Raw genomic sequence first — 72,089 nt, 5'->3', positions numbered from 1 at the left:
GTGTTTCAATGTTTATCAGACAACAACTCAGTCAAACTGCCTGCAGTTCCTACGTTCAAACAGGACTAGAATATAAATAATACTATATTTTAATAATCAAGGTAAATAATAATTATAATAATTAATCATTTAATGAAGGTAGGAATAATTAGGTTAACTAATAATACAATTCAAGTAAGAATTATCAAGGTAACTAATAATTCAATGAAGCTAAGAATAAGCCAGGTAAATAATAATTCAATGAAGATTTTAATCAAAGTAACTAATAATGCAATGAAGGTATAGGACTAATCAAGGTAGCTAACCAATAATTCAATGAAGATTTTAATAATCAAGGTAACTAGTAATTCAATGAAGGTAGGACTAATCATGGTAACCAATATTTCAATGAAGGTAGAACTAATTAGGTTAACTAATAATACAATTCAGGTAACAATTATCAAGGTAACTAATAATTCAAAGAAGTTAAGAATATGCAAGCTAAATAATGATTAAATTAAGATTTTAATCAAGGTAACTAATAATTCAATGAAGGTAGTACTAATCAAGTTAGCTAATAATTCAATGAAGGTAGGACTAATCAAGATAGCTAATAATTAATTGAATCTAAGAATTAACAAGGTAACTAATAATTATTTAAAAAGTAATCAAAAATACTTCACTGATTATACTTTGTATCAAAAAAATTAAGTACAACCTGTTTAGCGTATGAACATCATCTAACGCTATATAGGAGGATAAAAAAAACCACATGGCATTTTGGTAATAATGTCATGCAGTAATGCAGCGTTACATGGATTAGTAAATTAAATATAATTACTTCTTAATTGGAAAATGGAAAGCCTTACTTTAATTGTTACAAAGTAGAGTAACAGTATGAGTTACTGCCCAACACTGGTTATGAAGATGACTGTCCTCACTCTGAGTTGAGGGTCTGTAGAGCATCTTACATTTGAGAATAGAATAGAATAGAATGGAATAGAAATACTTTACTGATCCCATGACCTGACACCCTCTTTCCAATCCCACAGAGGCCCAACAGGACAAGAACGCTGTGGCTGAAAATCAACTGGCTGAAGATCCACGCTATGGAAGGGGAGGTGTGTGTGTTTCAATGTTTATCAGACAACAACTCAGTCAAACTGCCTGCAGTTCCTACGTTCAAACAGGACTAGAATATGAATAATACTAGATTTTAATAATCAAGGTAAATAATAATTATAATAATTAATCATTTAATGAAGGTAGGAATAATTAGGTTAACTAATAATACAATTCAAGTAAGAATTATCAAGGTAACTAATAATTCAATGAAGCTAAGAATAAGGCAGGTAAATAATAATGAAATGAAGATTTTAATCAAAGTAACTAATAATGCAATGAAGGTATAGGACTAATCAAGGTAGCTAACCAATAATTCAATGAAGATTTTAATAATCAAGGTAACTAGTAATTCAATGGGACTAATCATGGTAACCAATAATTCAATGAAGGTAGAACTAATTAGGTTAACTAATAATACAATTCAGGTAACAATTATCAAGGTAACTAATAATTCAAAGAAGTTAAGAATATGCAAGCTAAATAATGATTAAATTAAGATTTTAATCAAGGTAACTAATAATTCAATGAAGGTAGTACTAATCAAGTTAGCTAATAATTCAATGAAGGTAGGACTAATCAAGATAGCTAATAATTAATTGAATCTAAGAATTAACAAGGTAACTAATAATTATTTAAAAAGTAATCAAAAATACTTCACTGATTATACTTTGTATCAAAAAAATTAAGTACAACCTGTTTAGCGTATGAACATCATCTAACGCTATATAGGAGGATAAAAAAAACCACATGGCATTTTGGTAATAATGTCATGCAGTAATGCAGCGTTACATGGATTAGTAAATTAAATATAATTACTTCTTAATTGGAAAATGGAAAGCCTTACTTTAATTGTTACAAAGTAGAGTAACAGTATGAGTTACTGCCCAACACTGGTTATGAAGATGACTGTCCTCACTCTGAGTTGAGGGTCTGTAGAGCATCTTACATTTGAGAATAGAATAGAATAGAATGGAATAGAAATACTTTACTGATCCCATGACCTGACACCCTCTTTCCAATCCCACAGAGGCCCAACAGGACAAGAACGCTGTGGCTGAAAATCAACTGGCTGAAGATCCACGCTATGGAAGGGGAGGTGTGTGTGTTTCAATGTTTATCAGACAACAACTCAGTCAAACTGCCTGCAGTTCCTACGTTCAAACAGGACTAGAATATGAATAATACTAGATTTTAATAATCAAGGTAAATAATAATTATAATAATTAATCATTTAATGAAGGTAGGAATAATTAGGTTAACTAATAATACAATTCAAGTAAGAATTATCAAGGTAACTAATAATTCAATGAAGCTAAGAATAAGGCAGGTAAATAATAATGAAATGAAGATTTTAATCAAAGTAACTAATAATGCAATGAAGGTATAGGACTAATCAAGGTAGCTAACCAATAATTCAATGAAGATTTTAATAATCAAGGTAACTAGTAATTCAATGAAGGTAGGACTAATCATGGTAACCAATAATTCAATGAAGGTAGAACTAATTAGGTTAACTAATAATACAATTCAGGTAACAATTATCACGGTAACTAATAATTCAAAGAAGTTAAGAATATGCAAGCTAAATAATGATTAAATTAAGATTTTAATCAAAGTAACTAATAATTCAATGAAGGTAGTACTAATCAAGTTAGCTAATAATTCAATGAAGGTAGGACTAATCAAGGTATAGCTAATAATTAATTGAATCTAAGAATTAACAAGGTAACTAATAATTATTTAAAAAGTAATCAAAAATACTTCACTGATTATACTTTGTATCAAAAAAATTAAGTACAACCTGTTTAGCATATGAACATCATCTAACGCTATATAGGAGGATAAAAAAAACACATGGCATTTTGGTAATAATGTCATGCAGTAACGCAGCGTTACATGGATTAGTAAATTAAATATAATTACTTCTTAATTGGAAAATGGAAAGCCTTACTTTAATTGTTACAAAGTAGAGTAACAGTATGAGTTACTGCCCAACACTGGTTATGAAGATGACTGTCCTCACTCTGAGTTGAGGGTCTGTAGAGCATCTTACATTTGAGAATAGAATAGAATGGAATAGAAATACTTTACTGATCCCATGACCTGACACCCTCTTTCCAATCCCACAGAGGCCCAACAGGACAAGAACGCTGTGGCTGAAAATCAACTGGCTGAAGATCCACGCTATGGAAGGGGAGGTGTGTGTGTTTCAATGTTTATCAGACAACAACTCAGTCAAACTGCCTGCAGTTCCTACGTTCAAACAGGACTAGAATATGAATAATACTAGATTTTAATAATCAAGGTAAATAATAATTATAATAATTAATCATTTAATGAAGGTAGGAATAATTAGTTTAACTAATAATACAATTCAAGTAAGAATTATCAAGGTAACTAATAATTCAATGAAGCTAAGAATAAGCCAGGTAAATAATAATGAAATGAAGATTTTAATCAAAGTAACTAATAATGCAATGAAGGTATAGGACTAATCAAGGTAGCTAACCAATAATTCAATGAAGATTTTAATAATCAAGGTAACTAGTAATTCAATGGGACTAATCATGGTAACTGTTGTGAAGGGCCAGATTAAACCGAATATATATATTTATTTATATATATATATTTAATTGTATTTGTATATTCTCTAATATTCCCTGATATCCCTTGTATATTCCTTGTACAATATGCATTGAATATCCATTCTAGCCTACTGAACATCCCATAATAGTCTCCATTCTACTATTGGTCGAGACCTTGGTGCCAGGCTGCCATACCCCTCAGACCCAGTTCAAACGTACCGCTCAACATGTACGAACAAGTCCTAGTTCCGCGTAGGAATCTGGCTACCGCACCACTAATGGGACTATTTGTTCATAGTGCGTATATATACTGCGCTACTAAAGTAGGACTTCCTTTTCAGTCCAGTTTCTTACCCTCCAATAGAGTCACAGACGTAAAGCCTCCCCGCGACGCCACGTGTGGGAGTAAGGCCAAGTTCGCCTACCATCGGTATTGAGACATCGTGTATATTAATATTTGAATAGTCATATTTGGCACTATATCGTCGAGTTGGACGTAGTCTATTAAGCTAATAATAGTCTGTTAATATATAGTGCTTCGTGCGGTGAGAATACTACCGTAGTCAGTACCCCATCGTTTCGGGCAGAGAACTGGCTGCTTATCCAGGGTGGTTGACCCCACGTGAAGCTGCACCCGAGGAGCCCCAGAGCCGACGAGCGAGTGGACCTGTATACCGGATTATTCTACCAACGACAGCCCGCCTTCCCAGGCACGGATTATGCTTTGTATACGTTGATTATTCCATGGATAAAGACCCCCGACACTGCCGTGTGTTGGAACCCCCCCCCCTGGAGAGGACGCAAGGTGAGGAGACGCTCTGCAAGACGAGGTCGCTTCACGTCTCTCCCCCGTGGACCGGAGAGAGCCGGCCCACAAAGAGTCCACCTGCTTTCATCTGTGGTCCAAGGATCGCCGACGCATTGAACGGCACTACAGTGGGTTCACCTGGGATACCCTTGGCCGGATGAGGCAGCCGGATTCTACCCCCCCCCCTTCCTACTCCTGTCGGCTTACAAGCGACCGGATTAACCCCCCCTAGTGTGTCCAGTATATAATCATTAAAGTATCATTGCTGTTATTCCTTAAACTATTCCAGGTCGTATATCTACCACCTGCGCCTTCAGAGATTGGACATTCTCTATTGATATACCGACGAATACTCTTGCCATAAAAGTGCATACTAATTCCATTCATAAATGTGATTGATTTGATTAAGTGCTTGCTCTACACACCATCGCTGTGTAGAAATAAAGACCTATTTCTAATTCGTACATTTGTGTTGGATCCGTTTCATCTACGTGACAGTGTTCATCATAATATATTTATGCCGTGTACTGGGTGGCCGAATATTAAGTACAAAGGTAGTGGTAGTAAGTATCATATCTAGTAATACAGTCAGGGAATTGTACCCCTCAGTTACAATTGGTCCTTCGAGCCGGATGGTAATTAGTGTAATATTAATATAGTGTTATTAATATTGAAATGGCCTATGATGAACACTCCACGAAACGATCCTCCTAACCAACGCCCGCAGCGCGAACGACGGCTCCCTCAGTACTTAGAGGCTTACGCTGTCAGTCAACAACCTAGTCTTCTACTAACAGTAAACGCGGTAAAACTAGAAAGTAAAAGTATGTCTAACCCCAACGCCCAGACTACCCCGACCATAGAGGCCCCTACGGGTTCTAATGTAACTGACCAAGTTCACGGTGGGGACCAGTGGGAACCAGACATGACTTCACACCCCGCCAGTACTGAAGAAGTAGTCCCCGATGAGTCCCGGGAGGAATACAACGCTACCGAGAGAGAACTCGGCACGGAAGAAGACGGGGAGAGCACCGTGGAGATAGAGCTCCAAGGCTCCGCAAGGAGTACCCCGAGGGAAGGCTCCCCTATACAACCGCCTTCTCCCAGCGAGGCAGAGAGGACCCTACAGCAGGCCTTCCTCATCAGCCTGAACGCCGCTGCTGAATGCGACCGACTGCAGATCCAGCAGCGGAGCGAAGAAGAGCATATACGTCTAGAACTAAGACGCATTCAGAGAGAAGAGAATGTGGCCCGAGACCGAGCAGACAGCCAGCGAGCAGCTGCTGGTGCTCTACGGGACGCAGAGCGCGACAGACAGCAAGCGCAACTAATAGAACAGCTGATCAGACGGACAACACCCTCTCCCTCCGCCAGAGGCTCCAGGAACTCGTCTAGACACACCTCCAGGGCGGCATCCCCTAGCCGAGTAAACAACCCTGAACTTGACCAACAGACGAGGTCTATACCCCCCACAGACCACCTCCCCCCACCGGTCCAAGCGAGACCTAGCAACCGGGAAGGAGCAGCATATCCTGTGGAGAGGCTAAACCAGAGACTACAAGCACTGGATGACCTAACTGAAGACGAAGAGGAAGAGGAGGAGAACCACGCCCGACGACAGCACAGTACTCTACCGGACCAGGAGGTCCGGTACAGCCCAGGCTATACTCCCGCGGAGCTGCGCTACAGACCCCCGACTCTATACACGGGTGAGCACGACGCATGACCCGCACCGAGGAACAGCACCTGGACAAGCGGGCCATGGTACACTGCCGGTACCAGCCCATACCAAGGAGCGGGAGGAGACTCGCCTAGGAGGCCTCTCCCCCAACGCTCGCCGATGTATCCACAGTCAGCGTCATACATTGGCACGCCTATGGTACCCGACTTCACCCAAGAGAACCGGGCCCAGTATACAGAACTCCGCATGTGTCTGGAGACCATGTTGGTGGATGTATTGGATGAACGCCATAAATACGCCATCCTACTGAAGCACTTAAAGGTGCCCCGCGCACATAATATAGCGCTCGCCTACGCGACTTACACCACCCCATACACAGCAGCGCTGGTAGCATTGGACCAGAGGTATGGGCGCATATGGGATTACGTGATCCAGGAGATCCGACACATCGACCGCTTACTCCCAGCAATAGACAATCGAGCACTGGACGACCTGTCCATCAGAGTGCAGTCCCTGGTAGGGATGTTGGGAGCGCAGAGAGAGAAGGGGAGGCATGAACTTTACGCCAACTCAAATGTGGAAAGGATCTTGGAGAAGCTGCCGCCCGCTCGACAGGAGCGTTTTAGGCGACAGAGGGACCACCGAGACCCGAATGGCCCCGAACCGAACCTCCTCGATCTAGCAGACTTCCTGGCGAGAGAAGTCAGCAGCCTACGGCTAGATACATTCGGACGGAGCACCCCTGGCTCCAGAGAAGGAACCAGACGACTAAATGATGGAAGAAGATCGGTGACTGTGATGCACCAATCGGAGTCAGTACCGAGCAGCAGGAGCCACAGTACCCCCTCCAGAACGGAGAAGTGGAAGATAGTGTGCCCCTACTGTGAGAAAGAACACTGGCTGCGCAATGTGACTCCTTCCCCAAGCTGAACGCGGAGGAAGCAAGTCAATGGATAAAGTCCAACAAGCGCTGTTTTCGCTGTGCGCGCTCACACATGGCAGCCGAATGCCGCTTAAAGAAAAGGTGCACCAAGTGCGATGGAGCCCATCTGGACATACTTCACGACAGTAACAGACGGCGCCCTTCACCCGCACCATCCAGCAGCAAAGCGAGCGTCATGTACATCGATCCCGCCAGCAGCAGTGGAGCCCGAGTACTCCTAAAAGTAGTGCGTGTGACACTAAGCTACCAGAATAAAGTCCTGGACACTTACGCCGTCCTCGATGACGGGTCCGAGAAGACCCTTCTGCTCGCCTCCGCTGCGGCCCAGCTAGGGCTGCGGGGAAGCGAAACCCAAATGACAATTCGGACAATAAGACGAGATTTGAAGACGATAAAGGGCGAGAATGTCTCATTCTCTATCGCAGCAAGCGGCCAGCCTGAGCGACGGTACCAGATTACAGACGCTTTCACCAGCCAAGAAATAGGACTGTCGTGGTACACATACCCCGTCGCCAAGCTGATGGAGAAATATGCACATCTGCGCAAGTTACCGATCCCGCTCATAGACAATGCTATGCCGACCCTGTTGATAGGCTCCGACCATGCAGACCTCATTGTCCCGATAGACCGGGTTCATACCGGACCCCGAGGCTGTCCTGCAGCAGTCGAGACCCGTTTGGGATGGACTCTCCAAGGCCCGCTCGCCAAATCTCTCAACCGAAGTACAGCCACTAGATGTCTCCACTCCCGAGTCACGGAGGGAGAAACCGCACTCCTGCAATACGTAGAGCGGCTATGGACCTTGGAACAAATGCCCTTTAAGAACGGAAAGAAAGACATTCGCTCTAAAGATGACATTTACGCCATTCACCTCCTCGAGACAGGGACCAAGAGAGTCCCGGTCAACCGCGTGTTGAGATACGCCACGCCACTCCTACGGCGAGAAGGAATGCCTACTTTCCACGCCAAGACAGACGCCACAGAACGGTACCTGCTGAACACGGAGCGGCGCTTAGCCAAGAACCCCGCCCAAGAGAGTGTATACCGCGCTGAGATTGAGAAGCTCATCACAGCGGGACACGTCACAAAGATGGACATTAAAGAGGCTGACCAGACCACTGAATCGTGGTACGTGCCTCACCACAAGGTCCATCACAACGGTAAAGGCCGCATAGTATTTAACTGCAGCTACCAGATCGGATCCCAAAATCTGAATAAAGAGTTACTGCCCGGTCCCACACTCGGCCCCTCCCTACTCGGCGTTCTACTCCGCTTCCGCCAGGAAAAGGTGGCCATCAGCGGGGACATTAAAGGAATGTTCCTGCAGGTGAGATTAGTAGAGGCGGACAAGCCCCTGTTACGGTTCCTATGGAGAGAGAAGCCAGGAGATGAGCACCCAGCCATCTACCAATGGGAAGTCCTCCCCTTCGGAACGACGTGCAGCCCCTGCTGTGCTACATTTGCACTACAGAAACATGTAGCAGAGGACCCAGCAGCGGACGAAAAGGTCCGACACAGCGTAAAGAACAGCTTCTACGTAGACAACTGTCTACAAAGCCTTTCAACCCAGGAAGAAGCCGAGGCTCTCCTGATTAAACTCCGCGCCTCATTGATCAAAGGCGGCTTTGATCTCAGGCAGTGGGCCAGCAGCGATCCGCAAGTACTGCGCAGCCTCTCCTCCGAGGACAAGGCAGCCAGCAGCGAGACCTGGATGGCTACAATCCCGGGAGAAGCCCAGGAGATGACCCTGGGATTGGTGTGGCGATTCAAAACAGATTCGCTTCACTACAGACACAAGCCCCTGACTACGGAGCAGGGAAGGCCGGCGGCGGCGCCGACCACCAGACGGAGTGTGTACACAACACTCGCCCGACAATATGACCCGCTAGGATGTATTCTACCGTACACCACCAGGGCAAAAATGATTGTACGAGCATTGTGGGACAAGGACCAGGGCTGGGACGACCCCATTCCCGCACACCTTGCATCCACCTGGAGAGAGTGGGAGATGGAGCTCCACTCACTCCCAGGCGTTAATATGCGCCGAAGCTACTTCCCACCCACGGTGAGGCCAGAGACATGTAAAATGGACTTACACGTCTTCAGTGACGCCTCAGAGGTCGCATACGGATCAGTAGCCTACTTGCGGGCCCAAGAGAAGGGGGGAGAGATCTACACAGCATTTGTCCTCGCCCGCTCGAGAATAGCCCCACGCAAGCAACAATCTATCCCACGTCTAGAGCTCTGCGCAGCCCTAGCCGGAGCGCACCTAGCCACGCTCATCCAACGTGAGCTCACCATACCGGTGTCTAGAACAATCCTGTGGTCAGATTCCACGACGGTACTCGCCTGGATCAAATCGGACTCATGCAAGTACAAAGTCTTCGTGGGAGTCAGAGTCACCGAGATTCAAGACTTAACCGAAGAGTTAACCGGAGAAACAGAGTGGCGCTACGTTGATACAAAACAGAACCCAGCTGACGTCATCACCCGGGGGATGCCCCTGGATGACCTCACCCGTCACAATGCTTACAGTGACGGCCCCGCATTCCTAAGACTCCCGGAAGGACAGTGGCCCATGCCTATCCCGAGGGAAGCAAGTCCAGAGGAGGTGGAAAATAAGAAGTCTGTGTTCTGTGGATTGAGCACCGTAGCCTCCACCGACCCTAACATAGACGATTGCACGTCCATAGAGAGTGCACAACAAAGAACATTCCTGCGGTACCACCCGGAGTGCAAGTCCCCCGCTGATATGTCAGCAGCTAACTACGAGGAAGCAGAATTGCTTCTACTGCAGCGAGCCCAGAGAGACAATTTGACAGAAGGAACAGTCGTCATGATTATTGATCAATCACTGCCCAGAGCTATGTGGCCGGCCGGCCGCGTAAGCAAAGTGATCACCGGTGCCGACGGCAAGGTCCGAGCAGCTGAAGTGCTCGTCCAGGGTCGCACTTACACCCGTCCCGTGGCGAGGCTCATAGAACTGCCCCGACTCCCAGACACAATCGATGATGACCATGACCCTATAACCCTATGACTTTGTGAAGTTGACTGACCCCTACAGCAAACCCTTATGTGTAAATAGACAACGCGATTAATCTGTCTCTGTTTAACTGATTAGGTCTGGGACCAATCAGGGGGTGGCTGTTGTGAAGGGCCAGATTAAACCGAATATATATATTTATTTATATATATATATTTAATTGTATTTGTATATTCTCTAATATTCCCTGATATCCCTTGTATATTCCTTGTACAATATGCATTGAATATCCATTCTAGCCTACTGAACATCCCATAATAGTCTCCATTCTACTATTGGTTGAGACCTTGGTGCCAGGCTGCCATACCCCTCAGACCCAGTTCAAACGTACCGCTCAACATGTACGAACAAGTCCTAGTTCCGCGTAGGAATCTGGCTACCGCACCACTAATGGGACTATTTGTTCATAGTGCGTATATATACTGCGCTACTAAAGTAGGACTTCCTTTTCAGTCCAGTTTCTTACCCTCCAATAGAGTCACAGACGTAAAGCCTCGCCGCGACGCCACGTGTGGGAGTAAGGCCAAGTTCGCCTACCATCGGTATTGAGACATCGTGTATATTAATATTTGAATAGTCATATTTGGCACTATATCGTCGAGTTGGACGTAGTCTATTAAGCTAATAATAGTCTGTTAATATATAGTGCTTCGTGCGGTGAGAATACTACCGTAGTCAGTACCCCATCGTTTCGGGCAGAGAACTGGCTGCTTATCCAGGGTGGTTGACCCCACGTGAAGCTGCACCCGAGGAGCCCCAGAGCCGACGAGCGAGTGGACCTGTATACCGGATTATTTTACCCACGACAGCCCGCCTTCCCAGGCACGGATTATGCTTTGTATACGTTGATTATTCCATGGATAAAGACCCCCGACACTGCCGTGTGTTGGAACCCCCCCCCCTGGAGAGGACGCAAGGTGAGGAGACGCTCTGCAAGACGAGGTCGCTTCACGTCTCTCCCCCGTGGACCGGAGAGAGCCGGCCCACAAAGAGTCCACCTGCTTTCATCTGTGGTCCAAGGATCGCCGACGCATTGAACGGCACTACAGTGGGTTCACCTGGGATACCCTTGGCCGGATGAGGCAGCCGGATTCTACCCCCCCCCCCTTCCTACTCCTGTCGGCTTACAAGCGACCGGATTAACCCCCCCTAGTGTGTCCAGTATATAATCATTAAAGTATCATTGCTGTTATTCCTTAAACTATTCCAGGTCGTATATGTACCACCTGCGCCTTCAGAGATTGGACATTCTCTATTGATATACCGACGAATACTCTTGCCATAAAAGTGCATACTAATTCCATTCATAAATGTGATTGATTTGATTAAGTGCTTGCTCTACACACCATCGCTGTGTAGAAATAAAGACCTATTTCTAATTCGTACATTTGTGTTGGATCCGTTTCATCTACGTGACAGTGTTCATCATAATATATTTATGCCGTGTACTGGGTGGCCGAATATTAAGTACAAAGGTAGTGGTAGTAAGTATCATATCTAGTAATACAGTCAGGGAATTGTACCCCTCAGTTACAGTAACCAATAATTCAATGAAGGTAGAACTAATTAGGTTAACTAATAATACAATTCAGGTAACAATTATCAAGGTAACTAATAATTCAAAGAAGTTAAGAATATGCAAGCTAAATAATGATTAAATTAAGATTTTAATCAAGGTAACTAATAATTCAATGAAGGTAGTACTAATCAAGTTAGCTAATAATTCAATGAAGGTAGGACTAATCAAGGTATAGCTAATTATTCAATGAAGATTTGAATAATCAAGGTAACTAATAATTCAATGAAGGTAGGACTAAGCAAGGTAGCTAATAATTAATTTAATCTAAGAATTAACAAGGTAACTAATAATTATTTAAAAAGTAATCAAAAATACTTCACTGATTATACTTTGTATCAAAAAAATTAAGTACAACCTGTTTAGCATATGAACATCATCTAACGCTATATAGGAGGATAAAAAAAACACATGGCATTTTGGTAATAATGTCATGCAGTAACGCAGCGTTACATGGATTAGTAAATTAAATATAATTACTTCTTAATTGGAAAATGGAAAGCCTTACTTTAATTGTTACAAAGTAGAGTAACAGTATGAGTTACTGCCCAACACTGGTTATGAAAATGACTGTCCTCACTCTGAGTTGAGGGTCTGTAGAGCATCTTACATTTGAGAATAGAATAGAATGGAATAGAAATACTTTACTGATCCCATGACCTGACACCCTCTTTCCAATCCCACAGAGGCCCAACAGGACAAGAACGCTGTGGCTGAAAATCAACTGGCTGAAGATCCACGCTATGGAAGGGGAGGTGTGTGTGTTTCAATGTTTATCAGACAACAACTCAGTCAAACTGCCTGCAGTTCCTACGTTCAAACAGGACTAGAATATAAATAATACTAGATTTTAATAATCAAGGTAAATAATAATTATAACAATTAATCATTTAATGAAGGTAGGAATAATTAGGTTAACTAATAATACAATTTAAGTAAGAATTATCAAGGTAAATAATAATTCAATGAAGCTAAGAATAAGCCAGGTAAATAATAATGAAATGAAGATTTTAATCAAAGTAACTAATAATGCAATGAAGGTATAGGACTAATCAAGGTAGCTAACCAATAATTCAATGAAGATTTTAATAATCAAGGTAACTAGTAATTCAATGAAGGTAGGACTAATCATGGTAACCAATAATTAAATGAAGGTAGAACTAATTAGGTTAACTAATAATACAATTCAGGTAACAATTATCAAGGTAACTAATAATTCAAAGAAGTTAAGAATATGCAAGCTAAATAATGATTAAATTAAGATTTTAATCAAGGTAACTAATAATTCAATGAAGGTAGTACTAATCAAGTTAGCTAATAATTCAATGAAGGTAGGACTAATCAAGATAGCTAATAATTAATTGAATCTAAGAATTAACAAGGTAACTAATAATTATTTAAAAAGTAATCAAAAATACTTCACTGATTATACTTTGTATCAAAAAAATTAAGTACAACCTGTTTAGCGTATGAACATCATCTAACGCTATATAGGATGATAAAAAAAACCACATGGCATTTTGGTAATAATGTCATGCAGTAACGCAGCGTTACATGGATTAGTAAATTAAATATAATTACTTCTTAATTGGAAAATGGAAAGCCTTACTTTAATTGTTACAAAATAGAGTAACAGTATGAGTTACTGCCCAACACTGGTTATGAAGATGACTGTCCTCACTCTGAGTTGAGGGTCTGTAGAGCATCTTACATTTGAGAATAGAATAGAATGGAATAGAAATACTTTACTGATCCCATGACCTGACACCCTCTTTCCAATCCCACAGAGGCCCAACAGGACAAGAACGCTGTGGCTGAAAATCAACTGGCTGAAGATCCACGCTATGGAAGGGGAGGTGTGTGTGTTTCAATGTTTATCAGACAACAACTCAGTCAAACTGCCTGCAGTTCCTACGTTCAAACAGGACTAGAATATGAATAATACTAGATTTTAATAATCAAGGTAAATAATAATTATAATAATTAATCATTTAATGAAGGTAGGAATAATTAGGTTAACTAATAATACAATTCAAGTAAGAATTATCAAGGTAACTAATAATTCAATGAAGCTAAGAATAAGCCAGGTAAATAATAATGAAATGAAGATTTTAATCAAAGTAACTAATAATGCAATGAAGGTATAGGACTAATCAAGGTAGCTAACCAATAATTCAATGAAGATTTTAATAATCAAGGTAACTAGTAATTCAATGAAGGTAGGACTAATCATGGTAACCAATAATTCAATGAAGGTAGAACTAATTAGGTTAACTAATAATACAATTCAGGTAACAATTATCAAGGTAACTAATAATTCAAAGAAGTTAAGAATATGCAAGCTAAATAATGATTAAATTAAGATTTTAATCAAGGTAACTAATAATTCAATGAAGGTAGTACTAATCAAGTTAGCTAATAATTCAATGAAGGTAGGACTAATCAAGGTATAGCTAATTATTCAATGAATATTTGAATAATCAATGTAACTAATAATTCAATGAAGGTAGGACTAAGCAAGGTAGCTAATAATTAATTTAATCTAAGAATTAACAAGGTAACTAATAATTATTTAAAAAGTAATCAAAAATACTTCACTGATTATACTTTGTATCAAAAAAATTAAGTACAATCTGTTTAGCGTATGAACATCATCTAACGCTATATAGGAGGATAAAAAAAAACACATGGCATTTTGGTAATAATGTCATGCAGTAACGCAGCGTTACATGGATTAGTAAATGAAATATAATTACTTCTTAATTGGAAAATGGAAAGCCTTACTTTAATTGTTACTAAGTAGAGTAACAGTACGAGTTACTGCCCAACACTGATTATGAAGATGACTGTCCTCACTCTGAGTTGAGGGTCTGTAGAGCATCTTACATTTGAGAATAGAATAGAATGGAATAGAAATAGTTTACTGATCCCATGACCTGACACCCTCTTTCCAATCCCACAGAGACCCAACAGGACAAGAACGCTGTGGCTGAAAATCAACTGGCTGAAGATCCACGCTATGGAAGGGGAGGTGTGTGTGTTTCAATGTTTATCAGACAACAACTCAGTCAAACTGCCTGCAGTTCCTACGTTCAAACAGGACTAGAATATAAATAATACTAGATTTTAATAATCAAGGTAAATAATAATTATAATAATTAATCATTTAATGAAGGTAGGAATAATTAGGTTAACTAATAATACAATTCAAGTAAGAATTATCAAGGTAACTAATAATTCAATGAAGCTAACAATAAGCCAGGTAAATAATAATGAAATTAAGATTTTAATCAAAGTAACTAATAATGCAATGAAGGTATAGGACTAATCAAGGTAGCTAACCAATAATTCAATGAAGATTTTAATAATCAAGGTAACTAGTAATTCAATGAAGGTAGGACTAATCATGGTAACCAATATTTCAATGAAGGTAGAACTAATTAGGTTAACTAATAATACAATTCAGGTAACAATTATCAAGGTAACTAATAATTCAAAGAAGTTAAGAATATGCAAGCTAAATAATGATTAAATTAAGATTTTAATCAAGGTAACTAATAATTCAATGAAGGTAGTACTAATCAAGTTAGCTAATAATTCAATGAAGGTAGGACTAATCAAGATAGCTAATAATTTATTGAATCTAAGAATTAACAAGGTAACTAATAATTATTTAAAAAGTAATCAAAAATACTTCACTGATTATACTTTGTATCAAAAAAATTAAGTACAACCTGTTTAGCGTATGAACATCATCTAACGCTATATAGGAGGATAAAAAAAACCACATGGCATTTTGGTAATAATGTCATGCAGTAACGCAGCGTTACATGGATTAGTAAATTAAATATAATTACTTCTTAATTGGAAAATGGAAAGCCTTACTTTAATTGTTACAAAGTAGAGTAACAGTATGAGTTACTGCCCAACACTGGTTATGAAGATGACTGTCCTCACTCTGAGTTGAGGGTCTGTAGAGCATCTTACATTTGAGAATAGAATAGAATGGAATAGAAATACTTTACTGATCCCATGACCTGACACCCTCTTTCCAATCCCACAGAGGCCCAACAGGACAAGAACGCTGTGGCTGAAAATCAACTGGCTGAAGATCCACGCTATGGAAGGGGAGGTGTGTGTGTTTCAATGTTTATCAGACAACAACTCAGTCAAACTGCCTGCAGTTCCTACGTTCAAACAGGACTAGAATATGAATAATACTAGATTTTAATAATCAAGGTAAATAATAATTATAATAATTAATCATTTATATAATATCTCAATAACTGAATTATCTCTCTCCGACCATCACTGTATATTTTTTGATACTCAAATAACCCTTACTAAAACAAAAAAAGAAATCATAGTTAAAAAGAGGCTCCTAAACGACAAAGCTGAATCAAAGTTCATTGATCTTATCAGACTACATGAACCACACAATCATGACAGCTCTCTAAATGAAATGGTAGAAAATCTCAATGATGCAATGTCATCTATATTAAATTCTGTCGCCCCGTTAAAAACGAAAAAGAAGAAAACTAGAGCCTCGCCCTGGTTAAACTATAATACGGTCAACGAAGAAAAAAGGAAATGTCGTGCAGCGGAGCGAAAATGGAGAAAAACAAAAACCACCATATGCTGTGATATATACAAAGATGCTTTAACTGCTTATAATAAAACCATCCGCTTAGCAAGGAAAGATTACTTCTCTAAAATCATTACAGAAAATGCTGGAAACTCCAGAATCCTCTTTTCCACTATTAATGTACTACTCAACACTGCCCCTACACCTCCTCAGTCATCAACGGTTAAGTGTGAAGAACTTGCACTATTCTTTAACAACAAAATAACCTTGATCAGGGCCAGCATTACTCATGATGGAAATAAAGTTGATTGCGGCAAACAGTGCAATGTAACCATGAGAAGTTTCACATGCATCACATTAGATGTACTCTGCAAAACTGTCTCAGAATGTAACTCCTCCACCTCAGACATTGACCCTATACCTACAGCTTTCTTAATAGTGTTTCAAGCCCTGTGCTAGATATCATAAACACTTCCCTTAGGACTGGTATTTTCCCGGATGCCTTTAAAACAGCAGTTGTAAAGCCATTACTAAAAAAACCTAACTTGGATAGTAATGAAATGGCAAATTATCGTCCAATATCCAACCTACCATTCATTAGTAAAGTACTTGAAAAGATAGTTTCAGTTCAAATAAATTCCTTTCTTGAAGAAAACAACATCTTAGAAGAATTTCAGTCAGGATTCAGAAAATATCATAGCACTGAAACTGCCCTCACCAAAATAATCAGTGACCTCAGACTAAACTCTGACGAGAATAAGATCTCCATCCTTATCCTGTTAGATCTCAGTGCAGCATTTGATACAATCGATCACGATATTCTAATCGATCGTCTTGAAAACCATGTCGGTTTCTCAGACCATGTGCTAGGCTGGTTTAAAACATACATCAGAGGGAGGAAATTCTATGTTAAACTAGGAGATCACATGTCTGATATATACGACAACAACTATGGAGTTGCACAAGGGAGCTGCTTAGGTCCTTTACTCTTCTCCCTTTACATGTTACCGCTGGGTGATATCATCAGAGAACATAATGTAGATTTCCATAGCTATGCGGATGATACACAACTGTACATATCTGCTGAACCAAATGATACAGCGATTAGCTCCATTACAGACTGCTTACTGGCAATAAATAAATGGATGAGTAAGAACTTCCTGAAACTAAACGAGAACAAAACTGAAATTCTAATTATCGGCTCCAAAACTAAAAAAGAAACATTAATAAAGAACCTGGGGGGACTAACCCCTTGGATCAAATCTGAGGTCACTAGTCTTGGGGTTGTCATAGATTCAGAACTGAACTTCAATTCTCATATTAGCAAAGTGACGAAAACATCGTTCTTCCATCTCAGAAATATAGCAAAAGTACGACCATTTATTAATCAGAACGATGCTGAGAAGCTAATTCATGCATTCATATCTAGCATTAAAAGTACTGTAATGCACTTTTCACAGGTCTCCCTAAGAAAACCACAGAGAGGCTTCAGCTAATCCAAAACTCTGCAGCCCGACTGCTAACTAGAACCAAAAGGAGAGAGCACATTAGTCCAGTCTTAGCCGCTTTACACTGGCTTCCTGTAACATTTAGAATTGACTTTAAGGTCCTTCTCCTTACATACAAAGCTCTAAATGGACAGGGACCTAGCTATATCGCCAACACTCTAATAAATTACACACCAGCAAGAACACTGCGATCATCAGCTGCTGGACTACTAGAGGCTCCCAGAAGCAGTCAAAAGAGGATCAGTAATGCAGCCTTTATCAACTATGCCCCAAAACTATGGAACAAACTACCCCAAAACATCAGGGAAGCCAACTCGCTAGACATCTTTAAAAGACAGCTTAAAACCTATCTCTTTGCTCAGGCATTTCACTGATAGATATCTGCTACCACCTAGTGGCAAGAGGAAACATCAGGGATATCCTGACACAACTTGTATTTATTCTTACCCTGCCTACTATTTTACACTGCCTATCAAATTCATGTGTCGGTTATTGCACTTTTTACTTCTTACTGATGACTATTTTAAACTGAATCATTTTAAACTATTCTTATTATTTGCCTATTAGGATACTAGATCCTAATGTGAAACACTGTGATTTGCCATATCTTGCTATGCTCGCTCATGCCTGTATTTTTTATGTCCGTCGGTTATTGCACTTTTTACTTCTTACTGATGACTATTTTTAAACTGAATCATTTTAAACTATTTTTATTATTTGCTTATGGCAGATCAATCAGCATGGATTGTCTGTAAACTTTTCACTTGCTTATGGCAGATCAATCAGCATGGATTGTCTGTAAACTTTTCACTTGCTTATGGCAGATCAATCAGCATGGATTGTCTGTAAACACAGGAGCTTATGGCAGATCAATCAGCATGGATTGTCTGTAAACTTTACAGTTTGAATCATTTTAAACTATTTTTATTATTTGCTTATGGCAGATCAATCAGCATGGATTGTCTGTAAACTTTTCACTTGCTTATGGCAGATCAATCAGCATGGATTGTCTGTAAACACATGCAGGAGATGTTGCGCTTATGGCAGATCAATCAGCATGGATTGTCTGTAAACTTTATTTCCATATCTTGCTATGCTCGCTCATGCCTGTATTTTTTATGTCCGTTCTATTTTATAATTTTATTTTTTATTTTACTATTTTTAAACTGAATCATTTTAAACTATTTTTACTATTTGTGTTACTGAAAACTGTAAGCGGAGAGCCTATTGGGATGCTAGATCCTAATGTGAAACACTGTGATTCTACCTGTCTATCTTTTTATTTAAATACGCTTATGCCTGTATTTTTTACTGTTGTGAAGCACTTTGAACTGCAACCTCTGTATGAAAAGTGCTATACAAATAAAGTTATTATTATTATTATTATTTAATGAAGGTAGGAATAATTAGGTTAACTAATAATACAATTCAAGTAAGAATTATCAAGGTAACTAATAATTCAATAAAGCTAAGAATAAGCCAGGTAAATAATAATGAAATGAAGATTTTATTCAAAGTAACTAATAATGCAATGAAGGTATAGGACTAATCAAGGTAGCTAACCAATAATTCAATGAAGATTTTAATAATCAAGGTAACTAGTAATTCAATGGGACTAATCATGGTAACCAATAATTCAATGAAGGTAGAACTAATTAGGTTAACTAATAATACAATTCAGGTAACAATTATCAAGGTAACTAATAATTCAAAGAAGTTAAGAATATGCAAGCTAAATAATGATTAAATTAAGATTTTAATCAAGGTAACTAATAATTCAATGAAGGTAGTACTAATCAAGTTAGCTAATAATTCAATGAAGGTAGGACTAATCAAGGTATAGCTAATTATTCAATGAAGATTTGAATAATCAAGGTAACTAATAATTCAATGAAGGTAGGACTAAGCAAGGTAGCTAATAATTAATTTAATCTAAGAATTAACAAGGTAACTAATAATTATTTAAAAAGTAATCAAAAATACTTCACTGATTATACTTTGTATCAAAAAAATTAAGTACAACCTGTTTAGCCTATGAACACCATCTAACGCTATATAGGAGGATAAAAAAAAACACATGGCATTTTGGTAATAATGTCATGCAGTAATGCAGCGTTACATGGATTAGTAAATGAAATATAATTACTTCTTAATTGGAAAATGGAAAGCCTTACTTTAATTGTTACAAAGTAGAGTAACAGAATGAGTTACTGCCCAACACTGGTTATGAAGATGACTGTCCTCACTCTGAGTTGAGGGTCTGTAGAGCATCTTACATTTGAGAATAGAATAGAATGGAATAGAAATACTTTACTGATCCCATGACCTGACACCCTCTTTCCAATCCCACAGAGGCCCAACAGGACAAGAACGCTGTGGCTGAAAATCAACTGGCTGAAGATCCACGCCAACACCATAAATGTCGTCATGCGTATCACAGTTGCATAAAACACTAAGTAAGTATGTGTGTGGTGTTTGTGTTTGAATGGTTATCTCAGTCCTTTCTTACCCTTAAAGGTATCCATAGTGGTCACTTTGCAGAAATAACCCTCCTGACTGGGAGTCAAAATTCCTTAGTGTTGACTGTTGATCATATTGTTTGAATCTGATTGAATCTGTATGAGCATGTATACCCTTTCTCTGCAACGCCATGTTTGTTGAACCCTGAGCAGCTTTACTGGAGCAGATGGGTGCCTTGCTCAAGCGCACTTCAGCAATAGTCAACTTGCCTGTTTAAATAAGGGTTTAAAAAAGACACTTTCTCAGATGATCTGTATCTTAGTGTTGTTGTTCTTCCTCCTGCAGGCTGCAGCTATAGGGCTCTGGACAATGTGGAGACCAGCTTCCATCATCAACTTGTCATAAATAATGACCACAAGAAATTAGAAGCAATTGGTGGTAATACGGTTTTGCATGGTGATGTGTCTATTTATGAGCCTAAAATAAAAGCCATTTAATGCATCAGACTGTGACTCTTTACCAGGATTGGGACTTGAACATACGTGTGAATGTGGCTTTAGCTCATCTTGGTGCCAACTGGCCTTTTGAGAAGTCAAAAGACAAAAACAAAAACAGTTTGGACTTCAAGGTTTGGATTAGATTAGATTAGATTAGATTCACTTTATTGTCATTACACAGTACAAGACAGTGTAACGAGATTTTGTACATCTAACCAGAATGTGACAATCAAGTTATATAAAACACATATAAATAAAAACTGTACAGTTAAAGTGCAATGGTTAGCACAATGTGAATGGTGAAAAATATACAATACAAAATACAATACAAAATATAATTAAAAAAAATCATTAAAATAAAGTTTACATAAGCTATGGCTATATGCACAGGTATGATGCAAGCCAATCTGAAGTAGGTGTGTTCACACCGAAACGTCATGATATGATTTCAGGCTGCCAATACATTTGGAAAAACCTGGATTGCGTGCCTGTTTCCCTATTTTTTATATATGCACAGGTATACAGTGAGGTGCAGTCTGCTATGTAGAGTTTTGATTCAGAAGTCTGACAGCTGAGTGGAAGAAACTATACGTGGTCCTGTTGGTTCTGCCTGGGAAGCTGCGGTAGTGTGCCCCAGAGCGAGTAACCCGCAGGCGGGTGAACAGTCCATGGTTTGGGTGAGAAGCGTCTTTGATGATATTCCGTCCTCTCTGTGAGCGCCGCTTCTCATAGATTGATGAGATGGGGGGGATTGGGGTTTTGGTGATGCGTTGGGCTATTTTCACTACCCTCTGTAGTGATTTCCGGTCCTTAATGGTGCAATTGCCGTACCAGACTGAGATGCAGGTGGTGAGGATGCTCTCAATCGTACAGCGATAAAAGTTCACTAGCACGGGAGGGGATAGGTGGAGTTTGGCCAACTTCCTCAGGAAAAAGAGGCGCTTGTGGGCCTTCTTGACCAGGGTCGAGGTGTTGGTGGTCCAGGACAGGTCCTCAGAGATGTGGACTCCCAGGAATTTGAAACTACAGACATGCTCAACCTCCTCTCCATTGATGTGGATGGGGCTGTGCATGCCTGTTTTATTTTTCCTGAAGTCCACCACTATCTCCTTATTTTCTTTGGTGTTGAGGGCCAGGTTGTTGTTAGCACACCACAGAGCTAGGTACTGGACCTCCTCTCTATATGCCGACCCATCATTGTTGCTGACTAGTCCCACCACGGTGGTGTCGTCTGCAAACTTGACAATGGTGTTTGAGCCATGCACCGGTTTGCAGTCGTGGGTGAAGAGGGAGTAGAGAAGAGGGCTCAGCACGCATCCCTGTGGTAGACCAGCGCTCAGGATGAGAGTGGAGGACTTGAGGCTGTCCAGTCTGACATGCTGAGGTCTGTCGGTCAGGAAGTCCAGTATCCAGTTGGAGAGGGACGGGTCGATGCCAAGGTCATGGAGCTTGGAGATCAGCTTGGAGGGGATGATGGTGTTAAATGCCGAGCTGAAATCAATGAACAGAAGTCGCACGTACGTGTCCTTCTGGTCCAGATGGAGGAGGGCAGGGTGTGGTGCTGCGGAGATGGCGTCGTCCGTACTCCTCTTCTGGCGGTAGGCAAACTGGTAGGGGTCAAGTAAGGGTGGTAGCCAGGATTTAAGGTGAGCCAGGACTAGCCTCTCGAAGCACTTCATGATGATGGAGGTGAGTGCTACGGGTCGGTAGTCATTGAGGCTCTCTGGGGAGGCGTGTTTAGGGACAGGAATGATGGAGGTGACTTTGAAGCATGTGGGAACTTTTGCCTGGGCCAGGGACAGGTTGAAAATCTCAGTCAGGACCCCTGTCAGCTGCCCAGCACAGACACTGAGTACCCGCCCGGCAGCTTTTCGCGTGTTGGTTTTGCACAGTTCCGCAAACACGTCAGTGGGGGAGAGTGTGAGGGTCAGGTGGTTGGCAGGGGTGGGGGTCTCGTGGTTGTCCCTGTCAAAACGGGCGTAAAAGTAGTTTGGTCGTCTGGGAGGGAGGGGTCAGTGGTCAGGGGGGTGGCGTGTTTGGGTTTGTAGCCTGTAATGGCTTGCAAGCCCTGCCACATGCGCCGGGGGTCAGAGCCATTTAGATGCTCCTCGACCTTGAGCTTGTGGTCGTGCTTGGCCCGTTTGATGCCGCTCTTCAGATCGGCCCCGGGCTAGACTGTAGGCTTGTGGGTCACCTGATCTGAAGGCGATGTCATGTGCCTTCACCAGCTGGCGGACCGGACCGGCCTGTCCATCCATGGCTTCTGGTTAGGGAAGATTGTGATCAGCTTGGTGGTGGTGACCTCGTTGATGTTGGTGCTGATGCAGTCCAGGGTGGAGGAGGTGAAGGTATCAATGTTTGTGTGAAAGTCCACTGTGGCCTCCGCAGCAAAGTTACTCCAGTTGGTGTTTTGAAGCCGATGCTGAAGTGCCAGGTCTGCTCCCTCGGGCCAGATTTTCACATATTTAACTATGGGCTTGATTCGCTTGATGAGTGGTTGGTATTTGGGTAAGAGGAACAGTGAGATGTGGTCTGACTGGCCCAGATTGGCGAGAGGGAGGGCCTTGTAAGCATCTTTGGTGTTAGTATAGACGTGATCTAATGTGTTGTCTCCTCTTGTTGGACAAGAAACATGCTAGAAACATTTTGGTAGTACAGACTTTAAATTGGAGTGGTTGAAATCTCCTGCAATAATGAAGGCAGCCTCCAGGTCATGTGTCTGTTGTTTGCTAATGGCTACATGCAGTTCTTTCATGGCAGAGCTTGCATTAGCATCTGGTAGTGTGTATACTGCAACTGTAATGATGCATGCAGTTTCTCTGGGCAGATGAAATGGCCTATTTTTAATCATGACAAACTCAAGCTGATCAGAACAGTGCTTAACACTTTCCGTGCCACTCACGAGATTTCTGTGTTTTTTTTTATAGGTGGTTGTGTGCCACTCACGAGATTTCTCGGATTTTTTTTTTTTTTTTTTTTATCGGTCTGAAAAATTATTGCATCACCCGAGCCTACCCGAGTATAGCCGAGGGGCGCCGGCGATCACTGTGGAAAAAAGCGCCCCCTGTCGTCTCCCAGATGACATAAGTGATTTTGGAATGGACTCAATGAAATGAATGGGGAAAAAAATCCGGTACTCCACATTTTCCAGTTCACTGATCCAGCCGGGGTTACCACAGTTCATTCTGGAACCTCAGATCCCCGTTGATCATGTAGATCTACAGTATCGCGTTGGATCCATACACGTATCGATTTTTTCGAATGGTGATCATGAATTGGAATATACCAGTTGGATACCATCTGATGTCAGGTAAGGACTCTATGTTATCAGTGTTAGGATAATCAGAGTAAGTTTGATGAAGTTATAAGCTGTTTTGTTAAATGTCCTCTTTCGGTTTCACTGTAAAAGTCCGTGAGGAAATCAACGGAGCGATTATCAGTGCGCGGCCGTAATGTGCTTGCGTGCACGTATAATATTGATCATCTAGCGTTTATTTGAAAACGATTCATAAAAAGGCCGACGAATATCAACGTTGTGGAATATTCCACTAAAAGACGATTTTCATAGAATGCTCCAGAATGAGCTGTTTATTATATCAAAACAGGGGCTTTTCTAACTGCTCTGAAACGGAAACGACGTGATAAAAAAACAATCTGCCTTCACAGCACTGACTGGAAAATAGTATTTGATAATGCGATGGGCAGATTAGACACATAGCCATAATTTAAAACATAGATTAGGCGATATTAACGTTAACATTGGCGCCGATGGTGGCATTCAGCCGGTAAAACGGAAAACCAGGCGTGGCGCTCAAAGTGTTAACGATGGTCCACATCTGTATTCCACAAGTTGTTTACATACACGCACACTCCTCCCCCACACTTCTTACCGCAGTCAGCTGTTCTGTCAGAGCGGATACAATGACGTCCTTGTAGTTCAATCCCTCTATCTGGTACACCATCCTGTAGCCAGGATTCAGTGAAGATTAGCATGCTTGCATCAGAAATACTTTTGTTATTTGTAATCCATAAACGTAGCTCGTCCATTTTGTGCACCAGCGACCGCACATTGGCAAGAAGGAGGCTGGGAAGAGCAGCGCTATGAGGACCCCGAGCAAACCTCAGTTGCGCACCAGCTCTGCAGCCCCGCTTCTGCTTGCGATCCCTACGCCGTCTATGAGGCCCCTTTGTCCGGGGAGGCAATGTAAACAGACCAAATGGATGGGGTCCATTTGAACGCAGAGGGAACCAATCTGCTCACATGTAACATACAGCTCACACTACCTTCTCTCCTGTGGGAGTCAAACACCTCTATGCCCCCGATTCCTGATCTTCCAACTCCGAAAATGTGCCTAAAATACATACCTAAGTAAATGGAAGATTGCTCCACTTCTACAAGGCTATTTGCATATTGTGTCTGTTACTAGGCTTGAGTAAACTGTAGTGAACCAAAGGAGAATATACATTTATTTTTTCTTTAATTTTCTTTTTTAATCATTGACGGTGAATAACACCATGCTAAAATTGACCAGACATGAACAATTTAGCTCATTCAGCACCTTCTTGAGATCATGTGTACAAAAAAATCTAAGCAATTGAATAAAGGGCAGATGATTAACAGGAGGTTTTGTAGATACAGTACTGAATTCTGCCATCCGGACACATTTTGAAATAGGATTATAGAATATAGAATATCAGGCCAATAAATTACCTTATTATGGCTAAGTCACACTATATGGATCGGGCAAAATCTCCCCTTTCCAATGGCAGAGGACCACCAGACACCTGGTACAGGGCAGCAAAAACCGTGAATGAAATCTTACTTTTTTATAATGTAAATTGCTCCACCATTTTTCATTAGATTGCAACACGTTTTTTTGCTAGACATTCACAGAAAGGTAGAGAAACTAACTGCGTTCTATTTTCTAAGATAAGATTCAGGTTTGTTCCACCTGTGAGATATGATCCCGAACGGAGCTAAACAATCCGACATGTGATTGCACGTGCAGGTGCCCTGCCATGCAATAAAGTAAGTGGCCAGCATGTAACTTAAATTATGCACATGGAGCCCTAGTTGTGGCATGGCAGGTGGCATGGCAGGTGGCAGGTGGCATGGCAGGTCACCTGAAAATGCAATCACGTGTCAGATTGCGTAGCTCAAACTGAGGGAAAAATTGTAAACACTGTACTTTACAAACGATTAACTGAATATTAGGGATGGGAATCGAAAACCGGTTCCCGTTGGGATTTGATTCCTTAAGGCTCGAAATTGCCTGGGTTTTGGTCATATGCTCCAGAAATGCTCCCGCTGTTTGGCTACTTCTATGTGCAGTGAAAACTACTTGAATGCTTTAGAACCTAGTCATTGATTTAGTTCAGGGTAATCTAAGATTAGCTGCGGAGCTAACGCTAGCTAACGTGAGCTAACGCTAGTTAATCAAGCTCACAGAGAGAGATAAACAGCTGACAGTGGATAGTACAGGTACAAATACAATAAAAAAGCAGGTGGGGGCTGTTGTGTAAACCTTGTACTCTTTAGTTCACATATTGTGGCCAGCTGGGGGTATTGTGGGTGTGGCTCTGGCGTCAGCGTATATGTCAGCCTGACCGGATGGCGGCTGGAACGAACATTTCCTAGTTGGGTGCGGGCGGCGATAGCAGCAAACATTTCCCCACACCTGGTTCCCCGGTTCGGGATGAATGTCATTAAAGAATGTTATCAGCTGTTATGCCCGGCGCAGGGTCCTAGCCCACCTCCTGGTTACAGTTTCGCACAGTTGGCAGGATCTAATTTGATTTTGTGACCTAGGCTTCGGGTATTTATGGCAGTACATAGAGAGGCAGGTTGGATTGGCATACAAGGGGAGAATTTAGGGACAGAGTGGCTAAAAACAGTGACCACACAGCGTCCAAGAAGAAAGGCCGGGGAGTCGGTCAACAGAAGACTCTGCCGTCACAACAGTCTCCTGCCGGCCGGGTGGACAAGAGGACCATTGGGGAAGTGACGCGACACCGCGGTTTAAGGTGGACTTGTGGAACATAAAAATTAGTGTGGAGGATTTGCGAAGTGAACTGGCTGCTCTGAAAGCCAGAGTGCAGTCTGGTAAAGAGGCCATCAGCCAGTTGAAAAATGAAAATGACTCTTTAGTACAGAGGTTGGATGGGAAGGAATCTCCCTTGTCTACTCAGTCCTCTGGTAATCAGGGGTCGGGGGGTGGGCATGTGGGGGGTGAGAGTCTAGCTGTTGGTCCCAAGGAATGTATTGTATACCTGACACAAGAGAGAAAATGTACAGTGTTCACTGGGGGGTCAAGTGCACATTTTTATGAATGGTTGGATGAAATTAATGCCACTTTGGTCTACCGCTCCTACACTGGAGCTGAAAAGGCAGCATACATTTATGAGCAGCTGGGGGGGGAAGCAAGGCAGGAGATAAAGTATCACACACAGGCTGAACGATCAAATCCAGTACAGGTGTTAGACATTCTCCAAGAGATATATGGGCAGCCCCAGTCACTCGCTAAGTTACAAAGACAGTTCTTTGATAGAAGACAGCAGGAAGGGGAGTCTGTCCGGGAATATTCACATGCATTACTGGCTATCATGGAAAAGATCAATCACTGTAAGGTGAAGGAGGCGTGGTGCAGCGACTTGGCCTTGCGTGACCAATTTGCAGAAAATGTATCTGATATCAGTCTCCATCGAGAGTTAAAGAAAACAACTCGGCAGCAACCAACCATGTCATTTTTTTGAGCTCCGTAGAGAAGCTTTTCAGTGGGGGGAGAGCGTAGAAGGCGGGTGGTGGGTTCCTGTGGGAAGGTGGAGGCCACGCCAGTAGAGGCTAGTATGGTTACTGCTGCGATGAAGGTGAAGCCTGAACCTATGCTCGCTAAAGTTTTAGATATGTTACAAAGACAACAGGTTTTAATTGATGATTTATCCCAAACATTTTCAACCACTTGGCAGGCATTAGGGTTCAGGAGAACAGATGCCCGTAAATGGCAGCCACGATATGATGCCTCAGGGCAGCCTATTTGTTTTAAGTGTCGGAACGCTGGCCATATTGCACGATTCTGTGTGGCCCCACGGCCTAGCCATAGTCAAGACCCTTGGTCTCCTGCTTTGGCCGCAGGGAGGGAGGGGGCAGCCCAGATATCGGAGCAGCATGCAGGGAAACTGTCTCCCTCTGTGGTGAAGAGCCAAACCACGGGTGGAGTACAGCCCGGCTCAGTAACGGTACCCGATATTGATCCACAGGTGTATGAGTGTTTATTAGGGGAGTGTGACACTGTGGAAGTTTCTATGGGGGGGGTGAAGTTTCAATGTTTAATAGATTCTGGGTCAAATGTTTCAACCGTTACTGAAGGGTTTTTCTTTAAACATCTACTGCCAAGATGGGGTGGGAATTTGGCTGACTGTGGGTGGCTGACATTGAGTGGGGTCCGTGGGTTGAATATCCCATGTCTGGGCTACTTCACAATTGATGTGGAGGCGGTGGCGTTGGGCAGGACTATAACACAGAGGGGTATATTGGTGGTGAAAGACTCAATTGGACAAGCCGAAAAAGAGCGTAAACAAGCAGTGCCAGGCTTGCTCGGGATGAATGTCATTAAAGAATGTTATCAGCTGTTATGCCCGGCGCATAGCTGTTAGCCCACCGCCGCCCCTCCTGGAGGCCCCAGGTTGGCAGACTGCTGTTGCAGCCTGTCAAAGTGAACAAACGGTCATATTGAAAAGGAACATGTTTGCTGCTGCCGTCTCCCCGTTCACGATCCCTGCAGGATCGGTGTGCTTTGCTCCAGCGGCCGGACCTGACAGTCTATGCCTGTCTAGGGCATCGGTACTTGTAGAGCCGTTGGGGTTGGAAGAGGGGAATTTGCCTGCGGGGTTGGTGGTCTTTAGTACCTCTGTAGAAGCCAACGATGAACATCTGGCTGAGCCGGTCATTAAGGTGGGTTCCTCAGATGTTAGGGTGAAGCCACAGATATACCTCGCATCGCTACATCTGGTGGAGGTAGTGGCCGGGGAGGGTCCACCGGAAGAGCAGGTTATGATTAGGGAGCAGCAGGGGGTGCAAGGAGAGGAGAGTGAGGATGATGGTGTGATTTGGATTGGTATTGGGTCAGAGGGGGGCTTGGGGGCGGATCCCGGGGAGGGGGGTCCGGAACGGAGCAAGCCTGGTGGTCCGGATGACTCTGGGGAGCAGTACCATCATCGTGACAGTGGGGCACGGTCTGAACCGGTGAAACCATGGCCCCACAGAGAACGGAGGGCACCGGAGGAGAGAACCATGCTCCCAGTGCAGGTGCGTCAGTCACACCATAGCAATGCGGGTGTGCATTCGAATCCCTTTAATCTGCCGCGATCGGCCATTTATCATCTAGGGGGGAAGAGTGCGGTGCTAGGGGTTGGGGCGTCGCCACTTGGGCGTTGCCGTACGGAGGAGGGGTCCTTCGGGGCCAAAGACGGACTTGGAGATCAGTGGGACCCTGATTCGTTTTCTAGGGGGGTGAGTGTGGCCAGCTGGGGGTATTGTGGGTGTGGCTCTGGCGTCAGCGTATATGTCAGCCTGACCGGATGGCGGCTGGAACGAACACTTCCTAGTTGGGTGCGGGCGGCGATAGCAGCAAACATTTCCCCACACCTGCTTCCCCGGTTACAGGACAAGAGAGAGTGCCGAGGGTAGCTACTCGAGTGACAGTGTCCTGGTGAGTAACTTCATAGTATAGAGCGGAGCTTGCTTACATTATCATGTCGCTAGGTTGCACTGTTTAGGTGGTTATACTGTGTATGGTCTTCCTTAGGGAACGACAGACAGTGAACGGTGAAGAGGCGAGGCGTTGTGCTTACGCCTGGCGATACAAAGGTATCGCTCACTTCTTTTGTTTATGAGTTGCACACATGCATATTACACAAACAGACTGTTTAGGATAAATAGTAATACAGACAACCTGTCCTGATTTCCCTCAGGTTGGGGAAATAGATGTACCATTGTGGCCTGGGTGTGTGCTGTGTGTGTGCGGCGCCGGGTGTTTCGTTCATTCAGTTCAAGTGTAAGTCCAGCTCTCTCTCGTTCGTGTTTGTCTTGTAGTGTGCAACAGCCAGCTTTTAATGCTTTGATATTCATTGTAATTTCTATGTCATGAGAGGTGGTGGTCCTGGTCAACAGGTGGTCACTGTTTTGGCTACTACAGGTTAGGATGTAGTGTGGGTTCAGTCTGTCTCTCTGTGCTAAATTATACATGGTGATACCTCTATTTTGTATGAAATTCAACTTACTCTTTCTTATACCATAGCTTACAATAAAGATAATTATATTAAATATAATCGCTTTGTCTGTCTGTTATTTGCCCTAAGCCTCCTGGTTACAATATAATAAGAGATGGAGTGTTTGTTTACTAGTTGGTAAGCCAGGCAGTACCGTGCAACATACAAATGTGTCCGTGTAGCAACACAAGCCAATACCTTACAGGACAGGGGCCCGGGGAGGGAGCTCTGTGTGTGAGTGTGTGTGTGTGTGTGTGTGTGTGTGTGTGTGTGTGTGTGTGTGTGTGTGTGTGTGTGTGTGTGTGTGTGTGTGTGTGTGTGTGTGTGTGTGTGTGTGTGTGTGTGTGTGTGTGTGTGTGTGTGTGTGTGTGTGTGTGTGAGAGACAGAGAAGTCAGAGGAATAACGACCTGTTGAATGCAACTACGGTTCAATAGATTAAATTAGTTTAAGATATTGAACTGTAGTTACATTCAACAGGTCGTTATTCAATAGATTAAATTAGTTTAAGAATAAAAAAATAAATTCATTTTAAGAGAATCTCAAATACATTATTTTATTTAAGTGTAGGCTATAGTTAATGTTTAATTTTTTACAGTTTTTGTATTTTTCTGACATGGGGGCTCAACAATAAATGACAATCAGAAGTGTCAAGTTGCATGTTGTTATTCTAACCAGCTTAGTTCTGTTGCATTTCCAATTTATTAATTGAAAGTATAAAGCGATCAGGAATCGATAAGGGAATCGATAAAGAAGCGAATCGATAAGCAGAATCGATAATGGAATCGTATCGATAAAATCCTATCAATTCCCATCCCTACTGAATACTGCAAGTTCGACCAAGGTAGTGTAATAATAAAGCCAACAATGTAATTTCTATGTCTTTACATTACGTCTCGCGCAATCGGCGAGTCTTTTGTTTTCTGGCCAATGGTATTGTCACCCAACCTCATAATATGCTGGTGCGCATAATAATATAAGGCGTGTTTGAGATAAATTTCGGCTCACCTCGAAAGTAGACGAGAGTAGACGATTGCAGCCGGCTGCGCCTCGGGCCTAACGACCACCCCTAGGCATGGTTTATTGTTCACAAACCACTCCTGCGCGTGATGTAATGCTTAAATAATAGTAAATAAAAAAATATGTTGTGCTCCTGCTTTTTTCTTTTTGAAGGTGGAGAGAGTAGCATTGCTAGTGCCACAACAGTTTTATTTGACGTTCATAACAGTACATTGTACTAAGCAATTGTTGGCTCATTAGTTTGTGATTCACATGCACTAAAATTCACCAGAATGCAGGAAATTAAGTCTTTGTAAGTAAAAATGTACTGGTGGGGGACCCCCAGACCCCCCTTAAAAAGTGGCCTGACTGGGGCTATATTTCGCGCTATATCTCCCGGTATGAATCATTTCCCCAGTCCGGCCCTGCCTGCAGCAGTAATGTAATGGCTAGCTGTCAATCACTCTGGTGCAACTTTCCCTGCACGGGCTGACCTTGATGAATATAATAGCCAATCAAAATAGGCTATTAACGTCATCTAAGCCCGGTCCGTGCATCTAAGCTCTTGCCATTCACGAACAGGGATTGAATGATTGACAGCCTTGAACTCCAATCAGAGAACGCCTGGCAATGCCAGTGCGTACCTGCACAGCTGCAGCTGGACTGGCGTCAGTGTTCTAATCTAAGGAAGGAAGCTGCAATATTCAATGGAAGATGAGATCGGTCACTGCTTTGGCTGTTGTGTGGTGAGTGCATTTAAAATATATATATTTTACAGTGATTATGAATTCATTGGCCCGCTGTGGCCTTGCGTGTGTAATAATAAGGTATCCGAGTCAATTTTTTTATAGGGTGCCATTTGGACTTCATAACTTAGGATAAAAAAAAGTTTATTTACCTATATTTTAATGTTCTATTATATAAAGCACATATCTAATTAGCTGAAAAACACATTGGTCGAGCTCAGGCACCTAAATTATATTATATTTAGATATATTAACAACATGTGTCACAAGGGATATGTCCACCCTGTTAAGGACATAGACATAACTGTTTAATTGTGATTTCCGTGCATGATTGCTATTGAAATTATTAGTGTATAGGAATTGTATGTCCCTCAATTTAGTCAGATATTTATTTTACAATACAATTATTTTAAACAGCATATATTGAGAAAAACAACTGCACATTATGAGAACGGGACATATTCTTCCACTTAATTTCTTAAGAAAAGTGAATTATGATAATAATTACTCAAAGTTTCTGGCATGTATAATCAATCCCTTCCATATCTTTATGTAACTACAAATATCCACTTGATATTTGGTAATCTCATTAAACTATGATAGAAAAATACCAACATAACAGGGTGGACAGAGGTCTAACAGGGTGGACACAGTAGAATAACAGGGTGGACAAAACACCAACAAATGACAAAACCTTAATGTTATTTAATGAATTTTATTAATTATAACGTGAATTAACTTGGTTTATGATGGACTAAGGAAGAACTGGAACACAAAAAGGAAAATTACTTAAATAACTTGTCCACGCACTTGTTTATGTTTGTGTGTATGACTCAGTTTGTACTGAATGTGTATGTATGTATGTTTATATGTATGAGAGTTGAGTGCATACAAATCATGTGTGCATGAAATCAAACTAACTCCCTGGGAATGTGAAATTAGACTAACTCCTTGGGAATCTTAAACTTGGACCAAGGAAGAACTGGAAGAACACAAAAAGGAAATAAAACTGTATGTGCATATGTTTGTGTTTATGTGTATGACAGAGAATTTATACTGTATGTGTGTGTGTGTGTGTGTGTGTGTGTTTGTGTGAATGAGTGTGTGTGTTTGTGCTTGTGTGTGCATGTACAGTATGTGATAGACTCCTCTGTAGCTCTGACGTGGGGGTAACCGGTGTAAAAGTAGCAGCTCAAAGTCCAGCCCCAGCTCCAGACCCTGCCCTTAGCGCATGTCTAGTTGTAGTTCCCCAAGTTATCTTCTAGATATTTCCACGTGGACTTATCCAGTTGAACCGAGCGTTTGTTGAGTGCCTGTGGCTCGGGTATAAGACACAGAAGTTGGTCATCTGCATACCAGCTGATATCTTCACGTGGTGTTGGCCAGAAGTATTTGTTTACCCCATTGCGATGCATGCACTTCACGTGAATGCTATTCTCCTCCACGGCCATGATGATGCCGGGGTACACGTCATCGTCATACTTGACAACACACCACTTTCCAATGTAAGTGCTGTCGACTGCCTCTGGTCGCCATGGGGTCTCTCTGGGGGCGTCACTGGAACTCCATTTAGAGTAGAAACTTTTAGTTCAAAGCAGGCACAATCCAGTCGACCATCCTGCCTCTGACAGAAACAGCTGATGTCCCTGTACTTGATTTGCCAAGGTAAGAGGCTGATTACCTGGTGCATCCTCATTGTGCCCTTAACAGGAGTCAGAGCAGGGATCTGAGGCGAGAATAGATGATATACAGTACAAGTATGAGATATAATATTCAAACTAGAGATATTATTATTATTATTATTATTATTATTATTATTATTATTATTATTATTATTATTATTATTATTATTATTATTATTATTATTATTATTATTATTATTATTATTATTATTATTATTATTATTATTATTATTATTATTATTATTATTATTATTATTATTATTATTATTATTATTATTATTATTATTATTATTATTATTATTATTATTATTATTATTATTATTATTATTATTATTAATATTATTATTATAATATTCATTAGTGCAAGAGACAGACAGACAGAGGTACTTTATTACTTGTGAATGTTTTTGCAGGGGTTGGGGGCATCTTTACCTCTGTCTTTGCTTCAATTTCATCTTCACTGACAAAGAAGAGCTCCACTGTGGATTCCAGTCCCCTCAGTTTTTGAAATAGAGTGAGGGCATCTGGAACATCTTCCCCCAAGCGCACAATCCGGTCAGCTGACCGCTTCAGTGTCCCTCCGATTCCATCTGGAGCTCCTTTGCCATGGCTGGCCTCAAAGAAATTCCACGACAGGTCTTTGAAACCATGCCTGAATGGTTTTGAAGCATCCGATTCACCAATGCACGTGGGGATGAGGAGCTGGCCTTACACCTTGAGTATCTTTTTTTATACTTTTCCTTCATTCTCATCTCTCTATCCAGTTGGGCCTTTAAGAGAGCTATCTCCGGTTGGAGCCTTCTCCTTCAATTTTTTCCCTCTTTTCACCTTGAAGGCTTTGCCTAAAACAGAATAAACAAATGATAATACATCCTGACTTATATTAACTCTGCATTTTTTAAAAGCTCACAAAAGTCTTAAAAACAACAATGTATTTTATTCTCAATGTACAGTACATGTCCTTATATATTACAAACTTTCTCAAACCTTGAAGGCTGAATCTCTGGAGTTGCAGGGGGAGTGTTCTGTGATTCTCTGGCCCTGGCTGCTTTCTTTACCTCCCTCCATTTCTTCCTCCTTGCCCTTTTCTCTCTCTCACCAACTTCATTGATACCAGTCTTTATGCCTTTCTCTCTGTCCCTTCTCCATTTTTCTCTCTCTTTCTGAAGGTATTGCTGTCTTCTCTCTGGGTCAGCATCACGGTGTGTGCTCTGTAACGCCGCTGTGATTCAGCTGCACTTAATGGGGATGCCATTCCTAAACAAATGCATGCATTTCCTTTAGATAATATACCTATATCATACAGTATACATAATAATATACAATATAATATACATATCAGTGTTTCCCCCAGTATGTTATTTTGCAGCAGCACCTGGATCCAATGCTTTGCACCTATATGTTAACTTATCAGTGTAAGGCAACCAGGGGCAAATACATATTAGTTATAAACTAGTTATAAATAATAAATATAAAAGAATGCTGCTGTTGCATATAGGGAAAACACTGCATACATGGCAACAAAACTTGTTATAAGTCAACATTACTAGATATATGTCCACCCTGTTAGGTTGGTGTCCACCCTGTTGGTTGAATAAGGCTAACAGGGTGGACAATAACAGGGTGGACATTTTGAGCTAAAGTTAGCCTTTAGTCTGCCTGTGTTAGCATAATGGCTAGCATGACTTTCAATTCTTGATGAGGAATCTATAATTCCTCACAAACACTTTTTTCAATTATTACATTTGATTGATCTCCTCAATACTTAAGCCTAACAGGATGGACAGTTATTTTCAAACATATCAAACTCACTTAATAGAAACATCAAAATAGGATAGTAAGAGAGGTAGAAAAGCAGACATCTTACCACATTTGATTTTCCCTCCACTGTTGTGATGTCACCTCATGAGACTGATGTCATTGAGAAATGTGTTTTCTTCTTAAAGGGACAGTAAACACAGCTCCACAGAGTGGACAGTGACGCCGGGGACGGACATAAATCAATTTTCTTTTTTTATTTTTCTTTTTTTTTATAAAAACAGCATTTGATAAAATGGAGTTTGACCAAGACAATTTTATAATCATGATATATTTAGAAATGTATATGTTTTTATTAGTTATTCTTTAGATTGAAGTTGAATGAACAGCACTGGGGACATGGCATAATACTCGGCCGATAGCAGCAAGCTAACGTTACCTAGCCTAGTGACACAACAGACTAGCGCCTGCAGCTAACAGCTGACTGGCTAACAGTTAGGCCACAACTAGCACGCAAGCTAAGCAGCTATCACCTGAACCTGTACACAACGATATAACCAGCCACACTCAGACAGGCCGCCGTTCTGAGACCCTCCTCACCTTTTAAGAGAGAAGAGAAACGAGATGTTAACACAGTTTTACAACGGTGATTTTACCATCCGGCGGAGCCGGTACAAGCCCCATCTGGGCTGTAGCCGACTTGAACATGGATTTTCCGATCATCCATGCTCACATTTCCTCGTTTAGGGTATACTCTCATTTGTATATGAAAGACGGGGCCTTATACGGTGACAGAGAAGTACCCACGCGTCCAGAGATCCTGGGATCACCAGTTACTGGTCGTGTGGCCCACTAGTTGCTATAATGGGCTTCAAACCAGGATCCTCCGCCGTCGCCTAAAGGCTGAACAAAGGACTCTAATCTGGGGCCGGTTTTCATAAACATTGTCAGCTAGCCCCCATAGCACTAACAGACAAGTGGAGCTCGCAAGCAAACATTACTCACCAACCTGGAACCCACCGCTTCTCACAACAGCGGCGCGTCCTACAGTCCAGCTGTGTCGCTGGAGGGTTTCACCCCAACCAGCCGCAGCAAGGAGGACTGCAGTTGGGAGGCATGTAGCGGCGTGAACTCCCAATACGAAAAAACCGACGGAGGTGTAGAATGATCATCATCTTCCAGACACTCCAGTACGAAGACAATATCGCCGTATTTTCTCGAATATAGTGAGAGAGAAAATAAAGATATGATGTCAACGTATCTCTTGTTTTCCAACTTTCTCCTACTAACAACATCACGTCAAGTGGGGATCTACCGAGGCACTTCCTTGTGGTGAAGCGAAGAAGGAGGCGAGTGGGTGGCCCCACCCCTGCTTATATGGGTAAGCTGATAGGGGTGTGGTCAGACAAATATTGGGATATAAAGGTACATTGTGGTCTTTGATTCAGTGCGCGTGCACGTGCGAGGACAGTGCATGAGTGACGCCGAGCGAGAGCCACTACGATACAGAACAGTGGGTCTCTGAGTGACCTGTTGGTTTCTGGATAGAGTAAACAGGAACTGTTGACCTGCTAACTCTATCCAGCCTTCAGGTGCCATATATGGCTTAAAGTATTTACAGTGGGCCTACTCAATCACAATGTCCGTTGTGTGGGGGAAGGTTTGGTTCACCCGCCATCTGTTCAACGGTTACTTACTGGCCTCAAGGCCTGCTAAATTACCTTGTGGTTTCCTGTAGAATCTATGTGAAGGGGGAGGGTTTTACAACTATCTTTAGGCTTTGTGCCCTCTCCGTTGCCAGAGAGCCAGATAGGTGATTTGATCCAAATTCCCTACTACCACTTACCACAGCATTCGTCCTGTAGAATTGTACCTTGAGGAATCAGTAATGTTTTATTTTGATAATTTACCACACCCATCCATCTACACTCATTGCACACACATCCACGTGCACACACTCACTTTAAAACTAACTTTAGACCAGGGGTCTCAAACGCGCGTCCCGCGGGCCAATTGCGGCCCGCTGGATGATATTTTGCGGCCCCCTACTTGACATCAAAGTTTAGTGTTAGTGTGGCCCGTGCACAACTTTTTGCTGTGTCGTTGCGCGAGTTGGATGTTTTATTTATTTGATCACTTGTAGGCTACCATAGCGCAGGCTCATCACAGCAACGTTACGTTTGTGACTTGGTTGAAACGTGATTCCGGAGTGATACCAAGTGGAAGGAAAATATATCCTGTCACCCAGTGCGTATGGCAGGCATCCTCGAAATTCTCCATTATCTCCTCTGCAAGCAGTGCTCTGCCTGTCCGGCTGCACTGCTACTGTCTGTGTCTGTCTACTCTGGTCCAATCACATTCAGCGTCCCGTCAGCGTTTCTCCCCCCAGCCCAGGGGCGTAACTTGCGGGGGGGGTCCCCGGAAAATGTCCCCTGCATGATTTCAGAATGCAGTATTTGTCCCCCCCATGTTTTCCAAACCGCTGCAACTGCGCGGCCTGGCGGCCAGCACTGTGACTCACTACTACACAGTGCCGGCACTGCAGATTTACCCTACTCTTGGAATGCATTGCCAGATCCTCAAAGTCATACATAGGGGCGCTGTCTCGATAATGCAGTGTTATTAAAGCAGCGTGTAGTGTAGCCGACGCATGAACCAGTTGGAACTGGAAATCCGTTGGTAAAGAAATAGCGGCCTGGAATAGTTTTTGTTTTGGGACAATTCACAGTACGATAATGCAGTGTTATTAAAGCAGCGTGTAGTGTAGCCGACGCATGAACCAGTTGGAACTGGAAATCCGTTGGTAAAGAAATAGCGGCCTGGAATAGTTTTTGTTTTGGGACAATTCGCAGTAAAGGAATATATCTGTCGGCGATGTTGTATGCGGGAACGAATTGCAGAGAGGGAGGACTGACTGAAGTGGAGAGTGTGTTTACTTGTGTCTCAGAAAATAAATGTCTCATCTGATTTCTTTAATAATAATAACCTGGACTTGCTGCAGGCATATGCATCAGGATATTCTGGACTCACTGGACATTCATGTTGTCATGAAGGAGTTTATTTCCACCACTCCTGAACGCAAGACCACCTTCTGTGTTTTACCGTCTTCGGAATAGGTAATGTGTGTTATTATTTATCGCTCCTGCAGCGATTGTTGTTGCGACAGTGACACAGAGGGCGCAACAGCCAGGTGGGGTAAACTGGGCTGTGATGTGTGCATCAGAACGCTCAGAGCGCGGAGTTGGGCAGCTGTTTTGATTGAAAAGTTTGATTGAAAAGTTTATTAACAGATTGCAGAATGGGTACAGTACAGTACAGCTCAATACATACAATTGTTAAGGGGATGCAGACCAGAGAAAGACTTTCGTCTTGTTTACATCAGGGACCGTCCCCCATTTTCAATTCATCATAGTATCCTAGTGAACGAGAGTGTTGGTTATGACTGACAGACAGTGGAGCTGTTTGCAGACATAGCTGTCAACACGCACGGTTTTACCGGGATTCTCCTGTATTTCGACCCTCTGCACGCCGTCTTTACGGCGCACGGATTGGTACGTATTTTGTACTATTTTTTTTTATTTTTATTTTTTACAAAATGGGTGCAATTCTCCTCTGTGACGACAGGTGGCAGCAGTGTAGATTAGACCGTTATCACAGGAAGTCAGACCGGGAGACGGTTTCGAGCCGAAGAAGAATAAGAACAGAACAGCGAGCGGATTTGCTCAGAGCTCAGGGGAGACTGGGAGAGACTGATGCGGCACCGAGGGTGTCAAGTCAACTTAGCCAGTGTCTCTTGATTGCCCACTCTGTGGCTTTTGTCTCTGGAACAAAGGGTTTGCAAATCTTCTGTGGATAAAACAATACAAAGTTACTGTGTATGTGATGCAGGAAGGAATGTGTAAATGTCTTGGTGAACAGCCGTTTGCTCTGCGCCTCGGCGTCCCCCTCCTTCACTCTGACGCCCAATTTCCTGAATGCGATTTATAAATAATAATTGATCCGTTTTAAAAGTTGTCGTGAATTGTCATGGTATGACAGTTACTGGTAACTCGCAGGCATTGCAGAGATAGGCTATTGAGGAAAAACACAAAATCGCATTGGCTTTTTTTCTATCTCACATTTCTCTGTAGACACACACTGTTCCAAAATGATATTTCCACTGCTAAATTAATGACCATAGGTATTTTTTTATAGCTTTAACGAGTTGTAGTATTAATATGTAGCCTACAGTGATGAAGGTATAAAGACACTATGGTAATACATTGATTGATTGCTTTTATAGTTTCACAAACACATCAAGACAAATCACAAACACAAAGAAATAAAAAGAATGAATGAATGAAAACTTTATTAACAGATTGCAGAATGGGTACAGTACAGTACAGCTCAATACATACAATTGTTAAGGGGATGCAGACCAGAGAAAGACTTTCGTCTTGTTTACATCAGGGTCCCCCATTTTCAATTCATCAATAGTATGTTGCCAGACACTGTCACATCAATGAACAAACATACACCATGTCATATGCTTTACACTAAGGACGCAAGGGGCTGATTCTCTGACATATATACACACATTACATATATACACACATATATATATATATATATATATATATATATATATATATATATATATATATATACACCAGCGCCGCCAATAGATAAAAAAAAATTAACTAATCAATCTCACAATTTTCTGTAATCAATCTAGATTAATCTAGATTAAAAACAGCATTTTTCTACATAAAACCGAAGCTTGTAACAGATATTTACTTGAGTAAAATCATGGAATTAATGTAAAATCAACACAAAGAAAGTATATTTAGATTCAAAGACTATTTTAATAGCTTTCTTTGAATACAGTTTCTCTCCTGTGAAATACAAATGTTCAACAAAACCATAATTTACATAGCATTTACACTCTAAGTAGGAAAAGTTTACCCTACAACGAAATGGCTGGGTACATACAGGTTTTGACCAGCAGATGGCAGCGACGAGGCAGCTCCATTGGGAGGGGGCGGGGCCGGGTTGGAGGGGGCGGGCTGAGGGGGCGGGGCCAGGAGAAGGGGCGGGGCTAAAACGTGCACGTTTTCTCAAAACGAAATGTTGACAGCTATGTTTGCAGATAGCGAGCATTTTGACGTGTTGCGTGGTGGCGATGTCTCGCAGACAATACAACTACAAGTATAATTATATAATATATATATTTTATATAAAAAAAAATTATATAATTTTTTTTTTTTAAATGACCCCCCCCCCCCTGCGACGTCACTGACCACGCCCCCTAATATGTCCCCCCCACCGCTGGAACCAAAGTTCCGCCACTGCCCCAGCCACAGTCTGCGAATCAAAGGCAGAGTAGGGCGGGTCTTCACGGAATGCGTGTCGTCTCTTTCAACGGGTCCGAGTCAGAGCGAGAGTTGACAGCGCATCTACAGGTAGTCTAATCTGCAGGTACTGTAGCCTCCCCTCTCCCCTCCTCTCCACTCATCTCACCTCCTCCCCTCCTCTCCCCGTCTCCCCTCTCCTCTCCCTGCCTCCTCTCTCCTCTCCCCTTCTCCCCTCTCCACTCCTCCCCTCTCCCCTCCTCTCCTCTCACCTCCTCCCCTCTCATCTCACCTCCTCCCCTCCTCTCCCCGCCTCCCTTCTCCTCTCCCCGCCTCCCCTCTCCCCTCCTCCCCTCTCATTTCACCTCCTCCCCTCTCCTCTCCTCTCCCCGCCTGCCTTCTCCCCTCCTCCTCTCTCATCTCACCTCCTCCCCTCCTCTCCCCGCCTCCCCTCTCCTCTCCCCGCCTCCCCTCTCCCCTCCTCCCCTCTCCCCTCCTCTCCTACCCTCTCCCCTCCTCTCCTCCCCTCCCCCCTTATCCTCTCCTCTCTGAATGGAATAGAGTGAACTATGAGAAATGATGTGAGTGTTGCCTTTCGTCTCACCAGCTAAACCATTAGATGTTATCTCTAACAGGGAATTAATAGAGATGCACATGGTGAGAGATAGAGGGGGAGAGAGACAGTGAGAGAGGGCAAGGAGGAGGACAAGAAAAGTGTTATGAAGTGAGACAGACAGACAGACAGACAGACAGACAGACAGACAGACAGACAGACAGACAGACAGACAGACAGACAGACAGACAGACAGACAGACAGACAGACAGACAGACAGACAGACAGACAGACAGACAGACAGACAGACAGACAGACAGACAGACAGACAGACAGACAGACCCAGTGTCCATGGAATGAATAGAGCTGCACAGGGTGATTGTCTGTACCTGTACCTGTGTGTGTGTGTGTGTGTGTGTGTGTGTGTGTGTGTGTGTGTGTGTGTGTGTGTGTGTGTGTGTGTGTGTGTGTGTGTGTGTGTGTGTGTGTGTGTGTGTGTGTGTTTTGTGTGTGTGTGTGTGTGTGTGTGCGCGTGTGTGTAGTTGAGAAAATGGCATGCGCACACACACACACACACACACACACACACACACACACACACACGCACACACACACACACAGTAATACATGGTAAATGGGTAGGTTCCCTTGCAGCAGGTTACATCATGTTGAGTGAATGGCCACTACAATAAACACTTACCTAATACTGCAGGGGTGTGTTTAGTGTAGTGTAGTGTGTAGTGTAGTGTAGTGTAGTGTAGTGTAGTGTAGTGTAGTGTAGTGTAGTGTAGTGTAGTGTGTAGCGTAGTGTAGTGTATTGTAGTGTAGTGTAGTGTAGTGTAGTGTAGTGTAGTGTAGTGTAGTGTAGTGTAGTGTGTAGTGTAGTGTAGTGTAGTGTGTAGCGTAGTGTAGTGTAGTGTAGTGCATAGTGTAGTGTGTAGCGTAGTGTAGTGTATTGTAGTGTAGTGTGTAGTGTAGTGTAGTGTGTAGTGTAGTGTAGTGCATAGTGTAGTGTGTAGCGTAGTGTAGTGTATTGTAGTGTAGTTTAGCGTAGTGTAGTGTAGTGTAATGTAGTGTGTAGTGTAGTGTGTGTGTAGTGTAGCGTAGTACAAGATACAAGATACAAGAGATTTATTTGTCACGGCATACAGGTATACAGTGAAATGCGGGGGGGCTCGCCCGCAACGATGTGCATAATACAAGTAATAATAATAGTCCAACCAATAGAGCGACATAGTGCAATAAACAAGTAAACAAAGTAGGCATATCGGTATCTGTACATGAGCTATTTACAGAGCATGGTAGGACATGCTAGGTCCTGTGGCAGTGCAGTACACTGTTAGCTACGGATGAGGCATTGGGTCTTTATGTACACTGCTGTACAATTCTATATTATACGATCTCAAGCTATACTATTCTTAAAGTGATCTTTCCTTCTGTAAAGTGTCCATAGTGTGAGCGTGTGCAGCATGAGTGAGTGTGTGCTCATGTTAAAGTGGCTGCTAGTGTGTGAGCGTGTACAGTGTGTGTGTGTGTTGTGTGTGTGCTCATGTGTGCTTGTGCGTAGAGAGTTCAGTGTTCAAGGCTCTGATGGCCTGGGGGAAGAAGCTGAGCCTAAGTCTCTCTGTCCTCGTTACTGGTGATAGCAGGCGTTTGCCTGACCGCAGCAGCATGAACAGGCTGTTGTTGGGGTGGTGAGGGTCTTTAATTATCCTGCAGGCTCTGGATTTGCACCTCTTGTTGTATAGGACCTGCAGGGTTGGTAGTGCAATACCCGTGGTATGCTCGGCTGAGCACACCACTCTCTGTAGGGCCTTCTTGTCCTGTGCCGTGCTGTTGCCATACCAGGCAGTGATGTTTCCAGTCAAGATGCTCTCTACAGCTCCGGAGTAGAAGGACTGGAGTATATTCCCAGATCCTCTGAACTTCCTTAATTGTCTCAGGTGGTAGAGGCGCTGCTTCGCCTTTTTTTACGACTGAGTCTATGTGTGTTGTCCATGTCAGGTCCTCTGAGATGTGGACCCCCAGGTACTTGAAGCTGCTCACCCTGTCCACGGTAGCCCCGTTTATCCTCAGTGGTGTGTGTGTCTCCTGCTGTCTCCTCCTAAAATCCACGATCAGCTCCTTGGTTTTACCAATGTTCAGGAGCAGGCTGTTGTCCTGGCACCAGCGTTCCAGTACCTCAACCTCCTCCCGGTAGGGGGGGCAGGTGGCGCACGGAGATTACGTTCGTCACCAACACCAGGAGACACTAGGATTCGCCTGTTCGAATCCAGCTCCCGGCGTTGCTATCAGCTTGGCTGGCCCCTCGCACTGATACAATTGGCCGTATCAGAGGGTGGGAAAGCTGAAGGGTGGGTCCTGGGCGTTGTGGACAGCGACCCCTACAGTTCGGTCGGGGCGCCTGCTCAGCGAGGGTTGGATCTGAGGAGAGATAGTGTGGCCTCCCACACGCTACACTCTCCCCGGTGAGAACCTGCGCGGCCAGGTTGGCCTGCCCCAGGCTGCACATGCGTCGGAGGAAAGCATGTGACAGTCTCCGGTCTCCCGGACCAACAGTAGGGGAAAGTACGCAACAACCAGGAAGGGTGGGATGGGAGAAAAATCGGGAAAAAGGAGGGGAAGAAAGATAAAAAAAAAAAAAAAAAAATCCTCCCGGTAGGCCTTCTCGTCGTTGTCCGAGATCAGCCGCACCACCACTGTGTCGTCCGAAACTTCACTATGGAGTTGGAGCTGAACTTGGCCACACAGTCGTGTGTGTATAGTGAGTACAGCAGGGGGCTCAGAACACAGCTCTGGGGGGACCCGATGCTCAGGGTGATGGTGTTGGAGGTCTGACCCCCCACCCTGACCGCCTGGGGCCTTTCACTCAGAAAGTCTAGTATCCAGGCGCTCAGAGCGCTCGATCAGCTTGTCCACCAGTCTGGTGGGGACTATGGTGTTGAACGCTGAGCTGTAGTCAATGAACAACAGTCTCACATAGCCCCCCTTCTGGCGGTCAAGGTGAGAGAGGGTGCTGTGCAGTACTTGGGAGACCGCATCGTCAGTGGACCTGTTTGGCCTGTATGCAAATTGCATAGGGTCCATATCACTGGGGAGGGAGGCACAAATGTGATCCTTGACCAGCCTCTCGAAACATTTCATGGCCACAGAGGTGAGTGCTACCGGTCTGTAGTCATTGACACATGTTGGGGAGGGTTTCTTTGGTGCAGGGATGATGGTAGACATCTTGAAGCAGGCAGGGACCTATTAAATATGGCGGTGAACACAGGGGCTAGCTGGTTAGCACAGGACTTAAGTATGCGTCCTGTTATTCCATCTGGGCCAGCAGCTTTTCTGGTGTTCACCTGCATAAATGCTCTTCTCACACTGTGTACCGAGAATGAGAGAGCGTCCCCTCCCCCCCGCGGTTGCCTCCCCCCCTCCACACCAGCCGGCGCGCCAGTGACGTCACTAGCCGTTGAGCTAGCGGTGCCACTGTCTGCACCAAACCGAGCATAGAAAGAGTTGAGTTTGTCCGCGAGAGAGGGGGCGCTGACTTTGTAGTCAGTTATTGTCCTCAGTCCCCACCATAAGCCTCTTGTGTCGTTTTGTGCCATTTGTGTCTCAAATTTATCAGCATATGTCCGTTTTGCAAGTTTTACAGCCTTGCGCAGAGTATAGACTGTAGCCTTGTACTCCTCCATGTTTCCTGACTCTCTGCCCAGGTTGTAGGCAGTGGTGCAGGATTTCAGAGCTGCTCTGATAGTACTGTCCACCCACGGTTTCTGGTTAGGGAAGACCTGCACCTTTTTAGTCGGGACAATACTATCAGCCAGTGTTGTAATGAAGCATACAACGCTGTCCGCGGACTCGCTGACTTCACTGGCGCTTCCTTGAAACATATCCCAGTCGACGTCCTCGAGAGCGTCCTGAAGCGTGGCCTCTGATTGGTCGGTAAATTTTTTTGTCTCACGTGACACAACGGCGTCATGTGATCTTTGTTTGTAAGCGGGATAGAGGATAATGGAGTCATGATCCGATGTGCTTGTAGCCCCCGCCAATGGTGGAGCTGGTACAGCCTTGTAGCCGGCTCTGAATGGGGTGTAGCAGTGATCGAGTGTGTTTCCTCCTCTGGTGGAGCAGGCGATGTGTTGAAAAAAGGACGGCATCACTTTCTTCAAATTTGCCTGATTGAAATCACCAGCTACGATCATGGCTGCATCCGGGTGTTTGATCTGGTGCTTGTTGAGATTCTCCGCCAGTTCCGCCAGGGCCCTGGCGGTGTTTGCTTGGGGAGGGATGTATACTGCAGTCATGATGACCGCTGTAAACTCTCGGGGAAGGTGGAAAGGGTGACATAGAATGGAGAGATGTTACATGTCCGGGGAGCATAAACCGGAGAGTACCTTTACCTCCTCGGGGCTAGTCCAGCCATTGTTCGTAAGGAGACAGCCACCCCCGCCGACGCTCTTACCGGAGGCTTCCGTGCGATCCGCTCGGAAGACGGTGAAGGAGTTTGAGGGAGAGACGCTGTGATCCGGAGTCGCTGGCTTCAGCCATGTTTCCGTAAAACACAAGATGTTGGCGTCTCTTACTTCTCGTTGGAATCAGACCCTCGCTCTCAAATCGTCCATCCTCCCCTCCAACGAACGTGCCTTCGCCAGAAAGATTGATGGGATTGCCGGGCGGTAAGCAGATCTTTTTAACCTCAGTCTGATTCCTCCTCTCTTCCCTCTGTGTTTCTTTTTCTTGCCGGCTCCTTTGTCCTTGTTGTCCCGCCTGATCTCCGGTGGCCAATCTAGGCATAAAGTGTCTCTAAACTCCTCTTTGAGTCCGGAGTTTAGGTCAATAAGTGACTGGCGGTCGTATGACGTCCCTGCCAGTGATGTTTTCATAAAAAAAAGTAGTAAAAACAAACATAATAACTAAAAGTGTGCACAATCGTTGCTGAGCGAAACCAACGGTGACTAACCTGGGTAGTGTAGTGTAGTGTAGTGTAGTGTAGTGTAGTGTAGTGTAGTGTAGTGTAGTGCGTAGTGTAGTGTGTGTGTACAGTGTAGTGTAGCGTAGTGTAGTGTAGTGTACCAGAGGCCGCCCACACCGACATCGACTCCTCCACCATTTCGGATTACATAAACTCCAACATCGACAGTGTCACTACTCTTAAACAGATCACTACATTCCCCGATCAGAAGCCGCGGATGAACAGCGAGGTCCGTACACTACTAAAGGCACGTGACACCGCTTTTAGATCTGGTGACACGCAGGCCTACCGTTTAGCCTGGGCTAACCTGAATAAGTGAATCAAGTGGACCAAGCACAGCCACAAGCTAAGGGTTGAAGAGCACTTCAACAACTCCGACCCCCGCCGCATCTGGCAAGGCATCCAGGCCATCACAGACTATAAACCCACCAATAACTCTCCCCCAACCAACCACTGACCCATCCCTCCCTGATGAGCTCAATCATTTCCACGCCCGCTTTGACAGGGACAACCAGAAGGCGCCCACCAAGGCTGCTCTCCTTGCTAGCCTCCAACTCCTCACTTTCTCCCCCACTGACGTGTGTACCGCACTATCTAGGTCGTCCTCGGACGGGCCCTCCATCGGTGCTTCCAGTCATCCCGATCCTCCATGCATCTGGCTAGCTCGCCGGTGCATTCTGTTCCCGCATCTCTCCTGAGTACGTCCACGTAGGTTAATGTGGGACGTCCTCGTGATCGATGCCCGTGTGTTGGTTCCCACAGCACAAGTTTGCTGGTTGGCATCTCATGATGTCTCTGGCAGTGACCTGCCAGCCTCATTCTCCTGACTGCCACTTTCTCGCTCACCCTTAGCACCCCCCCCATACAAGTTTGCACTGAGCAGGACTAATGCACATAAGGCAGCTGGTTCTGATGACGTCCGCAGCCATGTGCTCAGGAACTGCGCTGAGCAGATGAGCGAGGTCTTAATTGACATCCTCAATCTGTCACTAGCCCAGGCAGTTGTCCCAGCGTGATTTAAAACCACCTCCATCATGTGTGCCAGTGCCGAAACACTCCTCTGTCACGAGCCTCCATGACTTCCGCCCGGCTGCACTCACTCCCATTATCATGAAGTGCATTAAGAGGCTGGCCTTGGCTCAGCTCAAATCTGGCCTCTCACGCTCACTGGACAGACACCAATTTGCTTAGCATGAGAACAGGAGCACGGAGGACGCTATCTCCTCAGCGCTACACTCCGCCCTCTCCCACCTGGATGAGAGCAACACCGGTGTGAGAATGCTGATTATCGACTTCAGCTCAGCATTCAACACCATCATCCCCTCCAAACTCATCTACAAACCAGGGACCTCAACATCAATTCCTCTGGATACTAGACTTCCTAACTAACAGACCCCAGTTTGTTAGGGTAGACAATCTCACCTCCTCCACCCTCACCCTGAAAACCGACCTCCCACACGGTTGCATGCTGAGCCCCCTCCTCTACTCCCTCTTCACCCATGACTGCACTCCTATACATGGCACCAACACCAACATCAAGTTTGCAGATGACACGACGGCGGTGGGCCTCATGAAAAACAACGATGCGTCAGCCTATAGGAAGGAGGTCCAGCACCTGGGGGCGTGGTGTGCAGACAACAACCTGGTGAGTGTAGTGTGTGGCTCAGTCTCCTACATCACATAACTAAGGCTGTCAAAGTTAACGCGGTATCGCACAATTCTATTAATGCCACTATTTTTTTAAACTTACGATTAACTAAACACATTTTTATTTTTATTTTTTTTTACTAGACTAGAGAGCGAGAGAGAGAGGGGGGGGGGGTGTGATTACTCAGCCCCTGTGTGGGTGAATGTAACAAGTTCCTAACGTTTTCTTTCCCCTATTATTTCATGCACACTTTATTCATTGTTTTAAATTATTATTTTCTTTTAAGTTATTTTGTGCATCACTCGGTTTTGAATTTGATGCAAATTTGCAATGCATGAGGTTCATACTTTTGTGTTAAATGGCTGCATAAAGCAAGCATTTGTTGACTCGCATGTTGATAAGAGTATTAAAACTTGGAACTTGAAAAATATCTATTTAAGGTAAAAAATAAAATAAAAATGCGATTAATTTGTGATTAATTGTGAGTTAACTATGGACAATCATGCGATTAATCGAGTTAAATATTTTAATCGATTGACAGCACTACATATAACCCTTTGTGAATGTCCATTTCCGCTGCTTTCTTTGCTCTCGCAATGTTTTCATCCCATCTGTGTTTCACTTTCAGTTTTGGCAAACATGTAATGGGTCTGACCTCCTTTGATTGATCGATTTTAAGGAAGATCGTGTAGACCAATACCTTTGAAGCGCAAGGGCATGTTTACACGCTTCCAGTGCACTCTGCTTGTGTTCTATGAAATGTCACCCTGATGCTTGTGATGTTCTTGTGCGTCCTTGTGCTGGAAGAACATGTGATACATTATTGTCTCCTCCTGTGAGCTATAGCGCCATTTTCATCGACTAGTGGTCAAAAACTCCATTGGATACCTTTAATAGTTGTTCAGGTTAGTTAATTCCTTGTGGCCAGATAACACAGAAAACAATAGTTCAATATGTTATTCAACGGAAAAGTCACGCCAGAGACTGTCTGAATCTTGGAAGAATTTGAACTTTTTGATTTGATTTGATTTTGATTTGATTTGAAATCTTTATTTCGAACATGCAATGAATACAAACAACAATAACAAAAGCAAAACACAACTCAATCTACATGTTCTAAAAGGAGTAGGAAGAAGTATACACTTATTTAATCCTACCCCTTTTCCACTACTCAAAACTCATCCTAACGCAAAAGGTCACACTTTAGCCAACATTTATTACAGGTTCAAGCAAACCTTTAGCATCAAAATGCATTTGAAAAATCTGGTTCAGTTGGCACATATCATTGTACAAAGAGCTCACTCAATCAATTTGAGAAATAAGAATTATCTTCAATCCATGGAGGGGTGACCTGTTTGTTTATATTTACAGCTTCCTTTTAGTAAATTATTTTTGTTTTGTTTATTACCATGATACAATACATGCTTGTGGCAGTTGAACCTGCCACACACCGCCTAAGTGGCTTGCTCATGGGCTCTCAGGTGAGATGGTACAAAACACAGACCTTTATTGAAGATGTGTGGCGAGGTGTTTACAAGCCAGAGCAGATGGAAAGTGTTGTCTAGACAAAGATTACGTCAATGTGTACCAGGTGCACAGCCACCCCTGCTCCCAGGCAGCTCTCACAGCCTGACCCACGCTTTTATCCAAAGTCACTTACCCAATTGTGTACAACAACTACTTTACTTGTACCTTCTGTGTGCAGCAGCTACCTGCTACGATCAGCAGAGCTCATACAGCCAGACAGAGCCCACTGTCAGCAGAGCTCATACAACCAGAGCTCATACAGCCAGAGCTCATACAACCAGAGCTCATACAGCCAGAGCTCATACAGCCAGAGCTCATACAGCCAGAGCTCATACAGCCAGAGCTCATACAACCAGAGCTCATACAGCCAGAGCTCATACAGCCAGAGCTCATACAGCCAGACAGAGGCCACTGTCAGCAGAGCTCATACAGCCAGACAGAGCCCACTGTCAGCAGAGCTCATACAGCCAGACAGAGCCCACTGTCAGCAGAGCTCATACAGCCAGACAGAGCCCACTGTCAGCAGAGCTCATACAGCCAGACAGAGCCCACTGTCAGCAGAGCTCATACAACCAGACAGAGCCCACTGTCAGCAGAGCTCATACAGCCAGACAGAGCCCACTGTCAGCAGAGCTCATACAGCCAGACAGAGCCCACTGTCAGCAGAGCTCATACAACCAGACAGAGCCCACTGTCAGCAGAGCTCATACAGCCAGACAGAGCCCACTGTCAGCAGAGCTCATACAACCAGACAGAGCCCACTGTCAGCAGAGCTCATACAGCCAGACAGAGCCCACTGTCAGCAGAGCTCATACAGCCAGAGCTCATACAACCAGACAGAGCCCACTGTCAACAGAGCTCATACAACCAGAGCTCATACAACCAGACAGAGCCCACTGTCAACAGAGCTCATACAACCAGAGCTCATACAACCAGACAGAGCCCACTGTCAGCAGAGCTCATAGAGCCAGAGCTCAAGCAGCCTCGTGTTGAACCAGGATCTTGCCACCATCAACAAGGAAACACATGGAGGAGAAAGCGGCCAGCATCGCAGTGAGCCCACATGTGGGAGAAAGAACAGAAGGCAGACCTTTAGAGTTGTATAATCCCATGCTGTCTGACCGGATGCACTTGCTTATCCAGTCATCAGAAACCATTCATTATAGAATCCTCCAAAACCAGCAAGCAGTCTTAATTGCATAATTTAAATACCAATAGACAGGTACATTTCAACAGGTGTGTCTTCCAATAGACAGGTACATTTCAACAGGTGTGTCTTCCAATAGACAGGTACATTTCAACAGGTGTGTCTTCCAATAGACAGGTACATTTCAACAGGTGTGTCTTCCAATAGACAGGTACAGTACATCGGGTGTGTCTTCCAATAGACAGGTACAGTACATCGGGTGTGTCTTCCAATAGACAGGTACAGTACATCGGGTGTGTCTTCCAATAGACAGGTACAGTACATCGGGTGTGTCTTCCAATAGACAGGTACAGTACATCGGGTGTGTCTTCCAATAGACAGGTACAGTACATCGGGTGTGTCTTCCAATAGACAGGTACAGTACATCAGGTGTGTCTTCCAATAGACAGGTATAGACAAAACATTTTTATATACACATATATTCATAATTTTTATTTTTTTATCTTATTTTTAAAAAATTTAAATTTGTCCACCCTTTCTTGTAAAGTGTCCTTGAGTCTGAGAAAGGCGCTTCTCTTTTAAAATCCAATTTATTATTATTATTATTATTATTATTATTATTATTATTATTATTATTATTATTATTATTATTATTATTATTATTATTATTATTATTATTATTATTATTATTATTATTATTATTATTATTATTATTATTATTATTATTATTATTATTATTATTATTATTATTATTATTATTATTATTATTATTATTATTATTATTATTATTATTATTATTATTATTATTATTATTATTATTATTATTATTATTATTATTATTATTATTATTATTATTATTATTATTATTATTATTATTATTATTATTATTATTATTATTATTATTATTATTATTATTATTATTATTATTATTATTATTATTATTATTATTATTATTATTATTATTATTATTATTATTATTATTATTATTATTATTATTATTATTATTATTATTATTATTATTATTATTATTATTATTATTATTATTATTATTATTATTATTATTATTATTATTATTATTATTATTATTATTATTATTATTATTATTATTATTATTATTATTATTATTATTATTATTATTATTATTATTATTATTATTATTATTATTATTATTATTATTATTATTATTATTAGGTACAGTACATCGGGTGTGTCTTCCAATAGACAGGTAGGCATAGAGTACATTACAACAGGTGTGTCTTCCAATAGACAGGTACATTACATCATGTGTGTCTTACAAACATATCGCTTGTTGGATTTTGAACTATCTAGACTCAGTGAACTATCAAGGAGTCACTGCTGATTAGATCTATTTGGTATTTAACCCTTGGATATGCATGCTTCTTTGTTGAAAATAATTAAAAATGACATGTTTTTATAATGATTATTTTGACTTGTCATCGTGCTCAGCGGATGATCTCCAGACCATTGGAACTTTGAGATGCTTTGTCATGGATCCTGAAGAATGACTGAACAAAGTCAGGCAGCCCAAGATGACAGAAGATCCAGGCAGTCTGAGCAGAACCAGGCACTGGACATGGCGCCTCTGGCCATGTGGGGTTATATTTTTATTGTATGTGGACGTGAAAAGGAGCGTAACAAATCACTGTTCGTATGGTTCATATTGATCAGTACGGAATGAATACATTTAGCGTTCAGCCACCCACGGCGAGAGACATGCCATTCTAGTGTTTAGCACAAATTAAGTACATTGTAAAACATAATTTTCTGAAGGACGTTCACAGGGTTACATGGGCTGTCTGACACCTGTGTACACAAGACTACACTGCACTGGAATGACTATGAACACATAGTAGGAATTCACAACAGAATAACATGCAATGATTGAAAGGAATAGCTACATAGGAATTAGTAGCCTAATCCAAGTAAATATTTCTCCTGATGTACACAGCCTGTGGTCTAGTTGAGCTAGCTTGGAATACAGAAATGACATGATTACTGTGAGCTGCAGATAGAGCAGACCACTGATGATAGTACATGTCCATCCGACTGGAAAACTCGTACATGCCTTTAATTTATCAGAGGATACATGTCCAAACAGGATTAGACAACTCAAACACGGCTTCATCAGGTTTGTCCCCAAAATATCTGGCGGTGTGGTACGGCAGTGTGAGTGGCGCGCAGGCTGTTTGTGTTTTCCTTCGGTCATGACGTGCTTTATCAGGGGGGGGGGGGGGGTGTCTTTGATGGGGATGTGGTGGGGATTGATGTGTGGGGTGTTTGGGGGACTGGCTGTTTCGGGGGGTGGTTCACATGCCTTCAAGCAACACTGTACTTATTGTACTTATTTTATGCCTATTCTTATGTCTGCATGTTTATATTGCACTGTTTTTATTGTTTTTTATACTTATTCTTATGTCTGCACTTTATGCATTGTTTTTATTCTGTCAACTGTATGCTGATTTTATGCCTATGTTAATCTTATACTATTTGCTGTGAAGCACTTTGGGCTAGATAGATAGAGTATTATTATTTATTATTATTACATTGTAAAATATTTATGCATTGAAATGTCTGTAAGTCTTGACGACATTGAAAATGAGGGTGACCTCAATTGTCCTTTTCGAGAATAAATACAGGTTTGAATTAAATTTAATTTAATCGTCCACAGCTGCGGCTCCTTCAGAACGCTGCCATGTGATGGAGGTGTGACGTGACTGGACTGGACACGCTTACACCACATTTCTGCACCGAGTAGTTCTCTCTCGTCCAGAATGGCTTCGCTGAAATCATTGCAACCGCGCTGAAGAGAAAATGCCCAATTTCCGTGTGGTGATTGTATTCAGACCGTGACATGAAAAGGAGGACACTAATTGCTGTTAGCTAGCGGAAAACATTAGAAAACCATTATCTTACCAATGTCCCACTGTCTTTGTTTACAATAGCCTATCCAGAAATAACTCATTTTCTAAACGTTCTTAATATACAGTACACATAGGAACTGTTTCCTCTTCTTTCTAAACATTGTGTGAAAGGCCCACATCTTCAGGTCTCTGCATTGGCATGCACAACTGACTTCAAAATAATGCTGCTCGTCTACGAATCAGTCAGTGGTTTAGAGACAAAAATACATCTCTGACCGACCTGCTTCCTCTCTAGACCTTGTAGGTTATCTGAGACGCTGGTCCTGGAGTTAAACAAAAGTTGGTAAAGCAGCATTTAGGTTTTATGCTAGGTCTACACATAGTGAAGCAGCATTTACTGTAGGTTTTATGCTAGGTCTACACATAGTGAAGCAGCATTTACTGTAGGTTTTATGCTAGGTCTACACATAGTGAAGCAGCATTTACTGTAGGTTTTATGCTAGGTCTACACATAGTGAAGCAGCATTTACTGTAGGTTTTATGCTAGGTCTACACATGGCAAGCAGCAGCAGTATGACACAGCAGGTAGTAAGTAGCAGCAGCAGCAGCAGCAGGAAAGCAAAGTAGCAGAGAATGAGACCTTGAGCTTGCAGTTTAAATAATAGCAACCATTAGATGGCATAGTGTGTGTGTGTGTGGACACTAGGGCTGTCAACGAATATTCTATATTAAAATTAATAATCAAATTGTTTAAAAAAACTAGTTTGTAAAAACGAATTAGTCTGTCTGTCTGTCTGTCTGTCTGTCTGTCTGTCTGTCTGTCTGTCTGTCTGTCTGTCTGTCTGTCTGTCTGTCTGTCTGTCTGTCTGTCTGTCTGTCTGTCTGTCTGTCGTCCGTCCCCCCTCTCTCCCTCTCTCTCTCTCTCTCTCTCTCTCTCTCTCTCTCTCTCTCTCTCTCTCTCTCTCTCTCTCTCTCTCTCTCTCCTCTCTCTCTCTCTCTCTCTCTCTCTCTCTCTCTTCTCTCTCTCTCTCTCTCTCTCTCTCTCTCTCTCTCTCTCTCTCTCTCTCTGTCCCTCTCTTTCGGTCCATGAGTACAGTCTCTCATTAGTAAAGGTAACTTGTTTCACCTCAGCTAAGGGGTTTTCGGTAGACATGGCAAACAGAACGCACACATATATTTTTCAAGAGGTTGAGAAGACATCCTTCATCCTCACATTCCTCTCCTCTAAACATGGCTCCTTCATCCTCACATTCCTCTCCTCTAAACATGGCTCCTTCATCCTCACATTCCTCTCCTCTAAACATGGCTCCATCATCCTCACATTCCTCTCCTCTAAACATGGCTCCTTCATCCTCACATTCCTCTCCTCTAAACATGGCTCCTTCATCCTCACATTCCTCTCCTCTAAACATGGCTCCTTCATCCTCACATTCCTCTCCTCTAAACATGGCTCCTTCATCCTCACATTCCTCTCCTCTAAACATGGCTCCTTCATCCTCACATTTCTCTCCTCTAAACATGGCTCCTTCATCCTCACATTTCTCTCTCTAAACATCCATCATCATCCTCACATTCCTCTCCTCTAATCATCCCTCCATCATCGTGACTGGTCATAGCCACTATCAATCAATATCCGTTGAAAAAAAGAATTGTATTCCTAAAAGCTGACAGGAGTTTTGGGCCATTAAACATGGATTTAGAGAATGAAGCAATCGAGGCCTTGCATGGCATGTTTGCATAGTTATCTGCCAGAGCAGGTAAACACTGTTAACCTCTTAACATGCACCGGGTATTATACGACCCGGTTTGCACTCACGGCACTTTGGCCTCGTTTTTAAGGCGATCCAATGTTAAATACATTTAAACATTTGTGATTTGTATTGTTTGCTTTTTTACAGTACTTCAAGATTAAGATCAGCAAATGCATACACAGTTTCAACACAGTAAACCAAGCATTTTGTGTGTGTGTTTGTGTCTGTGTGTGTATATTTCTGTGTGTGTCCCTGTCTCTTACTTTCTCCAAGTGAAAAATGACTCTGATCTGCTTGGAGGGAGATACGGTTCAACTAATACACACACACACACACACACACACACACACACACACACACACACACACACACACACACACACACACACACACACACACACACACACACACACACACACACACACACACACACACACACACACACACACACACACACACACACACACACACACACACACACACACACACACACACACACACACACACACACGCACACACACACACACACAAACCAGTACCAGCCCACACACAGCCATGCTACAGAAATACATAACAACAACAAACACAGACACACATAATAGAAACATGGTGGCATACACAGGCACACACACACAAACAAAGGGATATGTGAGATAGCGGTTGCTAGCTTCCTCCTCTCAAGTTGAGGCAGACCCAGGCTATTTGTTGACTATTCAGATATCGCCGTGTTTATGTTCTTGTCATATTGTGTCTTGATAGTAATTGATTACACTACTCCTTACTGAGGAAAGTGACAATATTACTGTAATCCACTACTAGTAACAAGTTACTGGCCAGCATTGAACTGATCAGAACAGAACAGTGCTACATCCATGACATGGCATCCCATCACATCAGGTGCCTTCTGTCTGAAAGAAATACTAAATAAATCCAATAATAAACCATTTACCTGTGGTCTGGTAAATGGTTTACGCCATTAGTTTATTTAAAATATGTTTCTATATCATCACTGTTTGTGCCGGTGTTCTGCCGAATTCTACTCCCTCCTCGAAAACTGCTGCCGTAGCGCGAATCGCCTATATCTTTTGACAGCTGGGTGACGTCACCCTATAGTTCACTCCGAACTCCAACAGGTGTACCGACATGTTATCATCTACAAATACATTCAGCTGCAAAGCCAATTACATGCAAATATGTACATGCTTATACAGTTCAAAAGGTGCAATGAAAAACATATGTTTAAGATATTGTTTAAGATATATCAACAAGACTCAACATGATGTTCGTCAGCAAGGTGGCAGAATATTGTAGAGTGAACGATTGTGGGTCATGCGCATGCGTGCGCAAGCGCAGGAGCGCTCGGCAGTAGAATTCTGCAGGGAGTAGGATTTTGCAGAACACCGGCAGTAGAGCGCTTCTGGTGGTCTGCAGATTGACAAGAGAACACCCCACCAGTCCACTTTTCAAGTTTCAAGTTTCAAGTTTGTTTATTATTTGTCAGAACAAAATACAGAATACTTTATAATGAAATGCTTGTTTCTGTATGAGCCCCTGAGAGTGTGCTACATACAAAAGAAAGTAAGTAAGAAGTAAAAAGTAGGTACATTCAATATACATACTGTATACAATATACAATACAGAGTAAAATGGGTAACAGTGAGGTAGAATGCAGAGGTACACAATTTGTGGTAGGGTGCAAATGGGGTATGAATGTGGTGCACATCTCTTTAATAATAGATACATATAAAGTGTGTTTGGTGAGGGTTTGTTTAAGGTGAGTGTGTACAGTACATGTGGATGTGTGTGCACTGTGTGTAGATGATGGGATGTTACATAGTGTCATTGTCATTGAGCATCCTGATGGCCTGGAGATAGAAGCTCCTTCTGAGTCTCTCTGTACCGGCCATGAGGCTCCGGTAGCGCTTGCCTGACCGCAGCAGTTCAAAGAGGCAGTTGATTGGGTGACTAGTAGACATAGTTTGGGTGGACATCCTGTCTTAACACCTCCCCCACCTTTCTGTTGTGTGTCGAATACCCATGTGTCTCCCCCTCCTCCCCCCTCCTGGCACCCTTCTCCCTCCTCCCTCCTTCACCCTCATCCCTCCTTCACCCTCCTCCCTCCATCACCCTTCTTCTCTCCTCCCCGCACCTGTATATCCTCCTACCTCCTTTCCACCTGGTCACCTGGCCACACCCCTCTGGTCAGGTACAAACATCTCCACTCCACCATGACTCCACCACGACTCCACAATGACTCCACAATGACTCCACCATGACTCCACCATGACTCCACCATGACTCCACCACCACGACTCCACCATGACTCCACCATGACTCCACCACCACGACTCCACAATGACTCCACCATGATTCCACCATGACACCACCACGACTCCACAATGACTCCACCATGACTCCACCACCACGACTCCACAATGACTCCACCATGACTCCACCACGACTCCACAATGACTCCACCATGACTCCACCACCACGACTCCACAATGACTCCACCATGACTCCACCACCACGACTCCACAATGACTCCACCATGACTCCACCACCACGACTCCACAATGACTCCACCATGACTCCACCACCACGACTCCACAATGACTCCACCATGACTCCACCACCACGACTCCACAATGACTCCATCATGACTCCACCACGACTCCACAATGACTCCACCATGACTCCACCACGACTCCACCATGACTCCACAATGACTCCACCATGACTCCACCATGACTCCACCACCATGACTCCACCACGACTCCACCATGACTCCACAATGACTCCACCATGACTCCACAATGACTCCATCATGACTCCACCATGACTCCACCACCATGACTCCACCACCATGACTCCACCATGACTCCAGCATGACTCCACCACGACTCCACAATGACTCCACCATGACTCCACCACCATGACTCCACCATGACTCCACCACGACTCCACCATGACTCCACCATGACTTCATCATGACTCCACCACCATGACTCCACCATGACTCCACCACCATGACTCCACCACCATGACTCCACCATGACTCCACCATGACTTCATCATGACTCCACCACCATGACTCCACCATGACTCCACCATGACTCCACCACCATGACTCCACCATGACTTCATCATGACTCCACCACCATGACTCCACCATGACTCCACCACCATGACTCCACCACCATGACTCCACCATGACTCCACCATGACTCCACCACCATGACTCCACCATGACTCCACCATGACTCCACCATGACTCCACCACCATGACTCCACCACCATGACTTCACCACCATGACTCCACCATGACTCCACCATGACTCCACAATGACTCCACCACCATGACTCCATCATGACTCCACCACCATGACTCCACCATGACTCCACCATGACTCCACCATGACTCCACCACCATGACTCCACAATGACTCCACCATGACTCCAGCATGACTCCACCATGACTCCACCATGACTCCACCACCATGACTCCACCATGACTCCACCACCATGACTCCACCATGACTCCACCATGACTCCACCACCATGACTCCACCACCATGACTCCACCATGACTCCACCACCATGACTCCAGCATGACTCCACCATGACTCCACCATGACTCCACCACCATGACTCCACCATGACTCCACCATGACTCCACCACCATGACTCCACCACCATGACTCCACCATGACTCCACCATGACTCCACCACCATGACTCCACCATGACTCCATCATGACTCCACCATGACTCCACCACCATGACTCCACCATGACTCCATCATGACTCCACCATGACTCCACCATGACTCCACCACATCTATAATAATTTTAAAAGTTAGATAGTGGTGAAAGCACTCGCCCCACGACTGCGATGATTGTTGGTTTTCTGATGAGACTGTGTTGAACAGCTTCATGCTATTTGTTTAAAGGCACTATTAGGCGGATTTCAAAATCATTGTAAATGTTCATACACTGGCAGGATTACTGCAGAGACATATTTTGTGACCGCAAAGAATGAAAGAAAACTGAGGAGACCAAGACCAGAGTCCATTCATCTCCTCCATCTTGTATTGATGTTGTGCGCGAGCGGGTCAGAGCCACAGGGGTTCTGCTGAAGGCATTACGGCAGAAAGGAAGCCATTCCACACAGAACTTGCTTCAACAACAAACTAGCTAGGCTAATGGTCTGAAAGGCTCTGTTGTTGTCGCTGTTGTTGTTGTTGTTGTTGTTGTTGTTGTTGTTGTTGTTGTTGTTGTTGTTGTTGCTTTGGCTTCTGTGGATATTGTTGTTAAGAGACAGAGAGAAGAACAGAGATGGGAGAGATACCGCAATGGAAAGAGAGAGTAAGATAGATGAGGAGGTTTTAGAGAACAGAGGATGGAAGATAAAAGGGGAGCATGTCTATGTTCCCCGGGTCCGATGTTCCCCGGTAGCGATAGATAGTCAGACCACCAGCCCTGATTCCAAACTCTAACCTTAACCAACTTCGAAAGAGTCGCCAAGCTTAACCAGTTCGAAACAAGGCGGACATTAATAATTAATAAAATAATAAAGATTAATAAAATGTTCAATCAATCAATCAATCAGGGAACATAGGACCCGGGGAACATAGGGATGACCCCGATAAAATGAGAGGAAAGACATTTCATCTATTGCAACCAATTCAACTTTGGTACACATTAGGACAGATCATTTTCCCATGCAGTATTTAGGTCCAACATTATCAGATAGATTTTCAAAGGAAAGTGAAGTTGGGGTAAACGGCTCTGATGTGTATTACCCATCTCCCATTCTATAGCATTTTTTGGGGACATTAAAGCTGCTACAAGGATACTTTTCAACAGAATATATCAATAATTGTTAGCTTAATTATCATGATAATACGACATTTCCCCTAAACCCTGTTGCTTCCTGTTGTAAGGACATGTTGCCGTGTGGTCGAGCATGGGATTTGTGTTGATGTCAAGGGGAGAGGGAGAACAGTCCTTGCTAACTGTGAATGTCCAGATCCACTAGCATATCTTAAAAACTCCGGGAGAGGTGTTTTTGGCCAACAGCTAGGCTAGTGGTCCGTATCCACTTCCATTCATTTGTGCAAAGCTAGGCTAGCTTGCAGCCAGATAGCTTTCTACTGAACGCACAGAGGAAATTGGTATCTATATTATTGTCTCACTCTGGAGAAGACGGAAAGCACATTTCCCATAATGCTGGTGTGTTCCAGTTTAATGGACGGCAAAATACAAAAATTAAAACGTCCTCAATTGCGGCAAACGTTTTCACTTGAGGTGGATTTTGGAAATGTTGACAAACTGAACTGATAAATAAACTACTGAACTAAAGTAACTTCAAATAAAGATCAAAGAAAACTATGATAAGGTAGCATCCCCTATCTCAGGGCTCTTTAGCCAATCAGCTACGGCTCCCCTTTTAATTTTTTTTGTAATTCTATTTTTTTTTTAATAATTGTTTTCTCTTATTTTGGAGATCGATGTCATACTGTGACACTGAAATGAAAAAAATATTTCATCAACTAAAATATTTAGTCAACTAAAATATTTCATAAACTAAAATATACAGTACGTCACACCCCGTGCCTCTCCCTGCCGTCTGCAAGTGGCTAATCTTGAGTTTCCGACCCCCCAGTAAGCTAACCATGGATACATCCAAAAAAAGGAAAGTCTGAGGAAAATAGAGGGTTTAATTCAGCGTGGACAGATTAATTTGCTTTCACGACTAACGATGCAGGCTTACCTGTATGCCTGATATGTGGTGCGAAATTTGCGAACAACGAAAAATTTACTTTTAATTTAATAGATTTTCCACAAATAAGGGAAGGACTCAAATAGAGCTGCATAGTTCAGGGTTTTATTTCAAAGTCGGTCTACAGACACCAGTGTTTTGTCTCCTCTTCTTTGTTTTATTTAAAAATAGGTCTACACAGCCAGTATGTTTTCTCCTCTTCATAAGAGTTTGAGGTTTCCCTTTGTTATAACAGGTAAAAACAGCAATAAAAAGTTTTTTTTCTTCTTTTTGTTGCTTTATAATTCCATTAATGCAACAAACTGTGTGCTATAAGTATAAAGTATAATAAATCGCAAATTACTTTGGGTATGCAATTGTCAGGCGTTTTATGCTAAATGTGGGGTATGCTTGGGGATATATAAAACGTTATACACTGTGTTATCTTCATTTTAAGGGTAAATAGGTTGTGCGGCTCCCTGAGCATTTCATTTTGTGGGAGGGGGGAAAAGTGTCTCTTTTGATAGTAAAGGTTGCTGACCCCTGCCCTATCTATATATACCCAATCAATACACTTGTGAGGCAGATACACAGTGACAGTGCAAACAGAGTAAAAAGTATCACACAAGACATTTAGATAATTAAAAACAATACAATACATAAACAGGTAATGTCTTCTATCCCTATATGATACAGAAATCCTATCGTAAATGTAAATCTTATCGTATATCTTATAAGTGTATCACTGTATATAATAATACTGTATATATACATGATTAGATTCACATATTTACTTAGTAGCTTTGTTATTTAAATATATTCCATTTAATCACTTGTTACACTGTATATTGTTGTGCACTTTACTGTTGCATTTGCACTCTGGATGCAAATGTATTTTAATTGTACTACTTGTTCTGTACGATGACAATACATTTGAATCAAATCTAATCTAACAAAAGGCATTTATACATGGCAGCTAAACCATCACAGTGCAGTACAACATTAATATGATATACAGTAGTGTGAATATTTTATGTTACAGATGTCATTTGTGTTCTATGTAGTAAAGTGGTGGAGTGCATTAGCAGCAACTGGGGGGGGGGGGGGGGGGGGGGGTTGATGAAGATGCTGACTACAGTCTTCAGTCCTCAGCAGCTTTGTGATGGAGGCTATAGCTCTGGAGGTTGTTCTTCAGCCTGTTAGTTGGGGCTTTTGATGGCTCTATATCTCTTCCCTGATGGCAAGGGGGCGAACAGACGGTGACCTGGCTGGGTTGGGTCTTCACTGATGTCGCTGGTCTTCGTGTGTAGATGGCCAGCATACACTGTGTCCAGACCAGTTCCCGTGATGAGTGGCGCTCCTAGCTTATATGGCACCCTGGGCGAACATCCCCTACGGCGTCACCCAGTTTTTTGTTTTCATCCAAGTTTCACCCATAAACTATCGCACAATTAACAGCAACATTAGCTACATTGGACAAATCCTGTATCAAACAAATACTTTTATTAAACCTTTTCAATTGTTTATTTGATAGCATTTCGAATTTACTAATTTCATTTTACGAATTGCATTATAGAGGTGTGTTATTCTGATAGATAGAATAGATTCCCAAATCCCCTGCCCCCACCCCCCTCCTCATGTTGTATTGAGGGACTGGGACCTTCCCAGGCAGTGACCTGCGTAGCTCACAGTCACAAACAGGGCGCCCACCCCGACAAGCTTAATTGACCTGGCATGAGGTGACGTGTAATGAGAGACAGAAAACCGATCATGCAAATCTCACCATTTATTTAAATAAATGTAAATGTGCAGAGCAGAAATTGGTATCAATCAAATGATTGATGCATTTATTTATTTTTATCCGGCCCAGGACATGTGTTGATGTCATCCCCCATCTCTTCACCCAATTTCCTCTCTCTGACTGTCCCGTCCATAAAAAAAGCAGAAATGCCCTAAAAAAAATCTTTCAAAAAATAAAGAATAATTAACCATGTTATTGAGGTTGTATCTAATAGTAAACTTCATCAGGGCACAAGCATTGCATCACAGACAGTTTGCTGCACGTTTGGAGGAGCATGAGACAGAACATGGTGATCGACCACACAGCTGTCAGACAGCTCAGCCTGGGGGCAAAGTACCAGAGAGAGTTGGGGACCTGAAAGCAGAGATTCAAGAGTTTTATGAGAAGAAAAGCGAAGACATCCCAGAGCTCTCAGATGGGGACTGGGTGGCAGATCTTGCACATGCTGTAGATGCGACTGCACTAATGAATTAACGGAACATCAAACTGCAAGGCGAGCGCCTTTTTAGTCATGAAACACACAGCCTGGTGAAGGCTTTCATGAGAAAGTTACATTTTCTTTCAAGCCAACTCGAGAGCAACACTCTCACTCTCGTGCAAACCCTGAAAGAAGTCACGCCAACATCTGATCATCTCTGCAGGCCAGATACTCGTCCATGTTGGGAGCACGGCATGGTGGGGTGTCAGGTACTGGTCCATGTTGGGAGCATGGCATGGTGGGTTTTCAAGGTCGAGTTGAAGAAGTCCAAAAGCAGGACAACAGTAAGATTTTGGTGGGACAACGTGGGATAAAGTGGGACAGATAGATAATGTAAATTTTTGTATTAGAATAACATGGTCTTCACAGAGACCAATGTTTTTTTTTGCTTCATAAAGAGGGACATCCTCTCAATATGTGGGACGTTCGGTCAAATGGTGGGACAGTACAACCAAAAGGGGGACACCTGGTCACCCTAGATGGAATGCACATGGTTTCCTCTCCCTTCACCTGCAGTGTGGATAATGCACCCAGTGATGTTAATCTGGAACCCATTGACCTGCAGTGTGGATAATGCACCCGGTGATGTTCATCTGGCTGGAACCCATTGACCTGCAGGCTGCTGTGGTACTGGCAGAGCGCTTTGAGTCATAATCACTGCTGGATCTTTACTCTTCTCTCAAGGAGGATATCTTTCCAAACAGCTCAGAAGATGTTGGATCTCTTCGGATCTACCTACATATGGACTTCATTAGTGATGAAGTTGACCCAATACCAGGTATGCATCCTATCTCACTGATGATCAGCTGTGCTTTGCATATCCACCTCAGACATTCAACCTGACTTTGATAGACGTGTTAAAGCCCAACAGAGACTAGATTGTTCTCACTGAACAAGAAAAAATAACAGAAAAAAAACAGCAAATGAGGTGGTTAGACTACAAATAAAATACAATGTGTATGAAGTTTATTTAATGCTGGTCTTCAAAAATGGTAACAAAAACATTAAAGGGGAACTATCTTATAAATGGCCTTTTTCAGTGTTTAGCATTGTTTCCTAGCTATGTGGACTTATATTAATATGATCTATGTCTCTAATTCTCATATTGGCGCATTCTTCCAATTCTCCTCTCACAATATTCACCCTCACTGAACTGAGTCATCTGAAAATGTGATGATTTGTGATGTCAGAGAGACTCAGCTGCATGATAATGTGGCAGATGCCACCAGGCCACACAGTGGTTTAGGAGCCCAGCCTCAAAACGGCTTGAGATCTTGAGGTAGAAAAATGCTGTTTTTGAGGACTTGATTAGAAATACAAAACAATGAATTAAAAAAAATTATAATTACAGAGGTGTTCCATAAACTCACAGGAATTGTGTAAAAGTGCCCAAATAGTGAAAGAAATAGTAAAATAGTTCCCCTTTAAGATTTCGTTTACCATTGTTTGGGGATATTTTTTTGTAAGCCAATCTCAGCTTGATTAAGCAACCTTCATTGCTTAAGCATAACATTTATAGAGCACTTACCATTCGCTTGTCAAAACAATGCAATTTACTGCTTTTTATAAATAAATACAATTTATATTATGCAGAATTGAGTTCAGCCTATTGGCCCGGCCCTCCACAATATTTTCTGTTGATCAGCCCCTTGGGAAAACTAATTTCCATCCCCTGCTCTAGATGGGAGGATGGCGGATTTGCATCGGAAAGCAAGGAATAATATGGTATTATGAGCTCACACGGAAAATAGTTACCAATAGTAGTCAATTCTAGAGAGCCAAGCTTGGCTTTTTCCATCGGGTGTGTCATGACGTTGCTACTGTACGTTCAAGTAGAATGTTTATTGGCCTCAACCCCAATTGATGGAAATTCAAATTCGCGTTTTCTTTCAAATTCGCATTTCCTTTTTGTTGGCAACCTTTCAAAAGTTCGCTTAAAATTTTATGGAAACATGATTAGTGACGGCCAGACAGAGAAACAGAGAGAGATACAGATAAAGATGGAAAGACACACAGATGGTGAAAGAGCGAGGATGAATGAGTTATGGTAACCACCAGTCGTAACACCTCCTTTCAGAATGTCTTTGCATCTCAACCTTTTAAGTGTGTGTGTGTGTGTGTGTGTGTGTGTGTGTGTGTGTGTGTGTGTGTGTGTGTGTGTGTGTGTGTGTGTGTTGTGTGTGTGTGTGTGTGTGTGTGTGTGTGAGTGTGTGAGAGAGAGAAATAAATATAGGAGAGAGAGAGAGAGAGAGAGAGAAGAGAGAGAGAGAGAGAGAGAGAGAGAGAGAGAGAGAGAGAGAGAGAGAGAGAGAGAGAGAGAGAGAGAGAGAGAGAGAGAGAGAGAGAGAGAGAGAGAGAGACTAAATTCCGAGCCATAAATGTCAACATTAATTAGCAAAGTTGGGAGAGGAGAGGAGAGCAGAGCAGAGCAGAGAAGAGCAGAGCAGAGCAGAGCAGAGCAGAGGAGAGGAGAGGAGAGGAGAGGAGAGGAGAGGAGAGGAGAGGAGAGGAGAGGAGAGGAGAGGAGAGGAGAGAGAGAGAGAGGGAGAGGAGAGTAGAGGAGAGGAGAGCAGGAGAGGAGAGGAGAGGAGAGGAGAGGAGAGGAGAGGAGAGGAGAGGAGAGGAGAGGAGAGGAGAGGAGAGGAGAGGAGAGGAGAGGAGAGGAGAGAGAGGAGAGGAGAGGCGAGGAGAGGAGAGGAGAGGAGAGGAGAGGAGAGGAGAGGAGAGGAGAGGAGAGGAGAGGAGAGGAGAGGAGAGGAGAAGAACGGACTAAAGAAACAGATTACTGACTGCAGTCAATCTTAATCATATTTGGGGATTCTAAAGCTGAATTGATCTTCTCTAAGTCTCCCGACTGATGACTGGAAGTCCGTTTCTGTCTTCAAGGTGGTCAGCTGCGGTTCCACCCCATTCAGCCAACCATCAGCAATATCCACCAGACCATGGATCGAGCCTTCCAGGCAACTGAGCAGATAGCTTCCATGCAGCTTCTATACAATGCTGGGTATTGAGCAGTGATGCCACAGATTACTTGTAAAAGTAATCTGATTACTGATTACTCCTTTAAAAAGTAATCCAAGTTACTTTACTGATTACTTGATTATCAGAGTAACTTAGTTACTTTGAAAGTAACTAGGTTACGAAGTCGTCGTCGTTCCCCCAACAGTTTTTTTTTTAAACGCTTTATTGAAAGTGCATAAATTGTTTTTAACTTGTTTCTCTGCACATAACGTAAATTGTTAAACTAGTGCTTCAGCTTCTGTACCATCAAGTATGGTAAAGCAACAGTCTATGATGCTCACAGCATTAGAGCAGCCAGCCAGTGGTTTTACAAAACCAGTGTATCACATCTAACAAATGCAGGCTGAACTATTCAATTATATCAACTGTAACTATTAAATTGTTTTTATAAATGTTTCTCTATAAACATACAATCAGTCTCTCTTTAACATGTAAATTAACTGTAAATCTGGCAAATAAGAGCTTTTGCTCTGCCACCATCAAATATACATTAATCAAAAGGGAAAGAAACAATCTCTCTCTTTTGCTGTTTGGCTGGCCTCCGAGTCCTCCTGTACCTAGTCGAAGCGTCGGCTAGTGTTGTGATTCCAGATGCTTTCAATGCAATTGGATGTGCTGTTTTTAGCGGTAGACAGTATTTTGTTTCCTCCGCATATGAATGTTTTTTTCACCCGGCTTAGCTGACACAAACGTGAAGTAGTGACTGAGGCTACGTTTAGACAAGCGTTTTGGGGTGGAATTCTCCGTGCTGCAGACGAGGCTGTAACGACGGAGCCCTGCTGTCACACGATTGGCGCATATGTCACATGACGTGCTGTGAAGACCCGCCCTATTCTGCCTCTGATTCGCAGACTGTGGATGGGGAATGTGATTGGACCAAGGCAGAGTCACTCACAGACAGAGGGTCCAGTCACGCCGCGGGACACATTGTGTATTTAACCCTTTCACTGCCACACGACGTCACTCCCAAATAAGAAAAACAGCTCAAAATGTATTTTTGACGGTCGAAAACGAAATAAAATACTGCATTCCGCCTGCATTATGAATTTATGATGAGATAGTAACGAAATAGTAAGGCACAGCCACTTGGACAAGTAACTGCAATCAGATTACTGGCTTTTAAAGATTAACACGTTAGATTACTATTTCGGGGAAATAAATCAGATTACAATAACGCGTTACTTAGTAACGCGTTACTGGCATCACTGGTATTGAGTGCTTCCTGCCAGACAGCAAACCAGTACAGGGCAGTCTGCTAGGCAGCAAACCAGTACAGGGCAGTCTGCTAGGCAGCAAACCAGTACAGGGCAGTCTGCTAGGCAGCAAACCAGTACAGGGCAGTCTGCTAGGCAGCAAACCAGTACAGGGCAGTCTGCTAGTTAGCAAACCAGTACAGGGCAGTCTGCTAGTTAGCAAACCAGTACAGGGCAGTCTGCTAGGCAGCAAAATGTGGCAAACCTCCTATGAGACCAAATAATACAGATGGCTTCAAGACAGCCTAAACTATTCTAGTTAACCCTTTCACTACAAAGGGTTAGCCTTTCACTGAAGGTTAATCATTTCACTACTACACAACAAAGGGTTAACCTTTCACAACCACACTACAGACGGTTAACCCTTTCACTACCACACTACAGGCGGCTGTATGTAGTGTGGTAGTGAAAGGGTTAATGTCATATGCCTACCAGGTGGAAATTCAATAGACGGGTGGTCTGCTAGACAGCCAAATGACACATTGAGCCTTTCAGGCAGCGTGTGTCTTGTAAGACTACTTCAAGGAAGCCAAAACCATGATCGATGAGGTCTGGTGCCTGCCAGGCAGCAAAGCAATGAAGGAGCAGTCTGCCTTCCAGGCAGCCAGGTATCAGTGGCAGGAAACGCAGGTCTCATTGCTTAAATACTGCTGGATAATTGTTACCTTACAATCATTAGATGGATAGGAACGAATCAGTACAGGGCAATTTGCCAGGGAACAAAACAACACCTCAAGCATATAGGCAGCCAGCATTATAGTTGCCTTACACTACAGACAGCCCAAACAATTATAGAAATGCTGATGCTTTCCATCATAAATACAATATGAATCATTCTTCTAGGCACATTGAGACTTTTAGGCAGGCAAAACTTATAAGATCATTTCTAGGCAGCCAAACAATTACATGTCATGGCAATTAATGTCATGGCTGGTGCCTACAAGTAATTATTTATAATTTTCATCATAAATCAAAACATGAAGTAGTTTGAGACTTGCGAACCAAACGTTAGTCTAGAAGATACTTCTTGAACAAGCCTTTATTGAACTGTACCTGGTAGGAGTCTGACATTTCTAACTAGTGCAGTGCCATCAGAATGGGCTGAATCGCTGCTGGCAGCTCCATGGCGACGAATGCCTTTTACTTTTTACTATTATACAAACCACTAATAAACGTGTCTTTTTACTTTTATTTATTGACCAGGGTAGGTCAGCTGAGCACGGTTGCTCTTTTTCAGTAACGCCCTGCTTCATATTTTCACCAGTTACTCACATTCACACCTGGGAGCCGCCCAGTATACTAAAACGCACAATCTAACGTTGTACGTCTCTGTGTTTCAAACGTCTCTCTCTCCGAACTACATAGCGCACCTTTAAAACTCGAAGGTCTTGTCGTGAACCAATTGTTTGATATTCCTTTATACATATTATATATATATGAAGTGCTATCGCACCCTGACTGATGTGCAGCCTCAACCACAGCACCATCAATCACAGCAGGAAAAGAGCAAGCTGCCTCCCCGACGTCCTTGGATACACGTAATTCAATATTCTCTCTTAGCGTATTATAAATCAATCATTCTCGCTCTTTCTGTCTCTCTCTCTCTCTCCACTTCAAACTGATCAATCACACCTCCGCCCTTCCTCCCGTTTCTTTCTCTCTCTCTCAACTCATTCTGCCTTCTCTCTTTCTCTCTATCTCTCTCTTTCTCTCCCTCTCTCTCTAACTCTCTCCCTCTCTCTCTATATCTCTCTCTATTCCTCTGTTCCCCATCTCTCTCTCTCTCTCTCTCTCTCTCTCTCTCTCTCTCTCTCTCTCTCTCTCTCTCTCTCTCTCTCTCTCTCTCTCCCACTCATCCATCTGTCTCCTGCACGTTATCCCTCTCAGGTTATCTACTGTAAATGCCAGTCAATCAATCATCATTAGGCACGCACGGGTGCGTCAGCATGGTTGCGTTCGCAAGGGCCTCCTTGGTATCCGAGAACGCCTTTGACATGTCGTCGGACCAGGCAATGGCATGCTTGGGAGTCTTGCCCTTGAGAGCCCCATACAGGGGCACATTACACCGGTTCCTGACAGGCAGCGAGCGAGCGAACTGGAGACGAAATCGCGCGCGACACTGTCCTGATATGAGGCGGCGCGTGTCCGAGTGTGTCTGTGTCACTGTGTGTCTTCTATGGCTCTGAAAGCAGCCTGCGATTCTCGAGCAATAAAAAGTGTTTAGGGGCGGGACTCGGCCGCGTAATCGCTCAACTAGAGACACAGCGAGCGAATATTCGAGGGGTGAGCGACATCGCCGCTCAGTTCGCTGTCGCTCGGCGGCAGGTCAGGATAGTCTGATTGAAACGAATACATTTTAATCACTTTTTCTCGCTCGCTCGCTCGCTCGCTCGCGTCACTCTATGTCAGGAAGGGGTGTTAGGTGGGCAGCCTGAGGGATGAACCGGTGATAGAAATTCACCATCCCCAGGAACTCCTGCCAGGCCCTAACCGTGGTAGTAGGGCGTGGGAGCTGCAGCACCGCGTCCACCTTTACTGGTAATGGGACCGCCCCAGCAGTAGTGATGTGGGGGCCAAGGAAGTCCATGGCAGGCAGACCAAACTGACACTTTGCTGGGTTGATGATTAATCCCTGCTCTCTGAGACGACCTGTTCTCTTCTCTACTCTTTCATCACCTGTTCTCTTCACTACTTGTTCATCACCTGTTCTATTCTCTACTCGTTCATCACCTGTTCTCTTCTCTATACTCTTTCATCACCTGTTCTCTTCTCTACTCGTTCATCACCTGTTCTATTCTCTACTCTTTCATCACCTGTTCTCTTCACTACTTGTTCATCACCTGTTCTATTCTCTACTCGTTCATCACCTGTTCTCTTCTCTATACTCTTTCATCACCTGTTCTCTTCTCTACTCGTTCATCACCTGTTCTCTTCTCTACTCATTCATCACCTGTTCTCTTCTCTACTCTTTCATCACCTGTTCTCTTCTCTACTCTTTCATCACCTGTTCTATTCTCTACTCTTTCATCTCCTGTTCTCTTCTCTACTCTTTCATCTCCTGTTCTTTTCTCTACTCTTTCATCTCCTGTTCTCTTCTCTACTCTTTCATCACCTGTTCTCTTCTCTACTCTTTCATCACCTGTTCTCTTCTCTACTCTTTCATCACCTGTTCTCTTCTCTACTCTTTCATCACCTGTGCTCTTCTCTACTCTTTCATCACCTGTTCTCTTCTCTACTCTTTCATCACCTGTTCTATTCTCTACTCTTTCATCACCTGTTCTATTCTCTACTCTTTCATCACCTGTTCTCTTCTCTACTCTTTCATCACCTGTTCTCTTCTCTACTCTTTCATCACCTGTTCTCTTCTCTACTCTTTATCATTATCACCTGTGCTCTTCTCTACTCTGTATCATTATCACCTGTTCTCTTATCTACTCTTTCTCTCCTTAATCTCTCCCTCCTTGCACTCGAACACATTTCCAATTAATTATATTATATGCCTCTTTGTCTGTCTCACATTCTATGTGCATCTTTGCCTCTCTCTCTCCGTCCTACTCTCTCTCTCTCTCTCTTTCTCTCTCTCCATCCTACTCTCTCTCTCTTTCTCTCTCTCATTCCTACTCTCTCTCTATTTCTCTCTCTCTCTCCATCCTACTCTCTCCTTATCTTTCTCTCTATATATATATATATCTCTCCATCCTACTCTCCCACTATTTCTCTCTCTCCTTCCTATCCTCTCTCTCTCTTCCTGGCTCACTCTGTTTCTCTGTAACCCAAAGTCTCTCTCTCTCTCTCTCTCTCTCTCTCTCTCTCTCTCTCTCTCTCTCTCTCTCTCTCTCTCTCTCTCTCTCTCTCTCTCTCTCTCTCTCTCTCTCTCTCTCTCTCTCTCTCTCTCTCTCTCTCTCTCACTCGCTCTCTCTCTCTAACCTAATATCAATCCATCACAGTCTATGGTTAGGCATCGTTGACACTTAATTGATGGAAAACCACTCTAGGTACCTCTGTGTCACACACACACACACACACACACACACACACACACACACACACACACACACACACACACACACACACACACACACACACACACACACACACACACACGCACGCACACACACACAAATGTGCAGGTGGACAGTGACCATCGCTCAGCTAGCTTATCATTCCCATCTAATTACTGTAAACTGGTAAATGCTGGTCTGATTTACAGCCAGGCATCTCCGAAACATAAAAAAATTACTATTCCACCATCTTTCCTCGACAGCCTGCAACTGCAACCTCTGAAACGTCCACCACCCCCACCTCGCCCCCAAACTACTGCTATCAGTTTGTTCCAATAACAAACCATGCTGTTCCTGTTCTCACTACTATCAGACTCAAGAAGAAATGCTTGACACGTACTGTAACACTTAGCAACCTCAGACCCATCATCGGTCAGCCAAGGTCGGCCTCACCCCTCATCACAAAATAACTGACAATGGTCCTTCTGAATGTTAGATCGTTGAGCAACAACTCTTTCTTAACCAGACAGGTCAATTAAGAAGAAACAATTATTCATAACGAGGGAGGACAAAAGGGCCTCTCTGAGGGTAACAGGGAAAAGTGGACCAAAACATTTATAAAAAATAAAAAAATACAAAAAAATACAAGAAAACATTTATAAATAAACCAAAAAAGAACTAATGCACCACAAGTAGCCTAGTCTACACACCAGCGCACACATACACACTG

The sequence above is a fragment of the Notolepis coatsorum genome, assembly GCF_963971535.1.
Source record: "Notolepis coatsorum genome assembly, chromosome: 16".
NCBI lineage: Eukaryota > Metazoa > Chordata > Actinopteri > Aulopiformes > Paralepididae > Notolepis > Notolepis coatsorum.
Note: the sequence above shows the minus strand (reverse complement) of the source record.